Source organism: Rhinolophus ferrumequinum, chromosome 3 (assembly GCF_004115265.2).
Source record: "Rhinolophus ferrumequinum isolate MPI-CBG mRhiFer1 chromosome 3, mRhiFer1_v1.p, whole genome shotgun sequence".
Taxonomy (NCBI): domain Eukaryota; kingdom Metazoa; phylum Chordata; class Mammalia; order Chiroptera; family Rhinolophidae; genus Rhinolophus; species Rhinolophus ferrumequinum.
In genome coordinates, this window is record NC_046286.1 from 10,761,844 (window position 1) to 10,822,791 (window position 60,948).

The 60,948-nt window shown below is 44.4% G+C and overlaps 5 protein-coding genes across 19 annotated transcripts in view; 3 read left to right on the top strand and 2 right to left on the bottom strand.

Annotated features, from left to right (window-relative positions):
* UNC5CL (unc-5 family C-terminal like) overlaps positions 1-945 on the bottom strand; it is a 10,440-nt gene extending 9,495 nt beyond the window's left edge. Inside the window, exon 1 of the mRNA XM_033103595.1 lies at positions 669-945. Coding sequence (XP_032959486.1) covers positions 669-838 — 170 coding nt within the window. The 5' untranslated portion in view covers positions 839-945. The remainder of the gene's footprint in view (positions 1-668) is intronic.
* A 1,974-nt stretch (positions 946-2,919) lies between these two features.
* On the top strand, positions 2,920-6,242 carry TSPO2 (translocator protein 2). Of its 2 annotated transcripts, none has more exons than XM_033102848.1 (4): positions 2,920-2,967; positions 4,228-4,419; positions 4,803-4,944; positions 5,487-6,241. In XM_033102848.1, the coding sequence occupies exons 2-4, from the start codon at positions 4,247-4,249 to the stop codon at positions 5,685-5,687; spliced, it is 516 nt and encodes a 171-aa protein (XP_032958739.1). In that variant the 5' UTR covers positions 2,920-2,967; positions 4,228-4,246; the 3' UTR covers positions 5,688-6,241. The 2 variants fall into 2 exon arrangements, with proteins under 2 accessions (XP_032958739.1, XP_032958740.1); XM_033102849.1 differs by lacking the exon at positions 2,920-2,967 and adding an exon at positions 3,685-3,796 and having other exon boundaries at positions 5,487-6,242.
* Positions 6,243-15,414: 9,172 nt separating this feature from the next.
* APOBEC2 (apolipoprotein B mRNA editing enzyme catalytic subunit 2) lies at positions 15,415-27,207 on the top strand. The gene is made up of 3 exons (XM_033095378.1): positions 15,415-15,699; positions 23,853-24,414; positions 26,783-27,207. Exons 1-2 carry the CDS (start codon positions 15,569-15,571, stop codon positions 24,394-24,396), a joined length of 675 nt encoding a protein of 224 aa, XP_032951269.1. The 5' UTR covers positions 15,415-15,568; the 3' UTR covers positions 24,397-24,414; positions 26,783-27,207.
* A 1,573-nt stretch (positions 27,208-28,780) lies between these two features.
* On the bottom strand, positions 28,781-34,830 carry OARD1 (O-acyl-ADP-ribose deacylase 1). Of its 5 annotated transcripts, none has more exons than XM_033095416.1 (6): positions 34,703-34,830; positions 33,916-33,995; positions 33,441-33,585; positions 32,363-32,421; positions 31,284-31,396; positions 28,781-29,780 (listed from the first exon to the last, which is right to left on the bottom strand). In XM_033095416.1, exons 2-6 carry the CDS (start codon positions 33,952-33,954, stop codon positions 29,678-29,680), a joined length of 459 nt encoding a protein of 152 aa, XP_032951307.1. In that variant the 5' UTR covers positions 33,955-33,995; positions 34,703-34,830; the 3' UTR covers positions 28,781-29,677. The 5 variants fall into 5 exon arrangements, with proteins under 5 accessions (XP_032951307.1, XP_032951302.1, XP_032951283.1 ...); XM_033095411.1 differs by having other exon boundaries at positions 34,577-34,707; XM_033095392.1 differs by lacking the exon at positions 34,703-34,830 and adding an exon at positions 34,563-34,701.
* On the top strand, positions 34,506-59,674 carry NFYA (nuclear transcription factor Y subunit alpha). 10 transcript variants are annotated; one of them, XM_033095313.1, is made up of 10 exons: positions 34,506-34,633; positions 41,271-41,416; positions 42,968-43,054; positions 45,860-46,006; positions 50,160-50,291; positions 50,479-50,584; positions 51,827-51,993; positions 53,126-53,299; positions 54,072-54,173; positions 57,941-57,994. In XM_033095313.1, the coding sequence occupies exons 2-10, from the start codon at positions 41,342-41,344 to the stop codon at positions 57,992-57,994; spliced, it is 1,044 nt and encodes a 347-aa protein (XP_032951204.1). In that variant the 5' UTR covers positions 34,506-34,633; positions 41,271-41,341. The 10 variants fall into 10 exon arrangements, with proteins under 10 accessions (XP_032951204.1, XP_032951186.1, XP_032951213.1 ...); XM_033095295.1 differs by lacking the exon at positions 34,506-34,633 and adding an exon at positions 34,776-34,901; XM_033095322.1 differs by lacking the exon at positions 34,506-34,633 and adding an exon at positions 35,183-35,329 and having other exon boundaries at positions 42,971-43,054.
* Positions 59,675-60,948: the final 1,274 nt, after the last annotated feature.

Here is a 60,948-nt window from a genome sequence, read left to right on the forward strand (position 1 = left end):
CTCCCCGAAGCCCTGCTGGGCCCTTGACATGAAGCCCAATCACTACCTGGCCTGGAGCAGCTCCTCCCCCAGCTCAGCCCCTCTTCTCCCAGGCTGACAGCTCTCTCCAGGCTGCCTTGGTCCTCACTCCATCCTCCCCCTGCCCCCAGGAGGGAGAAGGGTCCCGAATGGACAGCATGGCAACCAGCTCACTGTAGACGGGAGCTTCTCAACCCCAGGCCCGCCTTCTTATTACCTGGCCCCCAGTGTGTCTTGCCCCAGACCCCAGATCATCCTGGGTAGCGGTTCCCCAAGCTGAGGGTCCTTTAGAATGCTGCCATTACCTGTCCCTAGGGAGTCACCTCTAGCATAAAGATCCATGCTCCTGTTGCACACTCCTTTGAGGAAACTCTCCAACCGGCTCCCACGTCACTGGTTCTTACCATGCCTATTCAACCCTGATAGGCCTCCAGTTATTGAAGGACACAAAAAGTATCAGATGAATGAGTCCAAACCTCAGTCATAGGACGCATTCATCTGCATAGCACACATGTCCACAGTGCGTAGAATCATGCCCCTGGTCCTCACACCCACTGGGCAGTGGCCCTCTCCCAAGCCCCTTCTTCCTGTCCTCCCTGGCCCCATTGCAATGCCCACCCCAAGCCCAGCGGCCCCAGCGGCACGCTCACCTTGCTGTGCAGGTGCTCCCAGACGCCGCCGGTTTATCCCGGAACAGTAGTTCCTTCCCTGACAAACAGAGAGGCCAGCCAGACCCTGTCACCAGGCCAGCAGACAAGTGCAGGTGGGTGGGGAATCCAGCAGGTGTGGCCTGGCGCTTCCTGGCAGTCCTGCCTCCCATAGAATCCTGTTGGCAAAGTCCAGCCAACGTGAGGGAGGAACCAAGAATCCCCGAGGTCAGTGGACATGCTAGTGTAGGTCTGGAAGGGAAGGGACAGAGAGCAGACAACCTCTGTACAGGTGTAGGCAGCCCCTAGGTACAGATGAAAGCCCTCCCTACAGTGCCCTCTACTGGGGAGTGGCTGGTCCCAGCCAGATGCTATTGAAATGGCAGAAGGTAAGAGGTGGGAATCCTAACCAGAGCCTCTCAAACTATAAAGGGCACATGCACCACCAAGGGATCTTCAAATGTGGGTTCTGGTCCCATACGTCTGGGGTGGGGTCTGAGATGCTGCATGTCTGAGAAGCTCCCAGGTGCTGCCAGTGGGCCAGTCCAGGGAGCGTAGTATCTAGTTCCACCCCATTCCTGCGGAGATGACAGAGCAGGCACTGACAGGGATAATGAGTCACATCTTGCTGGTGGCACTGGGCTGTACCCATATCTGCTCCCTACCCAGTGCTCTTTTCCCTGCCCACACTCACAGCTGGCAGGAACACTGCCCCTTGGGGGAGAACTGGACTTAGGGCCATTTCCCAGCCTAAGTCCTTCCTTCGAAACTCTGCCTAGGAAAGATGGTGCCACTGGAATGAAAGCGCCCTGTGAAAAAGGGCTTCTTTGTTTTTTAGGTGTTTGTAGCCTCAGCTCCTGGCACAGCCTGATGCATAGCAGGTGTTCAATAAAGACTTGTGGAATGAATGAGGGGACCAGCTGAGAGAGAAGGAGACACACTGGATCGAGACTGCCAGCACTGGACCCAGGTGACCCACCTGTCACTGTGTAATCTTAGGCGAGTCACTCAACCTCTGCACTTTCACTCATCTGTCAGGCGCAGATAATCAGATCTACCTTGCGAGGGTAATCCTTGTCATTACGGAGCTAATAAATATAAAGTGCTCAGCACAAAATGGGTGCTTAATAAGTGGTAGCTGTTATCTCCATGATCTGGTCTTCGGCAGTCGAGGAACCATGGTGAACTCCCCTCGTCCTCCAGTTATTATTTCTCATGGAAAATAAGTAACTGCCGGGGCGGCCAGATGGCTCAGTTGGTTAGAGTGCGAGCTCTCAACAACAAGGTTGCCAGTTCGATTTGGTGGGCAGCGCCCCCTGCAACTGAAGATTGAAAACGGCAACTGGACTTAGAGCTGAGCTGCGCCCTCCATAACTAGATTGAAGGACAATGACTTGGAGCTGATGGACCCTGGAAAAACTCATTGTTCCTCAATATTCCGCAATAAAAATTTAAAAAAGTAACTGCCGCTGCTTTCATCTCAGTTTATGGTTCTCTTTTCCTTGATTGCAACCCCTCCCCTCCTGCTGCTGCCTTCCCAAGGGTGGAGGAGAAAGGTTGGGATAAATACCTCTCAGGGTCCCACAAATGAAGAGATGAGCAAAGAAACAGCAGAAAGCAGCCAACCTGGGAAGGAAGGGGACCTCAAGGCAGAGGTGTTCAGAACTTTGATGGGGACGAAGAAGGGAGATGTTAGTCTTTGCTGGACAAAGCTCTGTCTGGGTCACACAGAAGGCTGCCTTCTCCTCTGAGTCAGAAAGTTCTAGGGGGTTGTAAAAGATCTGTCAAGCTTGCCTTCCAAGACAGCAAGGACCACGGCAACTAACAGGCTATCACCAGGAGCTGTGTCCGTGTTTTATGAACTCACTTCCAAAGTTGGTTCTTGTTTCACTGGGAGACAACTCCAGTTACAGGAAGGTTCTGGAGAAATCTTAGGGCCCTACCACCCCTGCAGACACACAGTTTCACGGGGTGCAGAGACCACAGAATGCAGAATTGTCTCTCAGCCTGGAATGCACTGTCTCAAGCGGTCTGGTTCTCACGGTGCCAAAGCCTCAACCATCCATCAAGGAGCCCCTCCGGAAGTCAGGGCTAGTAGACTAGGGGCTCCCTGCTGAGAGATGCCTTCAGGGCCATGCAGGCAGCAAGCTGGGCTCCCCAGACAATGTCACCACCCTAGTCATTGGAGAAAGGCAGGCCGGCTGGGAGCCCTGCTCCACCCTTCTCCCCGTCCCCCACGCCCCTCTGCCTTCCACACATCTTATATCATCGGGCACCCAGTCTGGGAGCTGTGCTGCCTGAGGTAAGGGGAACATGGGCCTAAGAAGAAGGAGGCACGGGGAACGGTTGAAAACAGGAGAAAAGAGGATGGGGAGTGGGGGGGACAGGAGGGGGGCCTCCGACACTGGATAGGAAAATAGAAAACACGGAGACAGAGAGCTAGGAAGGCAGAAGACAGAGAGTGAGGAACAAAGAAAAGAAACAAAAGGATGCACAGTCAGGCAGGCTGCTCAGCCTGTCCCTGGAACTTCCTGACACATGCGTAGTCAGGGGCCCTTAACAGGAAAGGATGAAGTAAGCAGTCACTCCAGGGCACTGAGAATAACCACCTTTTTTTCTTGCCTTCCAATCCTATCAATCATAGGGAGGAAAATGAAATATCATGCCTATATGAGAAGAATGAAACTGGGTGGGGGTCTTGGTTGGAGGAAGGTCTGTGCCTCATCCCACATGGGAATGACATGCAAAGCAACATGCAAATGAGTATGGCAGCTTCTTACTAGAAAAAATCAGGTGGTTGTTTCCTTGAAAAGTCAGGCCCCAAGAAATCCGGGTACGTGTGTTTGCAGCCCTGGGGCATCCTCTTCTCTCTCAGCTGGAAGTGGGGAGATGTAGGGGGAGCCTCCCCCAGCCCATGAGGAGAAGATGACACCTAAGCCTTCAGAGAAAGGAAGCCACAGTGTCACTAGGCTGAGTTTGCCTTCAGGCAGGAGCTCAGGCTGGGTGGGCCCCTGGCGTTGGCCAGTCTGGTACAGTGAGATAAGCCTGGGGCGGGTGGACTGGCCCCACTGTTGACTAGAAAAGACCCCCAGGGATCTCTGACTCCTGCCTTCTGAACACGGTCCTTCCTGGTGAGTTCTGTCCGTTCCGTTGAGTTCAGTCTAAGGCACCATCCCCGTTGTGGGTCTGTTTGTACCTGGCCAAGTGCCACCTATAGAAAGTAGAAAAGACGGTCATACGTGAACCTGAGCTCCAGGATTCAGATACAGCTCGGGGGGAGGGGCCTTTCACTCAGAAGCCGTTACCGAAACCAGATAGCATCCTCCAAGTACCTAGAGAGGTGTGGGCGAAGTAAGTCCACGGAAGCCAGAAAAGAGGCACGGCAGTACCGGCTCACAGGAGCAGGACAGGAGGTGCCCGGCACAGGAGACGGCCTCTATGCCTAGGCCTCCCATGGGGGGAGGGGGATCGTGACAGGGAACAGTGTCAGGGAGGAGGAAGAGCACACACACGGAAAGGATTAAGGGGAAGCCTCACCATCCACACGCTCTCTGTCCCCCAGGTTTGCCTCCTCGAGGAGAATGTGGCCTCAAGGGGCCATCTTTGTGGCCCTGCCCCATCTGGGGCCCCTCCTGGTCTGGCTGCTCGCCCCTCAGCGGATGGCTGGTTGGTGTGACAGCCCGAGAAAGCTGTCCTGGTGCCCACCCCACAAAGTCTTGTTGCTTGTGTGGACGGCCATCTATTCTGTCATGGGGTGAGCACCCATTTTTCACGCCATGGCCCGGATACCCACTGGGGTGGAAACGAGTCCCTACCTGAACTACTGCTGCACATTGACCTGCAAAACGACCCCATCGTGCCTCTTATGATGGGTCCCTTCTGGGCCTGCCTAGGATTCGGCCAGCCCTCTTCTTCCACCGTCTCCGAGTCCCCCCCGCCCCCTCTCCCACCTCGCCATGCTCAACTGCCCCCACCATCTCCCCTCGCCCAGCTGTCAAATGATGCCGAGACCCACTTGCTCCCATTTCAGCCCATAGTGTTCCCTGTTTGCAACCGGGAGTCCTGATGTCAGAGGGCTTCCTCCGTTTGCCATGGAACATCCTCCCTCTGAGCGTTTCTACCACTATCTCTCCACAGCTATGCCTCCTACCTGGTGTGGAAGGACCTGGGAGGGGGCTTTGGGCGGCCCCTGGCCCTTCCTCTTGGCCTCTATGCTGTGCAGCTCACCATCAGCTGGACCGTCCTGATTCTCTTCTTCGCAGCCCATGCCCCTGGTCTGGTAAGGTGCCCAGTGCTCAGCAGTGGAAGTAGTGTAGGAGCAGATGCGACCACCAGGCCCCCAGAAGTACACAACCTACCACGTTTCCCCGAAAATAAGACCTAGCGGACCGTCAGCTCTAATGTGTCTTTTGGAGCAAAAATTAATAAGACCCGGTCTTATTTTACTATAATATAGGGCAGGGTATAATATAATATAACATAACATAACGTAACATAACATAACATAATATAATATAATACCGGGTCTCATATCATATAATATGATATAAGATCGGGTCTTATATAACATAAGTCTGGTCTTATATTAATTTTTGCTCCAAAAGATGCATTAGAGCTGATGGTCCGGCTAGGTCTTATTTTCGGGGAAACACGGTAGCAGATCAGTCAGCAGCAGGCAGGTAACAGGTGAGCAGACTTCTCTGAGCTCTGGTGTAATGCATAGAGCTGCACGCGTTTGGCTCACAGGGTCCCAGGTGCTGCAGAAAGGTGGGGGGCCTGGTCCTGAGCGCAGCCTGTCTGACCACCCTGCCCCCGGCCCAGGCCCTGCCGCCCCTACTGCTGCTCTACGGTCTGGTGGTGAGCACGGCGCTGATCTGGCACCCCATCAACAAGCTGGCTGCCCTGCTCGTGCTGCCCTACCTGGCCTGGCTCACAGTGACCACTTCCATCACCTACCGCCTGTGGAGGGACAGCCTTTGTCCAGAGCACCAGCCTCAGCCCGTGGGAGAGAAGAGCGACTGAGGCACCGGGGCACAGGAGACGAGGAGGAGGAAGGCCAGGGCAGAGGTGGGGGGACGGCAGGCAGGCTGTGGGGCTCGGGTGGGGAGGCGGGGGAGGTGGCCAGCGACGGATGAGTCCCTAAGCGTGATTCCCCACAATGTGGCCACTATCCTGGGTCCCCTAGAGCCAATTTTCATTAGAATTCAGAGAAATGGGAAAGAGAAAGGAAATTTATTTTGCACTGAATATAAATTAATAAATCCTGGGTTCATAAACATTAATTTATTAATATCAATGAATAAAATCCTGTTACTAACTTTGAGGGTATGACATGAAGTGTGTGTGTGTGTGAGTGTGTGAGATTGAGGGCCGCAGAGTGGGAACAGAAGTGTCTGTGCATGCGTGGAAGTGAGCACGTGAATGGGCAAATGAATGTTTGGACACATGTATGAGGCAGGCTGACACATCATCTCTACGCCACTCACGTGCCCTCCCGGATCTGGCCAAACAAGGTAGGACTCAGGTTTTTAATTACCTGAAAAACGAAATCTTTTTGAAAAATCACATAAAAGCAAAACAGAAAAGTAGATAAAGTGAAAAAAGGATAATAATTTTACATGTCAAGTTTATTATATATTACATTACTTATGTATTATATTATGTAATATTAACTTTATTTAATTAGCTTATTTTAATTACTATGTCATATTGATAACCGTGTTTAATATATAATATGGTTATATGATATATTATACATTATATGCCATACTAAGGCCTTATATGATTAATATAAGTAATATTATAGATCATTTTTATTTTTGTTTTCATGTACTCTTATACTATTAGTTTCTTGCATCAATTAATAATTACTGTAATAAGAAAAAATGTTGAAAAAAGATGTAAGCCTCATGTTGACAAGTGAGTACAATTAGAGCTGCTTATTCAGCCTTCTCTCTTGCTTCTCTCTTTCTGAACCTTCTCATTGGCATTTTTACTTTCATCTCTTCTGCCTCTTGTTTTCTTCTTGTTTCAAAGCCCTGAAGGTAGCAAGGAGTGACTGCCCTGGGGCTGCCTCCCCAAATCCTAAACAAGGCAAGCGGGAAGGCACAGACGTCTTTCACCTTCGCCTTCCAATAGGAGCTTTTAAAACTATCGACCAGGCTCTCTAGGGAAGGGCCAGGGCATCAGGGTTTTTCAAACTCCTCAGGGCTTCCTCCTATGCAGCCCACTGAGAACCACTGCTGAGAGTGCACCAGAGCCTTCTGGCAGCTTATTAAAAATGCATATTCCAGGGCGGCCAGATGGCTCAGTTGGTTAGAGCACAAGCTCTTCACAACAGGGTTGCTGGTTTGATTTCCACATGGGCCAGTGAGCTGCGCCCTCCACAACTACTGTGTTTCCCAAAAAATAAGATCTAGTCAGACTAAGCGTCTTTTGGAGCAAATTAATATAAGGCCCGGTCTTATTTTAGTATAAGAACCTGGTCTATAATATAATATAATATAATATAATATAATATAATATAATATAATATAATATAATAAATATAATATAATGTATTACCGGGTCTTATATTAATTTTTGCTCCAAAAGATGTATTAGAGCTCATTGTCTGGCTAGGTCTTATTTTCGGGGAAAGAGGGTACATTGAAGACAACAAGTTGCCGCTGAGCTGCCGGAGGGATGGCAGGATGGCTCAGTTGGTTAGAGTGCAAGTTCTTAACAACAAGGTTGCCGGATCAATTCCCACATGGGATAGTCGGCTGCGCCCTCTGCAACTAAGATTGAAAACAGCGACTGGACTTGGAGCTGAGCCACACCCTCCACACCTAGATTGAGGGATGATGACTTGACTTGGAGCTGATGGGCCCCGGAGAAACACACTGTTCCCCAATATTCCCCAATAAAAAATTTAAAAAAGAAAGATTTTTTTAAAAATGCATATTCCTCAGACCTCACCCAAGACCTACGAATCAGAACTTTGGGGGCGGGCTCCAGGCATCTTTGGATTTAACAAGCTCCCAGCACTTTGGTCAGTGAGCGCTCTAGGCATGAAGAGTCTCTTGGGACCCTTTTCACTTTGACAACTGTGGTTCTGTGAGCTGAGTTCTGGGGCTGGAACAAACTACGTCCTCTCAGGTGAGGGCCAACGACCACACAAGGGGAGAAGCCAGAGGACATCATCCTTTGAGAAGGACCCAGGGAGAACAGGTGAGAAGAAATCGCACTTTCCCCTCCTCCTCACTAACGGCATGCTCTGCCCAGCACTGGTCGGTCACCCGCATTGATGGAGGGCACACAGTGTCCCACCCACCTTTGTATCTCCAGCCCCAGTGCGGCACAGGGCACAGAGCAGGTGGTCATACATCTTTCTTGACAGACAATAGATGGATGGATGGATAGATAGATAGATAGATAGATAGATAGATAGATAGATAGATAGATAGATAGGTAGGTAGGTAGAATGAACACATTGTCCTATTAAAAGAAAATCTGACACACACCACACCAACACCTGCACCCCACTCTGGACCCATTGGAGAAGGGAAGGGCATTCATAATCGAAACTTCTCAGGTGGTTCTAATACGCAGCCACATTGAGGACAGCTGCCATAGGGCGTTGCCCAGTGACCTCCTGGGGCACTGGACTCCAGACCCACGGACTCATCATCTGCGGGAATGAGGGCCATAGGACGCAGTGGTTTGCAGTTCTGGCCCTGGAGACAAACCTGGGCTTGGATACTGACTCTGTCATTTATTAACTGACAACCCGGTGCAGCTTACTTCACTGTGCTTCATTTTCCTCATCTTTAAAATGGAGACCTCATAGAATCGTGGGGGGAGGATAAATGACATAATGAGTAAAAAAGGTGTCTTAAGCACAGAGGAGGGCTTAATAAATGTTAGCTGGTCTAGGAGGGGCACCCAGAAGGCCACTGTCTAAAAAGCACACGTGGCTCTGATTCATGCGACAATTGGAGACCCACCCACCCTGCTTCAAGACCCCAGCAGTACTGTCCAAACTTCCTAAGAGCCAGGAGAGTGAGGAACCTTCCCCACAGCCTGACCAGTGCCAAACACACAAAATGATTCGCTCTTTATCTTACACGTTCGCGAGGATTTTCTCTTCACCTCAATTAAACTTCTCAAACCTGTTTTAGTTGAATTTCTAACTCCATTTATGTAGCTATTTTTAACTTACAAGTGTAACCTGTAAATATGGATTGAGGAAGGGTTTGGGAGCCACTCTCCGTCGGCTCTTATCCTGGCCCCACGGTCGTGTGGTCTCAGACGAAACACCCTAGAAGTATCTGTCATTACCATGATCATCATTATCTCATGTATGTGTTATAAATAAAGACTTTATTCATGTCACCAACTAATTCTAGAAGTAAAACTGACCCTCCAAGAACATGTGCCATGCCTATCGTGTGACCTTGACCTCTCCAGGTTCAGCTCATGCCACAAACCCAAGGGTCCAGATGCCTCTAGTTTTCCATATTTGGCCCTAGAAGGGAGTTTGATGTCGGCAGTGTCCCAAGCCCTGGAATAGCAAGACTGCCCGATATGGCATGAGCCAAACTAAAGAACTTCCTGGCTTTGTGCAAAAACAGCTGGAAGAGTCAGGGTCCCAACCCCAAACTCCCATCCTCTGACCCCAAAGTCACCCTCAAAATTACCCCCCGACACACACACACACCAGCTTCTTGGTTCCTGGGTGGGAGCCTCTAATCCCCAGTCTCCCACCCTGCCTGGCCCTCTTCCTCCACCCCACCTCTCAGTTCCGAACCTGGCCTGCAGCACACGCTGCCCTCAGGCCCTCCTCTCTTGCTCCCCAGAATTGTGCCTCACCACAGTCGGAGCTGCCTTCTGTCTTTGCCAGATGCGTGCCACGATTCCACCACCCAAATCATGTGTGTCTTTGGGCAGTGTTTTTCCATTTGCCTATGAGTGGGCACATGGTGTCTGAAGATGATTCACTCGGTGGGCAGGGGGAGAGACAGCTCTTCTGCGGCTGTACAGCTCTCCCTCCCAATGTCTGGAGAGGTGGGGAGCAGCACCAGGTAAACTAGCAGCCCCAGAGGCGGTATGTCTCATGCTACTGTACCCCAGTTCCTCCTTTCCTCCCTGAACCCTTCATGCTTCCACCCTTTGCCAATGTCTGCAGAATGGCGATGCCCAGGACGCGGTGAGGAGGGCAGATGGGTAGGGGCATGTCCAGTGGGGAAAGGTTGGCGGGCTGGGCTGAGAGTGGGCAGAGTGCAGGAAGTGCCTTCTCTGTGCACGGCTGGCCTCTCCTGACTACAGGCAGGTACAGGTGATGCAAGGGTGGAAGGTAAGGCCCCCTGAGTGTTGTCAGGCCCGGGCCAGGGCGCCAAAGTCTGTCTTCCTTTGTGGTGGCCACCATCCATTCTATTTCCTAGGGCTCCTCGGCGCCTCAAGCCCCGTTTCAGACTTCTCCTTTGTGGCAGTTCCCGAAAATAAGCACAGGACACTATTGCTTTAAGGATTGATTGCTGATCCTCATTCGTGGCTCACAAGTAAGCCATCCAAACAAAAGCCTGGCTTGGGTCAGGACCCCCTCGGATCTGAACCCCCTGTTTCATCCTCAGGTAGAGAGTCCAGAGAGGCGTCTTCCCCCTCCCAGGCTTTCAAGGACCATTCACACAGTTAGCCCCCACTTCCAGGGTGCGAGCCACAAGAAGCCCTCTCTCTGTCACACTGGGAGCCTCAGCGGTGTCTATTCAGCCTCATTTGTCCCTCTAGTGTCTATATCTCTGAGGTCCCCCAGCACCCCCAGAAATGACCTACACCAGAAAAGTCCCCTCCTCTCCATCTGCACTTACTCTAACACATTTGTAAGGACGGAAATTGCTAACGACTGAAATTCTCCTCTGAAAATTTGATGGTTAAGTTTCCTGTTTTCTCCTAATAGGTTCTTTGGCCCTGAAAACACTCCTTCAAAAAGGAACACTCTGAGGGGTGGCCGGTTAGCTCCGTTGGTTAGAGCGTGGTGCTAATAACACCAAGGTTGTCGGTTCGAATCCCCGCATGGGCCACTGTGACCTGCACCCTCCTTAAAAAAAAAAAAAAAAAGGAACACCATTAGTCACCATAATGTACGTGATTCTTATCAGATAACGTTCCTCAAACTCCAAACCTGGGAGCCTGGCGGTGCTGGGAGTGGCCGCCAGGGAGTGGCCGCTGGAGCAGAGGAGCTTGGTGACCAGGACTAAAGTCCCGGTGTCACCACTTGGCGCAGGGCGACGTGTCCTGCACGGCAACCATGCATTGGGTCCTGCACGGGAGGAGACTGAAAACCCCGGGATTCTAGTGCCTTCTCCAATCCCAGCCTCAGACTCAGGGAGACACTTGACCCCCTCCCCATACCCAACCGAAGCTCTCGACACCCCCATGTTTATGTCAACAGAGCAGTTGCTGGAGGGGGCAGGCTTCTGCCTGCCAAGGAGTGTCCAGCTCCTTGTTTGTGTACATCGTCTCGGTAGTGACCGAGGGGCAGGCATGCCCTGGCTGGGTCTCTGGGGCAACGCGCTGTTGAGGTCCCAGCTGTCCCTCTTCTCACTCCATCTGCGTGCTCCCGGGGTGTCTTCTTTCACAGGGTGAGAATTTAAACCTTCCCCTGGTAAGGCTACTATTTTCCACCAGCCCCTTCTGGCTTCTCTACTCCCTTCCCGGTGAGGGCAGCTCAGCATCCAGCTGAAACCCAAGGAATCGCTGTGCCTGGCCCTTCTCCCCTGCAACCTCCTAGTACCTCTGAATGTTTCCTGAAATGACCATGGGAAATGGGACCGGCAGACGCAGGCTGGGGTGTCTCCTGTGCCTAACCCAGCTCCTTCCAGCCGCTGCCACCTGACGGAGGGGGCTGGGGTCTAGAGGGACAGACTGCGAGAATTCCCTTTTTGGTTTCAATCCCCACTCACCAGCTGGCTGGTGTCTCTACGCCTATACCCCCCACACACAGCCTCCCTCATATACTAATAGCTTCTGCAGCGCAATCTCCCTACAAGAACCCCTCCTACAACCCCCTTCTTATAGCCTCGTCCCTCAGAGCCTGGTCTCTGGAGTCCTGGCAGCAGCAGGGATGGATGAATGGTGAAGGGGTTAAGAGCATGACACTGGAAGCACGTGGCTCTCACTAGCTATGTGACCTTGGGCAAGTCACTTAACCTCTCTGGTCTCAATTTCCTCACCAAAAAAAAAAAGGGGGGGGGACTAATACTACCACCTACCCCAATGTCCTAGGGAGGACTAGATGAGTTCATCTATGTGACCTGCTTAGACGAGTGTCAGGCCCCCAGGAAGGGCTGTGCTAGTGTCTCCTCTCACTGTTGCTGAATTCCAGGCAGCATAGCCCAAAGGGAAAAGCTTGGAACTTGGAGCTCGACAGACCTGGGTTCAAATCCCAGCATCCCACTGACTTCTTCTATGACCTTAAACTAGATAGTTTCCTCCTTTGCAGGAGGAGCATATTGATAGAAACTTACCCAATAGTATTAATATGGGGAATGGGGGATGCCTGCCCTAAAAAGAGTATAGTGGCAGCTGCAGGAGGAGGCGTCAGGCTCCTGGCACCCGATCCCCCAGATTAGCTGCTGCACTCTGAAGCTGGCAGGGGAAACTGCTCTGACTTGGAAAGAAGAGCAGGGACCAGCCAGGAATTCAGGCCCCCAGGAGGTGCCATAAATAGCCAGAGCTGTCTGAGGGCCTCCAGGGAAGAGGGGGAGGGGGTTGGAACGGAGCAGTGGAAAAAGGAAGCTGTCAGTCATCAGGCCAGGGGAGGGTCTAGGGCACTCACTCAAATACCAAAGGAAAAACTGTATGTGGGTAGGAGTGAGGGGTCACCTCTTCAGACAGGACCAGCCTGGGACCACCTCGCACCACCTCCCAACATCACTCAGAGTCAGCATGTTTTGGCCTCACTGTTCATCTCCACCTTGCAGGTCCTCAGGTGCCAGCCCTGCTTCTTCCTTTCCATCCCTTGCACCATTCTAGAATAGAGAGCAATAACTCAGCCTGTCACTGGTGTGAACACTGAAGCCCAGAGATGCTAAGCGATTTGGCAGAAATCACACAGTGAATCAAGGGCTGAGATGGGGATTTCCCCACCCCCCACCTCCGGATCCAGAGCTATACATGACAGCCAAAACATAAGATTTCCTCAGGGAGGAAGTCTCTCCCACGGTGAAACAGTGAACTGAAAGCACCCCTCCTCCTTGCTTTCCACCCCCAGACATTTTTCTCCCTTGATCCAAGCACATCACTATAGTTTTGACTAGGCAACGGGAGAAGGACCCATGTTGATAATGTTTCAGCGATATAGTCATCAAAACTAGCTGGAAGCAGCCCTGAAAGTAAGAACTTAGGCCCAGAAGACCCGGACTTACCTCCTCGTGTATAAATCTTGTATAAATCCCTTCACTTTCGGAGCCACAGGTCCCTAACTTGCAAAACATCATAAAGACTGGGAATTCCTGCTGAGGCAGTGCCTTCTTCATCTCTGTCTTCTTGGTATTTACTACAGTGTCTGGCACATAGGAGCCCTTGATAAATGCAGATCAAATAAAAGAATGAAGTCAACTCTTTGCATGCAAATGTTGTGTGTGTGACGATAATGATAATAATATATGCTTGTTGTTTACCAGCCACCTTTTCCTTTTAGACACAGGCACTCCTGTCACTATCCTGGGCTTTATGGCCCTGGGAAAAAAAATGCCTGGAAAAAAGAAATCTCTGGATGAGAATGCTTTTAGTAATAAACCTAATCGTTAGGGTGACTATATATAATAGTTTATTGTCTATACTGGGGTACTTTGGGGGTGAAATGGGCGCTGGTAGTAATTATGCCTGGACAGCAGGTATAAACTATGATCATCCCAGGTGAACCAAAATGCTTGGGCATCTTAGGGTACCGTGCTGCACAGAATTCTCTGGAGGAGAGAGTCCCAAATCCTCCAAAACATCCTAATTCCTATTCTCTAGTCAGGCCATAGAAAGGATGCCTCCCTTCTCATCTCCACCACCCAAACCCATAGGGAGCTGTATTCAGACCAGTCCCCCTATGTTCTTACATTCCTCATATTCAATCTCTGGGTGACCCAGACCCCACCCTTTCATTGCCCTAAGAATGTCCTTGAGTGTTTGCACTGCCCCAAACACGAAAACCTGTGGCCCCTGCTACGTAAGCACCTGGCACATGAACTGCAAAAACTATTCATCCATCTTCCAATGCTATTCCATCTCAGGGATTTTTCTAGGGGCCCCAGTCATCTCTCATTAGCTTCAATAGGCTTATAGCTGGTCCCTCTGCTGCAGCTGTTTCCCACCTTTGGTCTATCTTCAACCAAGCAGCCTGGGGGAATCCTGTAAAACATCAGTCAGACCATGTGTCTCATCTATTCAAAGACAGTGACTTCCCATCTCACTCAGAGAAAAAGCAAGGTCCCTAAAACATCCCAGAAGGCCCCCCAGCCTATTTTGCCCTTGTTTCGCCCTTGTTTATTACTCTGGCCTCATCATCTAGGACTCTCCAGTACACAGGTGTCCTTGCTTCTTCCCGCCTCAGGACCTTTGCACCTGCTCTTCGCCTCCTTGGAACACTTTCCCATTAGATATCCACGTGATCATTTCCCTCACCTCTTGCAGCTCTCTTCTCAACTGTCTCCTTTTCAAGGTCCTCCCCTGGCCACCTCATAAAAAAGTAACACCCCCCCATCACTCTGTCCCCCTTCCCTGCCTTTCTCCTTAGCATTTAGCTCCACCAAATAGATCATATGTACAAGTATTACTTCTCCTGTGTATTGCCCAACCCCCTCGATCTCCACGACGGCAGGGATTTTCATTTGTTTTATTCCTTGCTATATCCCCAGTACCTGACACAGCCCCTGGCACATAGCAGGTGCTCAATAAATATTTGTTAAATGAATAAAAGACCAACTAAGGTAGAGCATAACATGGTGGTTGAATGTTTGGTCTCTGGAGTAAAAAGAGCCTGGGTTTTAATCCTGGCTCGGCAATCTATGGGTTTAGGAGCTTAACCAAGGCCCTTAACCCTTCCGTTAGTCTCAGTTTCCTCATGTGTGACATGAGGAATACACATTGCCTCCCAGACTAAGACAATTAAGTCCAATTGTTCACCTAAATAAACCACTCAACTCATTGCCTGGCCTATTTCAAACATTCTTAGCTTCGTAAATGGCAACATTATGACTAATGGAGGTTCCCAGTAGACTTTACATTGCATTTTGTATCCAAATCAGCATCAGCTTCCTTTGAGTAACAACTCAGTGTCTTTCCAAATCCACAGTTCTTATTCCACCCTGGACCTACGTTTCCCCAACCAACTGGCCTGGATCTCTTTGCGACCATCTCAACCCTGCTTAAACCTCTGAGAGGGATTTCTTCCTAAATCTCAGGATGCCTGCCAGTAGAGCTGGGAAAGTTGGGTGGGAAACAAAGGGAAGGATATAAGGTAAGGAAGGAGAAGGGAGAGAATATAAATATATGTGTGAGCCGGTGGGGAGAGGGAGAGCGGGTCAAGCCATCCCCACCTGCCAGCTTCCTGTCTTTGCCTACTGATAAATAGGAGCTACTAGTGGCCAGATTTTCCATTCCACAACCCCCACCCCCACCCCCGGCCATCCCAGCACCCACTGTCACTCAATTAAAAAGAGAGGGAGAGGGCCTGGGGGAGGGGCAGGAGGCCTCTAGTTATAAAGCCTGTGGTGAGGGGGTGAGCGCGCTCAGCCTGGCCTGCCCAGTCTTCTGCCTGTCATCCCCCAGCAAATAGAGCTGCTGACAGCTGCTTGGGACTCTGCTGCCAGGCCCTGGCCCAGACCGCTGCCTCTCCGCTCTCTCAGTGACTCCCCAGCCACAACTCCTCCATGGCCCAGAAAGAAGAGGCTGCTGAGGCTTCTGCGCCTGCCTCGCAGAATGGAGAGGATCTGGAGAACCTGGAGGACCCCGAGACGCTGAAGGAGCTGATTGAGCTGCCGCCCTTTGAGATTGTCACAGGGTGAGAGCCGGTGTGGCCTGGGATCATCCTCTCTGGGAAAGCATGAGCTGGGGACGGGCTGGGGGGATTCAGGAAGGTCATAGCCGGGGTCCGGGTGAAACCGTGAGAGTACACAAGTGTGAAAGGTAGGGGCTTCAGGGGACACAGCAGCAAAGCCCTTTTGGCGTCTAGGGGTGATACCACAGACCCTCTAATCAGGGGGGTTAGGAGAAACTCCTTGGAGGCCCAGAGAATGAAACCACCTGCCTGGTCTTGGGATATCACCTGCCTGGCTGGGTGGTTTCAGTGGTTTAGTCCTGGGGAATTTGGTAAGGACATAGAATGAGACTGGCACATTAAAGTGTGGCCCCAGGCAAAGGAAATCCTCTGTCCACTTCTCTCTCTGCTTCTGAGTGGGCCTCTCCTCTAGCTGTATGTCTCTCGCTCTTTCTTTAGAGCTTCCCTCTGGAGGAGAAGATCCTAAGATAAGGAAGACAGTCCCAACCATTTCTAAGCCAGACTGAGAAGCAGTGTTTTCCTTGTTCTGTCTTTTCTGAGTTTCGCCAGGGACGGTCCACATTCACCCCCAAGGAAACAGAGAAGGTAACACAGGTCAGGGCAGGGAGCTTCTGGACAGAGGAGGTATTCCCACCCGCTCAGCTCCCGCCTGGAGGAACCAGGACCCAGAGCAAAGGTCTCGAAGCCCCAAAGAGAAGGCTGCATACAGGGTCCCTCGCTCTTGTCCAGACCACGCCATCTTCAGGAGTAAGACCAAGTGGCCTTCCTTCTCTCCTCTCTGTGTGCCTTTAGTACTGCTAAGTTCCTGAACAAAGACTAAGAAGGAGATGCATGGGGCCACCTTTCCTCTTGAGCCCGAAGGTTTCCTTCCAGGGATTCTCCACCAATGCCCACGGGCAGAGTAGGGACCATACTTAGAGAATTTTCAGGAAGAATGGAGGTGTGGTGCCTTCAAGGGGCGGAAGGACCTGCTCTGGCAATTTGGAGCTGCTGTTTTAAGCTTGGCAAGTGATTTTCCAGTCCTGGCCTCGGTTTTTCCATTTGTGACATGAGGAAGTTATGCGAGTTGATCCCTAAGGTCCCTTCCAGCTCAGATAGCTTCCGATTTCTAAGAGCACCTGAGGGGGAGAAAATGCATCCTAATTCCCGAAGCAAGACTTCAGTGTAGAACCCCTGAACTTGCATTCGTCCATGCCCATCCATCACCCTCAAGCTAGGATGAGAAAAGCAACAGGCACAGCTTAACATAGTCATAGGGAGAGCCTACTGCCAGCAGGCCAGGAGACTCCTCAATTCCAGTGGCTCTCTGTGAAAGGAGATCCTTTTTCTGACACCTAAGCAGGCTGGCCCATGCCGTCCTGGTCCCAGACATGCACACGCATGTCCACTCTGTGCAGTGCTATGATCTCTCTAGGAGCGGGGTAGGTCCCAGGACAGAATTACACTAGGTTTGTTGAGTTGAACAGGCTCTGGGGGTCCAGGGTAGTGGATGCTAAAGGGTTAAATTCCCCTGGTGTAACTTACATCTGTTCAGGGCTTTATAATCACGGCACGTGTTCCCATGCATGAGCTCTTTCAACCCTCAGCACAGTGCTAGGAGAGGGAAATATGTTATCGCCACTGTCAGATGGGGCAACTGAGTGTCCGGGACATTGAGTGATTTGCCCAAGACCTCAGAACCAGTAAGTGGCAGCCAAGTGTCCTTTCCATTGTTCTCTTATTCATTCTGGGTCCCAGGTTTCCCAAACAGCTCCACCTCTCTCCATCTGCCAGGTAGTGAGGTTCAGAGGCTACCCTGACCCAAGACTCAGAAAAAGAGGCACAATGGGGCGGCTTTCTGGGCGCTCTGAGAGCAGCTCCAGAGAGGTGGAGCCCTGAGTATTTCCCAGTCACAAGTAACAGCTGTGGAGATCTGTCTCCTGGGCCCTTCTGGGTAAACAGACGGCTTAAAATAGACCAGAAGTGTGGCTGTCTCTGTGCAGGGACAGGATGAGGGAAGAGCTTTCCTCTCCTCTCTGCTTCCCTCTCCAGATGCCCTGGAGTCAAAGAGGTCCCAAGCAGGTCCTCTCCTCGCTTGGATTCCCACAGGAAACGGGTCTGGGCTCCTTATATTTGGGGTACACACTAGCAGAAGAGCAGGTGGCTTTGCAGGAAACAGTCTGAGGTGGGGGGAGGGAGTACTGAGTAGATACCCTGCTTGTGGGGATTCTGGTTTGAATAGGGCACTCAGGATTGAAAGTAGACATAAGAACATTAACAAAATAACGTGGTTGAAAAAGGTCTAAAGCTGCTGCCCTTTGACCTCACATTGAGAGAGGATCGTGTACTTCTCTTCCCAAGTCTGTGTTCAGTGACTCTATGTTCAGCGACTCCACACGGGTTTCTTGAAATCTCCAGAAGGAGAGTGTTTGCAAAAATCAGCAAACGTTAGAAATCGGGGCTTTTTTTTTTCTTTCTTTCAATTTGCTGGGTGCTAAATGAGCACAGCCCTGAAAGAGAGGATCCTCTGAAAATGAGAGGATAAGGAGAAGGGATGAAGTTTGGGAGAGCTAATGGATAAGATTCGAGGCCCAGAGAACGCATCATCCATTAGTTTGTACTAGGTTTAATTTCTTGAATGTCGACAGTTGCTCAAAATCTGAAGGGTTGGATCACTCGACCTATCTTTCAGATGAGAAAAAACAAGACTTAGAGTCACTTGCCCAAAGCTAATGGATGGAGGAGGGCGTGAATCCCAGGACTGTCTGACTCCAAATCGTCACACTGTGTCTGAAAAAGCCATAAAGAGGAGTCTTTTTATAGTCAACAAATATTTACTGACTAGGAATCATGTCTTTACTGCCTGTTCCCCGACTAGTATTTAACTTCCACGAGGACAGAAACTTTGTCTGTTTAACTGCTTTGTCACTAGCACCAAGAATAGTACCCAGCTCCTAACAGGTACTCAATAAATATTTGTTTTTTAATAAATAAATAAACTAACAAATGAGTCCCTATTATGTGTTGGGATTCGGCATTACTGCGGGGAGAACTTGAGGAGCCAAGTTCAGGATACATGAAGCTCCAGCAGCCCTAGGCTTAGAAGAGACTGTCACTGGTTCGTGGCTGCCTCGGGACTCAGCTTGCTTTAGGGGAGCTCTGGAGCAGCAGAATTGGTTGTCTCCCCATCTTTCCATCCCAGTGACGAGCGACTGTGGCTCAGTCTGGCAGCACCTGTGTGTTTGTCTTTGTCTCTACGGAGTTATGTTGTGTATGATTTTGCATGAAGCTGAACCTGGGGCTTTATGGAACAGAGATAAATGGCACAGACAGTGATTCTCCTTCCAACCACTTCAGCTTCCAGTAGTTTACTCTGACCACATGAGCAACACAGACGAGGCAGGGTTCAGAGGAGAAGGGACAGGAGGAAGTGAGGTGCCTTCCACACCATTGTAAATGCCATGAGCCCCTGCTCCCTTACCTGGACTCTGGAGCATGCTGGGAAGGTTTGTTCCATTAAGATAGAAGACAGCCACTGACTCTGACCACCCTAACCTCCACTGAGAGCTGGTGGAAGGTCAAAGCTCAGTGTAAAGACGGTGCCTCCCAGGGAAAAGGGGCAGGCTCATGGCTTGCCTCGGGCAGAACCCTATCCAGAACTGCAAAGCAGGAGCTAGCAGCCCGTCAAACTCCTCCTCAGCTCTAGGAAGGCAGTCTGTTAGAAACCTCTCTGCTGCCCTACACTCTTCCTTCTGACGAGGCCCACTCCTTAGCGTCCACTTTGAACGTGGTCAGAAAAAGGGAAAGGAACTTGAAAGCCGGCAGTTCTGCCTCTTTTGAGCAGGTCATGAAAGGTCTGGTGAGGAAAGCTGAAATGAGTCAACACTCAACTATCTGTGGGTGGATTTTCCACTGCATTGATTATCTTGGAGCAAATGTTTAATCTCAGACCAGCTTCTGCTGTCCTCTGGGTTGCTTCTTTTCGCTTTATAGATTTATGCTTAGGAAATGCAAATGTTTTTAAATGTGAACGTGAGACACACACACACACACACACAGAGGGTGCCCCAAAAAATGTACACACATTTTAAGAAAGGAAAAAACTATTAAAATGACACTGATGGGAACCACTTTGAGCACCTCTTGTCATTGCAGACGTCAAACGTGACTTGTATTCATCTTTTGTTATCAGTATATATTGAGTATTACAATTTTAATACAGTTTTTCTTTTCTTAAAATGTGTCTACATTTTGGGGGCACCCTCTGTATATAGATACGCACATTTACTCACATCCTGTTTCTCTCCAGCAACCCGACCATTTTTTCCAGATATTAGGAGTCTGTTTCCTCGCGTAGAGACTTGCAATGCCCAGCAGCCTGAGTCTAAGCAGATGAAGTGCGAATGGCCTTGTTTGCAGAAAGAATGAGGAAGTGGTGCTTAAAGAGGTGCTGTGTGAGGCTGGGAGGAGAGGACAGGAATGAGGCTGTTGATTTCTGTGCCAGAAGAAATCACTGAGTCCAGGTGAAAACCTCTACCTTCAGCATCTCTCTCCGGACCACCACTCCAACATACGCATACACACATACCCCACTTTCACAGTAAAATATTTGCTGGGGTTGAGAGTGTAAGAAATATGGTTCTCAGGTATATCATGCTACTAGGGGGAAAAAAAAGATGTTTGTGATTATCTAAGAGTTAGTGTCCTTCTTTCCTTCCTTCTACTAGCGGGCATAATAATGTTGACTTGTTCTGTGATTCTATAATGTCAGCCAAGATGACCATGCTGTCTTAGCTCCCAGGAGAAGTTGCAGACCTCTACCAACTCTGCTCTCTGGGTTTCCCTGGTGAGAGGCCTAAAAAAAAAAAACTCATGTGACCTTTACGCTCCTTCCAGAAGACCAAAAAGGAGAGAAGCCAAGCAAGCGTAGTCTCTGAGGAAGTCTATAGGAAAGGCGGGGAGCCTAGACCTTCCCTGACATTCCTTTGCCCCTCGAAAGCATTCCCGGTCCCGAGGCACCTGTTCTGTCTTACCCTATTGTTTCTGCTGCGGGACAGGTACACTGTTAACATAGGGAAGGAGAACTAATATAGTGAAGGGGCATGAGGACTACTTTTGCAGAAGGAACTAGAAGGTTGGATTCCACGCCTGCTGCCTGCGTGCTGCCAGGCACGGAGCTCAGGCAGACGCTAATGACTCACACAGAACAGACCATCCAAAGGCTATAAAGCAAAGAGATCCCATTATGACCATCCCCGTAGTAAAACCCACTGCAAATAAGGCACAGGTTGTGCTTTCCAGGAGTTAAAAACAAACCTGTCCCTATTGTTCCTGCATCTTACTGAAGTTAAAGAGAAACTCACCATGGTTCCTGTCTCCTCTTTGCCCCCCATACCAGTGAATTTTCCATAGAAGTGGAAAACATACAAACCCTAGCCTGGGGGATGGAGAGGGTCTCTCTTCCACTAGCAATGAGAGACGGCCACTCTGTTTATTGGGTGTCTTTTGCTTTCTTACTGACTGTCTGCTAAATAAACTTACTTTTCCTTTAAACTCTATATCAGCTCACGCCTGACATCTTTCCTACGTGAAGCCATGGACCCTCTCTTCCTGTAACACCATGAGGCTGCTAGCCAGAGGGGTTGGAAAAGATATTTAGAGAGAGGTGAACTTTCTTCTTCTCCCTTGGGTTTCACGTTTCTCAGGGTCCTCCCCCCTTGCCAGGGAAGAGGAGGAGGGGAAAACACCAGAGCTCAAGAGGGGCTGAGAAAAGCAGCAGTCTCAGGCCATCCAGCCAATTTGGTGTGCTGGACCAAACTCAGACTCACGGCTGGGCTCTACTTGGCAAAGTTGGAGCAATACTTTTGCGGGGGTTGTAGAAGGAAACCTAAGGGACCACACAGGCAGATTTTGCTGAAGCCCCCAAGCCAACCATGCAGTCATGAATACAGCAGGTCCTCAAATAAGGCTTCTTTCACCATTGATGAGATGCTGTAGGAGCTTAAGTCTTGTTTACATCAGTTAGCCTACGGTGAAATTCGTTTCCTATTATACGGTGTTGCCCTTAAAGTCGCAGACCTTATCTAGCGTTAAGTGAGGACTTACTATATACTTCCAAGGGTTTCACCTGAGAATCCCTCATAGTCTAATCCTCTGGATTAGATTTGGGGTGGGGTTGGGGATGGTCTGGCAAAAGACCTTGAAGAGCAAAAACGGGCTTGGGTAAGAACGGTAAGCTGTGTGCTTCTTGGGAGGAAAAAAACCACTCCGGGAAGAGAAGGGATCATTTAGCAACTGGCAAAGTTCAGGAGTAGTCTGGTGGGGTGAGCTTAATTAGGGAGAGCTAATCTCAGCAGGGATTGAAAGAGGAGAGGGGAACCATCAGGCCATCCATTCTCCCAAAATGTTAAGTCAATAATAAACACGTCCAACCAGGGACAGAAGGGGCTTAGAGAGCTAAGTATAGCACCCAAAGCAATCCGTGGGGCTGGGTCCTCACATACATCCATCTCCGCAGTGGAAACTGAACTTGACAGCAAGAGACATGGAAACTTGGGGGGAGAAAAATTGGTGATGGGGGAGGGGAGCATTGCAGGGAAATAGCTCAAGTTCACTCAGCTCTTTGGCATCCGCTGCTTATCCCGAAGAAGCCTAAGCCCTGGAACACCAGGGATTCCCCTGCAGCCCAGGGAGTTGGGTGACCTCTCTGGGGAAACAGAAGGCAGGGCGGAATTAATGATTGCCACGTGTATCTTCCGGGGGCAGCCAGAGAAGTTACATTTTTAAAAAAGAAAACATTTAACGTGTACAGCTGCTACTCATTCCTCGCTCTCCTTCTGGCATTTTCAGTCTGTCCTGTTAAGTCCTCCTCATTTTCCTAGGCCTTCAAACCTGCACAAATCTTCCCAATTTTAGAGAAACACACACATCCACATAAAAGATAAAAACATTCGGCCAACTCTGATGCGCTCTCTAGCCCCTCTCCATTTTTCTCTCTTTCTTCTTACTAGGAAACTTTAAAAACAAACAAACAAACAACACCCTTGGCCTTTCTCTGCTGCTTTCATTTTCTAATCACCCTTCTCCCCCTTGAAGCCACTGGACATATTATTTATCACCAAGTCTGGTGACACCAGGTGGGCTCTCTTCATTTCAGGCTTTCCCCAGTTTCACTCTGTCTGCCTAAAGCCCCCCAGTCCTCTTCCATGGACGTGACTTTTATTATGCCTTTCTTTACTCAACAACCTATGATTCTCTGTTGCCCCCCGAATCAGAGCGAAACTTTCAAGAGCCTTCGTACATCTTTCACTCTACCTACTCATTTGGAGCTGTTTTCACTTGTTCTCAGCTGCCTTATTTACTTCTCTGCCCAGCTGGAATCCAGCTGCTAGATAAGCATCTGGAAAGCAGAGGCCAACTCTTTCATGGTTTTGAAATGATTCAATACTATATACAAGCTAAATCATATCAAGATACCCTTAGGTAGTGTGGCCTCAAAGACAAAAATTCTTGGACACTCATGTGACAACTCTTCTTTCACCCGAGGGCTTGAGAAAGTCACCAGGAGAGCATGGCACTGCAGGTTGTAGGCCACTCCATGCCTAAGATGCAATATACACGAGTGACGAGGGGGAATGAAAGCGTGAAATGTTCTCTTAAATATTTGTTTTGCTGTCATGAGAAAGTTGACATGCATGCCACTTTGCAAAATTACTATTTGAACACCGCTTTTCAAACCTGGCCACGTATTAGGTTCATCTGGAGAGCTTTTCACAACGCTGGTGCCTGGGCCCCGCTTCCGGATGTCCTGCTTTAATTGGTTTGTAGTGGGGCCCAGGCATTGACGTTTGTAGAGTCCTCTAGTTGAGTCTAATGTAGAGCCAGGTTAGAGTCACTGAATTTAGAAACGTCCACATGTGTTATGTGTTGGAGTGATGGAGTGTCTGGAGACCCTTCCTAAAGGGGTGACCAGAATGCATCTCCCTCCAAATTCTCTCCTCTCCTCCCTTTTGGGTTCTTTCATGCCTTTTTGTCACTGGCGTTACCATAGACAAGGCCTGTTTTAAAAGTCAGAGTGAATGGGCGTGAGCTCGTGCAGAGCGACCTCCTCCAGGCCTGTCCTAGGAGCTCGAACTCATCATTCTTCTTCCCTGTGCCTTTGTCTCCTCAACCCCCAGAGAGCGGCTGCCTGTCAACTTCTTCAAGTTTCAGTTCCGGAACGTGGAGTACAGTTCTGGGCGCAACAAGACCTTCCTCTGCTATGTGATTGAAGAGCAGGACAAGGGAGGCCAGGTGCAGGCCACCCGGGGATACCTGGAGGACGAGCACGCCACTGCCCACGCGGAGGAAGCCTTCTTCAACACCATCGTGCCGACCTTCGACCCCGCGAAGCGCTACAACGTCACCTGGTACGTGTCCTCCAGCCCCTGCGCAACGTGCGCTGACAACATCATCAAAACCCTCGGCAAAACCAAGAACCTGCGCCTGCTCATTCTGGTGGGGCGCCTCTTCATGTGGGAGGAGCCGGAGGTGCAGGCTGCTCTGCGGAAGCTGAAGGAGGCCGGCTGCAGGCTACGCATCATGAAGCCCCAGGACTTCGAGTACATCTGGCAGAATTTTGTGGAGCAAGAAGAGGGCGAATCCAAGGCCTTTGAGCCCTGGGAGGACATTCAGGAGAACTTCTTGTACTACGAGGAGAAGTTGGCAGACATCCTGAAGTAGGCGACGGCTCAGCCTCACGTGAGTCACTCTGTCTAAACCATCCCTCTGTGTAAACTGTCAACTTGGGTAGAAGGTCTCATTGAGGTCAGGTGGACCCAGCGGGATGTTCGATTTTCCTTTGGAAGGATTTTTCTTTTGGTTGGTTGGTGAAAACATTTTAGAAGACCCTGGCTTCTTTTATTTCTTCTCAATCCCTCTAAGTCCTTTTCCCTCCAACCCTTTTATATTGGACTAACTTTCCCCATGATATGGAATATTTAAGGTTGACAGGAATCTGAAAGCTTTCATGAGACAGAATGACTTTCTGTAGCAAGATCTAGATGGTACAAGAGCTTGCTACCCAATCACAGCCTGGAAGATATCTCAGTTCCCTAAGCATGCCCCCACGGACGTGTACAAAATTAGTAATTGTACATGCCCTGCTCCCACCCCCATTTGCAATCCCACCATTCCGTTTTCTCGAAAGCAGGTGTTTCATTCCATCAGGCGATTTTATCACTTTTGGTACTTTTGAAATTCCCTCAATTTGTATTCAACCTCTTTTTGGCCAGAGCAGCTTTCATGTTTTCAAAATGGTTCTGCTTTGAGGGAGACCAATTGCTGTGTGAATGTATAATGCAAGAACTGTTTTTTTTTTTAAATGTCGAGAAGACCTCACCAGAACTCACAGAAAAATGCTGAATGCAGAAATGGGCATAGTAACACCAAAAACTCCTTCCCTGCAGAACTGTTTAAAGGGTTAAAAAGATGTCTGAGGCAGCAGCTCAGAAGTAGCCGACTACAGATACCAAGATGTGATAGAACTGGAAGTAAAAATTAGCTATTTAAGTAAATAATTAGGACACAATTAAGGCCAATTTGGCCTCTTGCTGAGGGTAAATTAGACTCTTGCAGACACAGACCAATTACCCCCAGGAAAGAGGGTAAAGGATCCTTTACCATCTTTTTTTGATTTTGGTCTAGTTTGCTCCGACAGCAGTGCAATGACTAAGATCCTTTACAAAGCCTGAGTTACTGATCAAAGTCCTCCAGCAACAGGGAAAGGTCTTCACCACGCTCTTATACAACTTTAATTCCGAAACAAGTCACGAATTACTAAAACATGAAAGCAGTTCGCTTCCATGAAGATATTCAATTTATTTGTGGTGTCTCTCACTCTTAATATTCTTAAAAGATGTCACTTCATAGACACATTTTGAAAATATCAATGTTCTGGAGCTTGATGTTGGCAGGTGTTTGCTATTAGACATGCACTCGGGTGGCTGGTAATTCTCCAGCTGAGCATTCGCCAATCCATGAAGACACGAATTCCAGCCGTTTCTTACAAAAGGCAGGACCCATTCATTGAATTCAGTGAGACTATGGTCAGGTAATGCCACATGGTACTCTGCTCATATAAAATAAAGACATCGCTCTGAGTGGTCGTGAGTGGTAGTAAGATTTCTAAGAGTGACCTCTGAAGACAACAAAATTAACTTTTAAATTCCTTGATTTTGTTAAGTGTAGGTACCATCACTGGAATGATAAACCCCACATGGATTCTACAGAACGATGACTGGTAGCTTCATTTTAACCTTCGTATACTTTCTTCTTAAACATCTTTCAGAGCCACCGGCCACTTCTTCCAGCTGTCTAAGTAGCAAGTCCTTGGGGATGTGTGTGTGTGTGTGTGTGTGTGTGTCCCCATTAAGTCAAATAATTAGAGCTAAATCTGCTATAAAAATTAAGCATTTCAAGGAGGATTAAATAGAGCTTTTAATTTGGGATAATTGAGGGTTGTATCTTATGCTAATCTAAACAGGACTAAAATAGAGAAATCAGTTAGAGGGAAAAGTCCATTTCTAACTCAAATTATTCCTAATAAAGTATTATTGAACATGTTCCACATTATAAGCCTCCTTCCATTAGTGTACATAACTGTATTGTCTAGATCCATTAACATGCTTCCCTGTACTCTATTTGCTCATGTGTCCGAAAGGTTAAAATGTACCAAAAAAATTGGCATGAAACAGAATTGTAATCTAAAAGCCCCAAAAACCAACTCCACTTAATTAAAATACTTCCAAGAAATGGGCATTTGTTAAAAGAAAATTTGCCTCTTACGTCTTATTCCATCTTTTTTAGAAAAATGACAGAATAGGATTTAACCAAATAGTCAACTCAAAAGAGCAGAGTTAAAGTAGATCTCTTCTGGAGCTTCCTCTGTGGGAACCACACCAAAATTGAACAAATTCAATCCTGGGTAAACCAGAAATCCCAGGAGACTATGGAGAAATTCAGGGACTTGTTGGGGAAGGTGCACAGAAACCCTAGTTCAAAAAGAAAACTCTTCATTGTTTGGGGCCAGCATTGCTCTCAGTAACAGGCTTTCTGTTTTCTCACCAAGGTCTGCCTGCTGCCACAGAGACAGTGGTGACATGTATGGCCATCTGGGACATGCCTGACTTCCTAATACTAGTTGGAGCTGGACAACATTCGACAAATGACTCCCACTGCACAAAGCCCTCTGAGGACTCAAAATACACTTTTCATGCTGTAAATCATTTTAGCTATGCGTCTCTCTCCAAGGCTGCTCCCAGGAAAGAGGAAAGTGAGCTGCAAAGAGAAATAGCAACCATATGTAGGCATGAGGCATCCGTGGGGCTGAGGGTCCTAATTATTCCCCAAAATGGGCTGCTTAAGGCAAAGAGCCTCAGACCCAAGATCTGCGTAGATCTTTGAAATATGTCCAGAAATGCATTTTATGTTAAGTTGGTTTTTTTTTTTTAAAGAAAAATAACCAGCAACATCAATAAAAGAAGTCGTGTGGTTTTTCTGTGACCAGGTTTTTTAAGGAACTTGGACATTTAGAAATTACTATGGATAGTGATCAAGTCCCAGGAATATAGATGTCCCAGCCTATGAACCAAATCATGACATTATAAAGGGGGAGGGAGGCTTAAACCAGGACTTGTCTAGGCAACACAAGATGCTAACTCTCCCATGTAGACTTCTCATCCTGGACTTGACCTTCATAAAATATTTTCTTGAGATTATTTTTGACTTTTCCTTTCTCTGAAGACAAGGAACATGGCAGAGGGTGAAACAAGCAGCACAGGAAATCTGTTTATAAGATAGACATATCCCAACAGCCAATTAATAAGCAATGAGCCTCTTGATTAAAGAGGTGAGAAGTAGGGGGATTTCAATGTTGAGATGCACGTAATGTAAGAGTAGTCGACACGTGGTACTTGATGGTGATGGCAGAATGAGATCAAAATCTCATTTCTTAAAAGGTTTGAGTCCTATGTAGAAATTTCATGTGTGAATTTCTGGGTGTTTGCCAGACTCTATCTAACTAGGTTCCAGGAATAATGTGTTCGTTCTGATTATCGGGCAATGCCTCCTTTCCCCAGGCTTTGAATGTGATAAGTCATCGGAATTTGACCCCAAGACTATCTGCAAATGACAAAGAACTTTACCACATCCCTGCTGAGTTCCAGAATTCCACTTACAGCCAGTCCTCAGAGAGACTAAGCTTTGTTAAAAGAATCAAGGTTCATACTCTATGAAAAAAAAATCCACGCTAACCCCTTTCAATGTAGAAGCAGCCTACAAAACCAATGTTTCGACCCGTGTTAAGATTTATTTGCATAGCTAGCAAAATAGTTTGATTCTACATTTTCTTTTATCACTCCATTGGCATTTTCAGTTTTGTACATGTAGACATTGTTTCTTGTTTTCCCCCCTTAAATTTTACTATCTGTATGTGAACAGAAGCAAAGCATGGAGAAAAGCATTCGTCTAAAAGTTTGATAATGAACTTGCTCCTGAACTTCCCCACCCTGATAACATGGAGAACATGTCTGTTCCAGAAATACTGTAATACAAAAGAAGTGAAATACTTTTTGAAACTGCTGCCTCATATCAGGCTGCAATGTGTTAAGAACACAAGTCTGAAAGTACAAAGGTTACATTTAACAGTGCTCTGCTGGTGTTTCAATAAGCCCATTCTAAAATCCAGTTTACACTTGGGAAAGCAGCAAGTCCTGTCAAGACTGAGAACTCACTCTAGAGGGGAAATCAATAGTAGGTCTTGCTGTTTTAACTCTTAACACCACAGTGTGGGTGGGGGGGGCGAGAAAACCCCACTAGTTTTCCCAATACCTCTGACACTGAAGCACTAGCTAAATGAACCTTTTTTTCCCCACCACAAAAGCAAGAGTAAACAAAGTGCTGCGCTCCTAGCTTAGGAAGAAAAGGAGACTAATATTTACTGCTCTCAGTCTCAGTTGGTTATACCTCAAAATCCTCTGGAGCTTAAAAACACAAAGAAATCTGGCTATCATCCCTAACCCCCCAACTTCCAAAATAGAATTTGGGGGGGAGTGGGTCTTTTTTTTTCAAAGAAGATTCATATGGATTTTGTTGCAAACTGAGTCATTACTCTGCACTAAGCACTCTGTCAGGCATTTATCATACATTATTTCATTTGTCTCATGAATGGATTCAGACAGCTTCAATCACAGAAACTACACAGGAGACAGAACTACTATGCAGTTTACAATGAAGAGGTTCTGAAAACCTGCCTTTCCTCGATGTTGACACTTGCTGTCCATTCTTATTTCTCACCTTGCTGCTCTTCCCACTGGACGCCCTCTCTGACTTTTCCAAATTAAGTTACAGGTGAATCTTCCATGATCCAAGTCCAGAATAACCTAGACATGTATACAGAGCCTCAGTGGAGCCCAAGACACTGATTTTCCCATTTTTCACCAAATTTTTTCACCAAATTCCTTATTAATAATGTAAAAACCCATTTTTGTAATTTAAACAAACAAAAAAACTCTTTAAAATTCTCTCCTAGGAGGAATCTGATGACATAAGGATAATGCCAAGTGAATGCACAAGCTACAAGGGACGCAAAATTAAATGTTCATCCTTCCTGAAGTTTCTCTCCAACAGCAGAGAAGTAGAATAAATGCTGCCACCTAGTGGCAAGCCAAACAAATCAGGTAGCATCCTGGAGCAAAACACGGTCATAGGCCCAACATTTGGTTCCCCACCTACCATCAGGCCGTCTACTACCTACCTTCCTGCAAAAAAAAAAATCACATCCACATTTCCCAAGCAATCCCTCTTCCACAGTTCCAGTCCAATCACAGTAATACAGCCTGGCCTTGCGACACAGACTACTTCACATGAAACTTTCTTCTGACAATTTTAAGGTCAGTTTGCCCATTCCTATGGCCTAGTAAGGATGACACAGGAAAACATGGACACTTCCAAAATGTTCATCTGTTCAGAGTGTGTACACAGTAATTCTGATGTCTGTTGCCTCAAACACCTCCTCAATCATTGCAGATACATTTTCCCATTGCAGACGATCAAGACCACAGCCAATCCTGAAAAAGACAAAAAACATCTCTACTGGCTGTGACGAAGGTATCTAGACAATCACTCTTTCCCTCTTCCTTTGGGCCGCATTCACCCAGAGCATAAGAACAAGTTATCTGGTCTTACGCCCATAGGCAGCCAGGGTGGGAGTTTGGAAGTTAAATCCTGTTGTGAGTCACCCAAGGCTGTTTCTAGACAGCCCTAACATCCCATAGCTGTCACTTCTCTTTTGCCTAATAAGGTTACCACTTCCCAATTATTTCAAGCTACATTTAGAAATGTATAATTCTGCTGTGACATGGGAGACTCACTATCCTTCTATGTCTACTGATGAAAACTAGCTGTGGGTGGATGGGAAAAGGCTGGTATTTTAAAAATACACTTATAATAACGGAAAGTTAAAGAAGATAAAAAGAAGACAAAGGACAGGATCTCTGCAAAAAGAAGACGAGATGCAATGTTGAAAAATGCCAACCTGATTGCAATTTTAGTCTTTGGAACACCCTGGTAAGAAACCTCGATCAGCCCACAAAACTACTACCTAGCACCGTTCTTCTAAGATGTTACTTTATCGATCTTCAACATTCCTAGCGGGAAAAATGGGGGCTTAAAATGGCTAATATCAGGGGCAGCCAGATGGCTCAGTTGGTTAGAGTGCGAGCTCTCAACAACAGGGTTGCTGGTTCAATTCCCACATGAGATGGTAGGCTGGGCCCCCTGCAACTAAGATTGAAAACAGCAGCTGGACATGGCTGAGCTGTGCCCTCTACAAGTAGATTGAAGGACAACGACTTGGAGTTAATGGGCCCTGGAGCAACACACTGTTCCCCAATAAAATAAAAAAAATTAAAATTAAAAAAATTTGCTAATTTCATACGTGATGATTAAGTCCCTGAAAAAAATTGTGATTAAAAAAAGTTTCTGATTCATAATCCATAAATACAGTAAAGACCAGTGTAAGATGAGGGACCCTGTAGCCTTGGACCTTGGAATAAACCTGCATGCACGGTCAGCCCTAACTTAAAATTAGACTGACAAGAGAAGTGAGCCCAAGCCTATTGCCTGAAAAGGAGGTAAAGGGGATACTGAACCCTCAATGTCACTCCTTAAGTTCCCAATAGGTAGGGTCTAAGACGTCACATCCAGGACCCAGCTGATGTGACCTGGCCTCTGGCTAACTGCCCATGGTGACCACAAACAAGTATGCAGTTTAAAAGGCAGTGATCGTTTACAATTTAAATGTGATTGAACAATGGTTCTTCCCTACTACATAGGCTGAGGCAGGTGTGTGTTTTAAGTTCATTGCCCTGATTCTTTCAACCTATACTAATAAATGGGTAGGCCTTAGCCTAAGGTCTGACAACTGATTCACTGGCGATTTTTTAAAGTTTTGAAATTGTCCACCTTTAAGTCCATATTTTGGATTAAGCTTTTAAGCCATTTGTTTTTGGATAAGACAGTAACCTCCACCAATCAAGTAAATCTTCACTTAGAGCCTTGGATTTCCTTGCCTGGGCATGGAGAGGTCGGTGACTCCATTCTTCAGACAATGGGACTTCATGGCCTCTAAACTCTTCTGTAAATTTTCGTAAGTTGGCTTGTGTGAAGCCCTTTTCTTTGTAATCTGAGTACAAAGAAAGAATTCAAACTTCTATTAGTCTAAATTGATAGCAAAAGAAAGCCATCACATTCTCCCAACATCCTGATAAAATGATGACTGCATTTTTATAGAATAGTCTAGAGCAAGGATGAAAAATAGTGTCCCGTTCAGTGATGGGAGGTCCTCAGGAAAATCCACTACATAGGGCCTAAGAAACCCAGACATTGCCACATAATAATCTTTCCTTTTCTCAAGACGCCCAGGAGGTTAACAGGCTGTGCCTACTGTCTATTGTTTTTCAGCAAGGTAGGTGAAAGTCTTTGTGCCACTTCCAAGAGATAAACTGCAAATCTCTAGTTAAAGGAAGAACCGAATACTACCTGAAAATTTCCTGTTCCGTCTATTTATTTAGAAACCATGCTTGCTTGCTTTTTGTTTTTCTATAAAAGAACAGAGAAACTGGTAGCGTCCCAAATAATACTGGGAATAACATCAGCCTTAAAGATAGCATTCATGAACCCACTCAGTGTGCTGTCCAAAACAAGCTTCTAGTGGGTTGCCTATAACTCACCCAGCACCATCACCAAGAAGCCACACTCTTTCTGGGGCCGAAAACCATTTGGACAGTGGAAGAATCTCACACTGAGGCAGAGGAAGGAAAGGAGTTAAGCGCATTTGATAGGGAAGAATGAGAGGAAAAACTCCTTTGAGCAATGTCTCGTTTCTGTCTCACTATGACTAGTTATCCCTAACTTTTTGCAAATCTTAGAACACAGACCTTTGGTTGATGTCACAATACTCTTTCCCATGGAACTAGGATGCAGCTTCATGTTCCTTTCTAACCCACAGCTCCAAATCACCACCACCACTGGATCTGAGCTGGCATGAGATCAGAGGCTTTTTGATGTCTTTGCCCGTCTAGAATGATCAACACAAATTCCGCACAGCTCCCCGGGTCACCAACCCTTACAACTCGGAGAGTTATCTTACCAAGTAATATATATATCGCCCATCTCTCTTCAGAACAGCCACTTCTCCAGATTTCTTTTCTAAGAGAAAGTTATTTCATAGAAAGGAAAATCAAAACACTTATCTCCATTCTTAGATTTTAAGAAATCTTTACAGATCTGAGTTAACCTCAGAACTGGAAATAATCTAAAGAAATCTATTGTCTCCTATGAACACTTTGCTTCTTATCAGCATTCCTAAATACTGCATTTTCTTAACTTCTACCTTCTTTAATTATGTTTTCTCAATGTTTTCCTCACCCCCTATCTTTTGTCCTGCCCTTATTTTCAAATACACCCTTATTTGTTCACTTAAAAAACTTTAATGTGTAGTTTTTTTGCCTTGAAATATTTTAGAATGTACAGCATTTTTCATTTGCCAACTGTGTGTTCATTCAATAATGATCTTTTTACATACAAAGAGCTAACGTTTAAGCGTTACAGAGACCACAGGTGTATAAAAAGGTTCCTAATTATTATGAGTTTTCAATCAAGAAAAGGTGTCATGTTTACAAATAACAATACAAAGCAATAAGAAATTGCTCTTTTAAAGGCTGGCATCAGAATTGCCAGTGGAGACCCTGATTAAGCCTGGACTGTGGTCTGAGCAACTGTTCCAGAAACTCCACATGATTCTGATACACATCTCTGATTTAAAATCATTGGTAGAAAGTGATGGGGGGGTCTATAAGGAAGCGGAGGATTCTAAACTCCTGAATGCGATATCCGTGAACAGAGGATTCTGAATGCCAAGCTAATGCCTGTGGACTTTGCTACGCACTCCAGTGTTATTAAGGGTTTCCGAGAAGTGGAGTATTATTCAGTTTTATGACAGAGGAGGAAGAGATCAGCGACTTTTACAAGAATTCAGGTTAGGTGTGATAAGGACCCAAACTAGAGACCAGTTTTGTGGAGGAAAAGCTGAATCTGATGAGTTAAAAGTACTCCGTGGTTATGAACTCGCTCTTTGCATATGTATCTTGTTTAATAATTAAAGTATTAATATAACACAGTCAAAAGAGGCTCTAGTGAGGGCAAGTTAAACTGTTTTCAAAACTCACGTTGGTTTAACAGTTCCTGCACCCCTCCAAATTTCTTCTTGAAGAGTACAGCTATCCCAGCCCCCATTCGACAATCCTCACTGATACAGTGGGCTAGAGAGTCTGTTTTGGGGCATGCAAAAAGGTCTCCTTTCACATAAGTGATCTGAAACGGGCAAAGGGAAAGAAAATGTTTTATTAGATACTGAAAAATACTACACTATTACTTTCACTTTCCTTTACTGTGTCCTCCGCCCCACCCCTCATTGAAAGCCAAATCCTCAGAATTTAAGGGGTTAACCACAATGAATTAAAGCTTGTGTAAAGAAAAGTGACAGACGGTCTCTGCCTAAGTTGTATTAGCCTTTCTGAAGTAAACCAGCTAGAGGGGGGGAAAAAGACAATTCAATTATTGGTTTAATTAAAAAGTGTTTATGCTTGTAACCTCAATTATTCTGAATTTCAGTTCACCACTAAGTTAACAGTTGTTACCCACTCTGCTTCCTTCTGGATCTTCATTAGGGCTGCCGGCCATGATACTGAGTCGGTATCTCCAGAATTAAAATGTTTCTTCAGCTACGAGAAGGGAAAAGGACAAATGCTTAGGCAGCCTGAATATATTATAGCCAGATCGCCCCGACCACCCCCTTGTTGCCCCAACTGAAAGTGAGTTCGTTCAGCCTCTGGAAGGAACACAGAAGTGCTCTGGGGCGAGGCAGCCTGCCTAGGTTCGCAGGCAGCCAGGCCCGCTAGTATTTCGCGCTTTCCTGGAGCGCCCCGCTCCGCCAGCGAAGAAAAGGCGGCCCCACGACACGCCTCCTCCTTGGCCCGCGCCCGAGGCGGGCGGATTTAGGACGGGCTCCTTAAACTCAGTAGGTTTGGCCTACAAGAAAAAGGGAGGGGCTTGGGGCCGCAACTAGGGAGTGTACGGACCAGGGGGAGTGTACTGCCCGGCCGTAGGCAAGAGGAGAGGAAAGGTGGCCTCTCAAGAAAGGCTTCCTCCCCTTTTGGGGGGTAGGGCAAGAAGTCTAGAGAAGCCTCCCATTCTCTGTTTCCTACCCTACGGCGGGTCAGCGAGGTGCAGAGCCTGTCCCGGAGTCCCGGGGGAAGGAGCGGGAAGGCTCGCTCAACGCCCCAACGTACCAGTTACCCTTCACCTGGAGTCGGCGTTACGAGGTCCCGCCCCACGGGAAAGGGCTCCAGATCCGGCCCTGGTAGGTGGGAAACAGCAGACAAGTCCAGACGCGGAGCCAATCCCGCCACAGCCCTTTAATTGCACGCACCTAAGATGGCCGCCCACTACCCGGGAGCGATGCGGAAACGAGCCCCTCTAGCTAGCTAGCCGAAACTGCACTCTTTGGTTATGGCCGCCGAACTTCCGGCGGTGAATTCTGCGGAGTCTCCTGCCGCCACCCGGGCATGCGTAACGAGACAGCCGACCTCGAGCGGGGGAAAAACGGCGCTTGCGCATTAGCCCCAGAGGTGTGTCTCCAGTGGCCGCATAGAAAGGGGTTGGAGGTTGGCAAAGAAGCTAGTTAGCGCCTGCGTAGTATTGCGTTCAGAACGGTGTTTGGAGTCGCACGGTTTGGGGCGTGCCCAGGGCGCCTGCGTATTCCTCCGGTCGGTAGTGGTACCTAATTAGGAAAGTGGGCGTGGTTTAAGGGGACGCCTGCGCAGTGCTCTTTCAACGGGGGTGGGGCGAGCCCCGAGCGGGGGGTTAGGGGGCGTGGCCTCAGAGGCGCCTGCGCGGAGGCGGTTGGAGGGAGGCCCGATTCCCCTTTGTTCGGGTTCGCCATTTTGCGAGGCAGCGGCAGTGGCGGCGGCAGCGGCGGCTGGAGCCTCTGATTGGGTTTCGGAGTCCGGTACTGGAGCCAATCAGCGCGGGCAGCGAACCGGGGGAGCGAGGCACGGTGAGTGTGAGGAGCCAATATCCAGCGGCCCAGAGCCGGCCCCAGCGCCCCGATTGGCGGGTCTCGCTGACCACTCAGGAGAGGCCCAGGCGCCCGTCGAGCCTGGGGAGTCGAGCTGAGCCTAGCCGAATGGGGTGGCTGGGGCCCCCGGCTGGGAGCCTGCGAGCGCCGCGGGGCACTCCCGGCCGAGGCCTGCAGGGGGCCGCCCCGCACGGAGATGGCGCCCCCGGGGGCAGGCACCTCGGGGTCCAAACACTTGCAGGGTGCCGGAGCCAGTTGGGGATGCGTCCCGGTTCCCCCAACTCTTAGGCCCCGGTTCTCAGGCCCCAGGCTCGGGAGTGGCGGGCTTGCCTGCCACGAATGCCCCTACGCTCAGGTACACACACGCGCACGCCTCGCTGCCTCGGCGGTTTTCTCCTGGTGGTTCCGACCTCACACTTAAGCCCGCCCTTGCTCTCTTCCCGCTCCGGCGCTCGGGACGGGACACCTCCCCCCGCGGGGCCCGCGTACCCCAGCCCTCCGTGAGCTGGGTCTGTCTGTCGCCCTCCTGGGTCCGCAGGGAAGACTGGGCAAGACACGTGCCATGACCCACAGGGCCCGAGTGCGGCGGGGAGAGGGGGCCGGCCCGCCCGCCCGCCCCCGCCGTCTCCGCGGACCGGATGGCGGGGAGGCCGTCTGCCCACTCCCCCTACCCGCTGCGTCCCTCCCAGCACGCTCGGCCCGGGTCTGCGGCCCGGCGCCGTTGCCACCCCCTTTTTGGCTCGTCATTTCCTCTAATCCCCGCCCCGCTTGCCAGGCCCGACCCGCACACCTCAGTCTTGGAGCCCAACCAGACCGTCTCCCTTTCTCCCCCGGGCGCCAAGGCCCGTCCGTTCGCTGCCTGGAACCTCACTTGGAGAAAACTGCTGGCCCTGTGCGTTCCTTTTCCCGGAGGCTGCACAGCTTGCTTACGATTTGGTTACTCATCCGTCGCTCATCGTGCGAACGCTCCTTCCCCCGAGGATGTACAATTCATTTTTCTTTCACCTTTCTGTGTCACTTTGAACGTGTCCGGCTTGACGCAGTTAGCTCAGTCCACAGCTGTCTCTTGGTTTATTTTTTTATAACATCCTTTCTAATTCCATGTTGACATGTTCTCAACAGATGTCGTGGGGTTTTCATTAGGATTAGGAGAAATACCTGTTGACAGGCAAATCTGGAGCAGTTAGTGTGGAACAGACGTACGTCTCTGTGCTGGGGTGGGAGTGGGTAAAGGTAAACGAGCACCTTCCCTGCTGGTGGAGATTGACAGGTGAACAACTAATACCTAACGGTTAGTGGAATAACGGGACCAAGTTCAGTTCTGCAAAGTACAGTACTGGTGTGTGAGCTACCAGTAGCCTCGGTGGAAGGCTTAACACAGCCACACTTCTGATGGGCCTCCAAGAAGGATGGGGTTTCTTCTAATGGGACAGAATACAGGAGCCTTGCTCACAGAGAGAAGAGCCTGGGGTGAGGCACCACATTGTGCCGTGTGCTCAGAGGGTAGACGGGAAAGGGCAGTGGGCAGCAGTGGGGACGGTTTAGGCCAGCTGGTAAAAGCACTTGTCTATCTTAGGGAGGAATATTTTGTAAGATTGGAAAAACAAACTTCGGACTTGTGGGATTCTGTCCCATAACAGTGGCTGGCTTCTTTTGGGGAACAAAGGGAATTTTCTTCCCTCAGACGTTAACAGTTTGTATTTATGTGAAGTGCCTAGTGCAATCCCTAGCACATAGATTAAGGTATGCGGTGCTGGTTTTTATAATCACATCTACTAAGCTCATACAACTACTAGGTTTCAGAAAACTCCTAGTCCAGTGCTCTTTTACTGTTAAAACTTGGGAGACCGTTTTTGTTTTCACTTTTTAGGGCGAATTTTTCATTGTTTAAATCATTTTTTAAAAATTCAGTTAATTATTATCCACGTTAAAACAAGAGGCAATTTGTCTTAGATATTTTTCAAAACACGTATGTATCTGGTGACTTGAAAACAACCACTTTTGCTAGATGTTCTAAAAGGCAGTTACAGTCTGTTTACTTTTTTGCGGACCATCTGTAGAGCCTCCACCTGTCTGCAGAGGAACTTCTTTGCCTGGAATTTTGAGAGACAGTAGTCTGGCCTCTTTCACTTGACAAATGGGGCTTTTTAGTCTTGTTTTTCATGCTGGCTCTTCATTTGGAGTACTCCACATCATCACATATAAATCCTTCTCACGCTTAAGACCAGGTCAGATGCCACGTTTTCCTAAAGCCTTCCTTGATTTATCTATCCCCAGCTGGAAGAAATCTCTATCCACCAGACGCCCATATTACTTTGTTTCTCTTGGGGTTCCGGTATAGATTTTTACTCCTTTACTAAACTTAAAGATTCTTTGAAGTTAGGATCTTTGTCAGAGTTTTCTTTTTATTTCTAAAATCTTTAGGACAGTGTCTGGGACCTGTACATTATTAGTGGAAAGTGGTAGCAAATTAGGAATTCTAATCCAAAGACCTCTTGATCATTGAAGAAGCTGGACAGCTCTTAGTTCTCCAGTCTTTTATCAAACAAAGATCCGGACCCACTTGCTGAGTTGTAAAATCAATTTAGTGAACTAATGCTGATAAATTTGTATAATAAAACAAAAAATATCAAAGTGTGTATCTTACGTTATAAAATACAAATATTCATGACACTTGTTTCCGTTTTTAAATATGTGTGCAGTGATTTGTGATATGAAATGTGTTTCTTACTGTGAATTGTGGTCAAAGAAGTTTGAAGGCTACTATTCTAGGCTTTACCTGGGAGTGGTTATCAAATACGGAGATTTTGAGGGGCTTTTCACATGCTTATAGCTGATTTTCTGGAAGTTTTAATTTTGAAATGTGCACGAGTCCACATTCAATGGGTTCCTAGTAGTTAGCTACGTTTCAGGTTCTGCACCTTGAAGTGGGAGGATGAGAATATTCCTGCCGGCCAGAATAAACACACACACTCTTTGAGGGAAAAACATTCAAACCTTTGAATTAAAAGCAAGAGCTTCTAGGTAGGTTAAATCTGGCTGACTTAGAATTGTCAGAATCTTGGCAGAGAAGCACTTGAGGAAGGACAATGTCAGATTTTATTGCACTTCTGCTAATTGAAGCTCATAGTGATAGGAATATATATGGCTCCCCTGAAGCCAGTGAGGTGTGTTACAGCATTCGTCATCAGCAATCTCAATATTGTGCTCCAGGCTGAATCACTTCCACGGCAATGTGAGAGAACTGCTATTAGATTTGAAGCTGCTTCCTTTCAATTGCAGCATTTGTGTTGTGGGATAAGCCAGTTAAAATCTGCATGACATGTTTATTAGTAATTCCCATGCTCTTTGAGTAAGATGTAAATGTCTGGAAATTAGTGGTCAAGGAAAGAATCTCATACAGTAAGGGGATTTGAGGTGGGGAAGGTGTTGAAATAAGAGGACATTTTTTCATGATCCTTATTTTTGAAATCGACTTGATTGAGGTATAGTTTAGACAGAAAGAGGAATCAGTTTAAGTTTACATTTTGATGAGTTTTGACAAATTTATACACCGATGCAACCACCACCACAATGCAGATATAAAACATTTTCATCACCCTAGAAAGTTCCAGGTGCTCTATCCCAATCAACCTCCCACATTTCCCTCCCCCACTCCACCCCTCTCCTCCAGTCCCAGGGAACCACTGATCTGCTTTCTGTCTCTAGATTACTGTTGTCTTTTCAAGGTTTCATATACATGAAATCACGTATGTTCTTCTGTATCATGACCCTTGACTTAATTTTATTAGTTTAGAAACATGAATGTATTACGTGTACTGCAGTTAGAGCCAAGATAGAGTTTAGGGAAGACTGTTCACTTCCCTGGCAGAGCCACTAAGTGTATCTGAAAACCTGATTAAAATTTTCAGTACTGTTCCCAGTATCTCCTTGGAGCTGTCTCAGTCAACCAATTCAGAAGAGACTGGTGTAAACATCAGAAAGCTGGTTTGTCAGTATGCAATGAAAAATAACAAGTTTACTTGTGTTGCTGCTCTATATGTAAATCCAAATTATCGCTCGATACTTGCTTGGTGAGCTTTTTATTAGAGCGAGGGTAGTGAGTTAGAGAACCGGCTGACCAGATGCATGGTGCTGTAATGGCATATAGTCATCCTGTCACTTACGGCTCTTACGTTCCCTCACTACATATGTTTTGGTTATGAAAGATACGATTGATGGATTTTTGTTTAATTTTTCTTCCAACATTTTAGTAGAAAATTTTCAAACATACAGTACAGTTGAAAATTTTACAGTAAACATCTGTGTACTCACCACCTACAGTCTCCCATGAACATTGTACCATACTTGCCTTATCAGCTATCCATCTTTCTACCCATTCATCCATCAATCTATCGTATTTTTTGATGTATTTCAAAGTAAATTTTAGGTATCAATACACTTCCTCCTAAATACTTGGGCACGCATTTGAATATATTTTGATTTCCTCTTTCACATAATACTGAGACACTTACAAGTGATTAATCTCATCCACCATGTGTGTCTGTGGAGAGCTGTGCCTTGCGTTGCTGCTTAATGTGCACATAATTTTATCATTCAAATTGTAGAATTTATGAAGGCCTTGAGAAAAATTGAGGGAAAAGATTTACCTATATTTTGTGTGTGTATACACACACACACACACACACACACACACACACACCTACCTGTACTTCTCTCTTATTTCCAAGATGAATTACCCTTAAATTTTTGAATCAGATGTTTATTCAAGGTTCTCAAATATCACTTCATTTTATTAATACCTAATTGTGTCCTTATTTCAAAAAGCAGTCTTCAACTGTTCAAGTGTATAAGGGTGGTAAATTTGAACATTGGCTAGATACTTGATGCTGTTAAGGACTTACTAATTTTTTTAAGTTTGAAATTAAATTGTAAGAGACAGTGTCATGAGAAAATGATAAAGACAAAAGAGTCTACTCTTTAGCGATAGATGCTGAAGTATTTATGGATTTGGGGAATAATACAGTCTCTGGGATTTGCTTCCAAATAATCCATGGATGGATGGAAAGTGACTGAGATATATGTGAAACAAAATGGCTGTGGGATGAAAATTGTTGAAGTTGGGTGATGGCTATGGGGGTTCCTTTTAATGTTCTCACTACTTTTGTATACGTTTGAAAATTGCCATAATAAAATTATACAGTAAAGGATGGCATATTTATTAGGCATTCAAATTCAAGACTGGGGAAAACTTAAGTTCTATTTAGAGAAAATCATAGCTTTACTATGTCATTTAAATTTTTTTCTTATATTTAATCTATAAATAATCATTTTTAGCATTAGTATAATTCCTTTTTATTTCTTGCTCTGGATTAAAATGCAAACTCCTAAATCCTCCCTAGAGCTTTCTTACTTAGTACTACTAAGTGGAGATTTTGATAAGTGAAATGTTTGGCTTCAGCTTTGGATAATGTACTTACTAAGTAATAAACTCTGAAATTTTAAGTTGCTTACTGTATGTGGTAGACTAGAGTTTTGCGGGCAACAAATGTGTTACAAATTAAACTGTCTATTCTCTAACTTACATGTGCAGACTTGAAAATCAGTGTTAAACAAGCCTTTGTAATAAAGTGATATTGTAGCTTAATGAGTACTTCTGAGGTGCAAGTGTTGCTCTTGTAGTATTGAAAGGTAAGGTTGCCGGTAAGAAATGACTAAAAGCATTTTTAAAACATGTGAAATAACATTATGATATTGTCATAATTGTGCCATGTAACCCTAGTTAAAAATGGTACTGGATATAAACTTTCTTGTTATCCTGATTTCTTGTAAATAACAATAATGTATTATCAAGGTTAATTATCTGTCAAGGCCTTTACTGACAGTCTTACTCTTGTTTCTTTCCCAACGTTTCCAATAGGAGTGCATCTCGCACTTCTAGGACCTCGGGGGTGCACCTCTCCGTGTACAGGATCCTGACGTGGAGGGACCATGGAGCAGTATACGGCGAACAGCAATAGTTCCACGGAGCAGATCGTTGTACAGGCTGGACAGATTCAGCAGCAGGTATGGAAGTAAAACTGCTTTAAACGCAGCAGTGGCGCTGATAACAGCACTGCTCGGTTGGGGAATTAGTTGAGAGGTGCCAGGTCTTATACAAATGGTTCCGATGACTTGTGCTGCAGTGCTCTTTGAAGATTGAAATTGTTGCGATCTCTCTTCTCTTCTCTGTGTTCAGAACTCTATTTCTAGTCCATGACCACTCAGAATTGACTCTTCATGGGGGCCTGGTTAATAGTAAATTGCCCCTTTTATCTTATTAAAAGTAAAAGCACCTATAATCTGTTTCCAAATGGAAATTTGGAGCTTGTATTTTTTCTGGACTCAATTTTCTTGTTTTTGATTAAGCTAGTTTGTGATCAGGTAAGACTTTGGCCACAATACACAAACTGATACTCAGCTTCCAAGAAATCCCATTTTTTGATTTGATCCACCACAGAACTTATTCTGAGAACTTTTGGTTTACCATGAGGGTAATGTTTAGACAGCCACTCTTCTGGATAAGCACATACTAGAAAAGAATTCCCTGCTCCTGGTTTATTCCTAATTGCATTAGTTGCTTTCTTGAATTTATACACAGCTTTCATTTTCTGATGCTTTATATCTGGCTTTATTTTAGTGATACTTGTTTTTCTCCTTAGAAGTTTATTATGCATCAATTTAACCGTAGGCCAAGATTGGGAATATTTTGTTTCCAAAGTAGAATTTAGATGATACAGAAAAGCAGTTAGTAGGGAGGGCAAAGGAAGTTTTTAGGTGAAGTGTCCTATCTAATGATCAAAGGAAGGAGCTACTCTTGATTAAGAGAGTAATTATTTAAATTCCTTCGCTGGCTTTTTCTTCCATACAGCTGCTGTGCCTCTGGCAGCTTCCTCCGGCTGCCTTCTTAGTAAAGGGGATTCAACAGAGGGCCCTCCATTCACACCGATGCCCTGGTGGGTGAATTCTTGTTCTGTCAGAACTTGCCGTTAGAGGATATAAATATTAGGTTGAATCACTGAAAATATTGCTTATGAGGTAGTCCAATTGAGTAGAAGTAATCTTAGTTTTAGTGCATACGAGCAGTGACCTCATGAAAACAATTTTGGTTCACAGTGATTGTTTTATTCTTCCTTTCTGGTAATTGCATTTAAGCCCCCAAAATTCTTCATTGTAGCTTCAAGGCTATTAAAAACCTTTGTTCTTGTGAACTCATTTGAGGAAATAAAAGGAGCATTAAGAAAACTTTTAGGCAAAAGGACCAAATGCCTATTTCTGGAGGGAAGGACTGTGTTACATGTTTTTGTGTTAATGATGACAACTGTTTTGATGTTTTTGAGTCGTGGAAGTGTGTTTTGAGTTACGTTTTGGGGCCACAAGGCTAATAATCTTTAATCCTGCTACCTTCAACAAAACAACTTCGGTATAGAGAGTCTGTACAGTTTGAAAGTCCTCTGTAGGGTGGGGCTGTTGAAAGATGACGCCCTCCCTCTCCTATAAGAGGTAAGGTAATCTCATGTCTTGAACCATACATTTCCTTCCTGACACATTTCAAGCTCTTCCTGTTCCTGTTCTCAGCAGCAGGGTGGTGTCACTGCTGTCCAGTTGCAGACTGAGGCCCAGGTGGCATCCGCCTCAGGCCAGCAAGTCCAGACCCTCCAGGTAGTGGTGCCCTCTCTGATTCTCTGTAAGCACTGCATGAACTTCTCCTTTCCTCATGTCTGGTGCTGTTTGTGGTAGGATCTCAAAGAGGAATGGCAAAGTCTTGGATGCATGTCTTTGATCCTAACTTGTCTTTGAGGCTTATAACGTGCTAGTTTTCTAATGTTTCATGCCAAGTCGTGTAGTGACCCCGGTGTCAGTTTTCTGAAAACTGCATTTGGCTAGTGTATTTCTTTGGGAATGCCTTGGAGAGAAACGGTATAAGTGACAGGAAGAAATTCTTACAAGTGACATTAGAACCTGGTTAGAGCTCAAACTCTGTAATCAGATTTCATGGTAAAATGTCATGAATTTGTATTATAATAGTAGAGAAGAAAATATATGCACATTAGCTAGGCTAGATTGTGCTTTATATTTATTAAAAGGCTAAATCAGCTGCAAAATAATCATTCTACTTAGCAAGGTTTATCTAATCACTAAATCTTGTTAATCTCTTAACTGCTGCTTTTTTACTATCTTTCCTGGGGAAACAGTGACCTATTTTACTAGATCTGCAAAAATTATCCAATACCTCTTGGCTGGACATAGGGGGGATATGCTTTGTATAGGTCTTAGGTGTTGTAGCCACGGTGAGAATTCTTAACCAATGCAGTTCCCTAACGTCATGTATGGCCAAGTTAATATCCTAAATTGGGGTGAGATTTTGGCCAGTTCCTATATATAATTCGGAGTAGGAGCATTAGTCTTTGCTGTAGCTGTAGGTTTGATGAAAATGATCGTATTTTTGAAAAACTGGCAAGATTTGAGTGCCTTGCCTTTTTTCCTCCATTGAATGGAAACTATTCAAAATAGGACCTAGAATGTAGAATTCTCACCTCACTTTATTACTGGTGTGCTAAACATTTTGCAAATTCTAGCCCTTATTGTCATCATTTTACTTTACCCTTTTGGCCCCACCCCCACGTCTGCCACCCATAGTCTTTGATGATGATAAATAGCCAATTCTGAACATAAATTAGTCTGAAAGAGGCTGAGTTTGTAGTTATCCCAAACTATATTGGAATCTCAGAGTTCAGTAGCTTGTAATACATGTTTTTCATGCTTGCTTCCTCTTACTGATACATAAAACAGTATTGTCATTAACCACTTGTGGAATGGGAATGTAACATGCTCTTAACTGTATGGCTTCTTGTCTGATGCATGTATCCTTATAGTCATTCGTATGTTATAAATGCAGGGGGCTCCTTAGAGTCTCAAGTCTCAAGTGGTTTATCATGTGCACTTAGAGCACGTCAGGGAGGGGAGAAGTTAAGATGATGGATAGCCAGAAAATTAGGAATAGTTATGCCTTAAATCTTGTATTTCCTACCTGTGTAGATTTTATTTGAAAGAAATGGAAACACTTTATGGAAATAATGGAAACCGTTCCTTAGGGGTCTCGTTATTTTTGGAGAATTTTAAATAGTTCTTTCAGTTATTCATGCAATAAATATTCTGAAAAATCTTTCCTGATGGACCATCTGCAGACATTGGTGTAGCAAAGGGAATTGGATTTGGAATGGGGAGTAAGGGAGGGAGAAAGCATGAAAATCAGATTATAAAACCGTTAAAAGTGAAGTGGAATTTCTCAATGAACAGTTTAACAAAAGCTAGGATTTTGAATATTCCTAAAGATTCTGATACATTAATATCTAATCTACTCTACTAGGACTGACCGATCTTTTTAACTAATTACTGGTCGTTGAACATACTTTACTGGCATTAAGAATAAATATTTTAGTCATATTACTATTCTTTTGTTCTGTTAGAAATAATTCCTCAAAACAAAGATAGAATCTTCAAATCAAACTTTCGGACTTTGGGCTCTTCTGTTGAATATTCCATCTCACTTTTAAAATGTCTTGTTTTTTGGCTTCTAGAAAGCATTCTATTAGGTAGGTATTTTTATATTGGGACTCAAGACGTTACACAGAGCACTTACAATGTCCTGGCTTCTAGGGTATTCCATTTACTCCTGGGAGCTTGAAAGTTGGGAGTGTTTTGGTATATTTGAGTGCTCTGTGTAATTTCCATATTTGTCATTGCTTCTGTTAAAGTAACTGCAGGCATTGTGGGGTCCAGTGTGAGGAATTCCACCACAGATACTGCAAACTAACCAGAAAATATTTCTAGGCAATTTTTATTAGTGGGCTCTTTAAGCATCCACCAGAGTAGGATTCCCAAGGTAGGATGCAGAGGGTAAAAGATGTACATTTCATTTATGCTTGAGAAACTATGGGGAGAAAGGGTCTTTTACATAAGATTCCTGAGCTGCTTGCTACCCAGCCCCCTGGAGTCATTGCTGGGTACAATTTGATTTACTCCCTCCAGGTTATTTAGAATTTGCACTCAACCATCGTCACCACCATCAGGTACCCTTCTCATTGCCTCCCCTTCAGCCCTCACTAGAGACCATTCCTGGATATTAGTCTAAAGAGGCAAATAGTCTGGACGTTTTGGTAAATGCTTCTCATGGATTTAGCCTGTGTTTGGTGATAAGTGCCTTATATCTGTTGAGACTTCCCAAAGGCTGGATATACTCCATTTCTTCTGACTTTAAAGTATTCAACTTGGCCTTTAGTCAAAGATACCGTAGGTGTTTGAAGAAGATAGAACTTGAGGGTGAGGACTTGAGACTTACTTTCCTGGGGTCTCTCTTACCTTTTACCCCTCTGACAAGGCAGCAAAATAGTTCCAGTGATTGTCTTTTAGTAAAAACCGTTTTGTGTCTTATGTTATTTCATTGTTCTTAATTGTATTTTATTCTAGGTCCAGGGGCAACCATTAATGGTACAGGTCAGTGGAGGCCAGTTAATCACATCAACTGGCCAACCCATCATGGTCCAGGCTGTCCCTGGTGGACAAGGTCAAACCATCATGCAAGTACCTGTATCTGGGACACAGGGTTTGCAGCAGGTGAGTGGTATGAAAAAGTGTTTAGACAGTATCAGAATAGAGGTTTTTAAAGAATAGTTTATTACAAACTGTTTGACATTTGGCATTGCATTTAATTGCTTCCTACCCTCTATTTGCATTTAGTTGCTATTCCACCTTTGTACTACCAGTGATTAAGCAGAACTATACAGAAATTGTAATCTCTGGTGAGGACTGAGGACTCATTTGGCATGATTTTGAATCGATGTGAAGAATATAAAGAGATGAGAATCTAGTTTAATAAAAGTAATTCATTGGTGTGACCTTTGTTAATAATTTTCTGGCTATCCATCATCTTAACTTCTTCCCTCATTGACATGCTATAAGTGTACACGAGGGAGGGAATTTGCAGTCTGCTTTGGATATTGTTGGTTTTGGTCAGAAATATTATCCTTTTCATTTTTTCCCATGTAATTTATAATTTGAGTTATCTATAATAGCAAGTGATGCCAAAAAAAATATTTTAGTCCATACGCATCACACACACCTAATGCTGTACTTGGAACAAAATTTATAACCTCAAAGATTTAATTTAAATAATGGTATTTCTTTTAGGGTGTGAGGAAAAGAACAAAATGAGCAAAAAGAGGTTAAAATTAATGAAGTAGAAAACTAACAAAAATGTAGAAAGGGTAAGTAAAAGCTGATTCACTAAACAGATCGATAGACAGCTAAATCCACTGGAAAGACTGATTCAAAAACAAAACAAAGGTAAACAAGACAAAGATGTAGACGAGATTAAAAGAAGTAGGTAGGATTGTTACAACTCTGGCATCAAATTTTAAAATTAGAGGGATTTTTATCAATTGGCAAAAATTAAAAAGAATGATTATACCCAGTTCTACAGCAGATGTGGAGAAAAGGAAACACTCATTATGTTTGGTAATTTTAAATTCTAAAGTCATTTTAGAATGGCATCTCACTATTAAATATATAAACCTTTGATTGACCTGTCTTGCTTTTGAGAATCTATCCTATAGGAAGAAAAGCATCGGTATATAGGGAGAACTGTACAAAAACATTTTTTGCAGCATTGTACTAGCAAAAAAAAAAAAAGTTCCTAACCTGAATGTCCATTAATAAGAATAAGGAAATGGTTGAATAAGTCATACTATATTCATATATGGAATATTAAGTTGTTGTTAAGAACGATGAACTGTTGAGGTGGGTGGTTAATACTGAAGATTTTTAGTGAAAAATAATTTTCAGAGAAATAAATATTATGTGATCTCATCTTTGTAATTAATAGCCAAACCCATAAGGGTATATGTGTTTATTAGAATGGAAATGGGGATGAGGAAACACTGACTTTTTACTATATCTGTATATTTTGTTGTAACAGTTATAATGATCACATTAAATGAATGATCATTTATTTACTATAAGTTGAAGAAAAACCAGCCATGATCACCTCCCTGCTTGATAAATCAGACTTTTAATTTTTGCATATTCCCTGTAGTTTTTATGCATACTTTTGGGGCACAGTTGTACCATGTATGTAGTTTTCTTTTTGTTTTTTCTTTGTTTGTAAAATTTATTTCCACATGATTTTCTTATTTTTAATTCCTTCATATAGGTCAATCAATTTGATGAATCAGAATTTATAATTTACAAAGTATATTTAGGATTTTTTGTTTTATTATTCTTGCTTTTATAGGTAATGTTACTACAAGTGTATTGGAGCATGATAGTTTTTAATTAATTAATTCTTAGGGTAGTTTCTTTGGAGTCGGGGGATTGCTGTGTAAAGAGCTAGGAGCGTTTTTAAAGCTGTTGGCATATTTTTGCCATGATAGAGTTGTAGTTAGGATTAAAAATAGTTTCCACATTTCTCCATGTGTAAATGTATGAGGCTTCAAATATATTTTCAGTATGTGAACTTTATTTCACACTGTTATTTCATTTCTGTCCTTCCTCTCATTGCCTCCTCGCCAGCCCCCTTGCCACACTGTCCTCTCCACCCTTAAATGGAGAAAGTGTGATCTAATGCTAAGAACAGTGTGCTGGGAGTACAGTGACCTGACTTTCATTCCCAGGTCTGCCATTAAACAAGCTTTCTGATCTTGGCCAAGTCATTTGATTGTCAGTTTTCTCATCCGAAAATGCAATTTCTATCAGGTGATTTCTAGGGTTCATTCCAGCTCTAAATTCTGTTGATTTTATGATTTTGGGGGTTTTTTTGCCTTAAGAGACTTTGACAAGTTATTTTTTGTTAACGTATATAAGGCTCTAGGTAAGATTCCACAGTCTTCTGCAGAATGCATAAGATTTCAATTCTTTTTTATAATGTCGCTTCTCATTAGTGTTTTTTGAACATTTCTCTTAGAAGAGTACTTCTTAACCTTTTCTGGATTGCGTCCTCTGTTTTAGAATTCCAGTGAAACCTATACCTTCTTAGAAAAGGTGCAGATGTCCAGATACATGCAAAATTTTGCGTACAATTTTAGGTTAGGATCCCTGACTTGATACAGACAATGGAACTGGAGTAGTGAGCCAAGAAATAGAGTCAGGAATATTGAAAGTTGGTGTGTACTGACAGCATGGATGAACCTAAAGGGTAAGAGAAAGACAAATGCCATGTGATTTTACTTATATGTGGCATCTAAAAAACAAAGCGAAACAAATAGACTCATAGATACAGAGAACAAACTGATGGTTGTCAGAGGGGAGGACAGTTGGGGAAGGGCAAAAAAGGTGAAGGGGATTGAGAGGTACAAACTTCTAATTATTAATATGAAATAAATAAGTCATGGGGATGTCATGTACAGCTTAGGGAATACAGTCAGTAATATCGTGATAACTTTGGTGACAGATGGTTACTAGACTTATCATGGTGATCACTTTGTAAGGTATAAAAATGGCGAATCACTATGTTGTACACCTAAAACTAATATAATATTGTATATCAACTCTAATGAAAAAAAGAATGATACAGAAGAAGAAAATTGATCTCTTCATACTATCTACAAAAATACTTGCTAGATAAACATTTAAATGAAAACATACTTGGAGAGTTTAATATTCTCTTTACAGGAGAATTTTCTTTATGGTCTGGAATAAAGAAGGATTTCTTAAAGACATTAAAAGAAGCACAAATTGATTTGACAGTAGTCCCCCCCTTATTCATGAGAGATATGTTCCAAAACCCTTACTGGATGTCAGATACCACAGATAGTACCAAACCAAAGTGTTAATGGGAATATATGAATAAATTATAGTATAATTATTAAATGTGATACTTTACAACAAATAAAATGAATGAACTAGTTCTATTTCAACTGGCTATGTCTTGAAAACAATGTTGAGTGAAAAAAGCAAGTTGCAAAAAGATACAGTATGGTGCCATTTAATATGAAATTTATAAACACAAAGCTGTACTACATATGTTTATGGATACATAATTATGTATAAAATAATGCTCTGTAAGGAGTGTCACCAATTTTAGTAGAGTGATGACCTTTTAGTTGGGAAGAGAATGTTAAATAAAGCAAAAAGGGCAGAATATTAATTTGTTAAATCTGAATGGTGACTGCAAGAGTGTCTAAAATGATAGTCTCAACTTTTCTGTATATTCAAGGATTTTGTATGCATATTTATATAATCGCAGCAGCTTAGAGTCGGAAGTTAGAAATAACTTAATTTTTTTTAACATTTTATTAGAGAAAACTTGAAACAGACAAAAAAGAGAATGGGATGATAAGTCCCCACACCCGTCTTCAACAGTTATCAACACATAATCTGTCTTCTTTCTAGTTTCATCGGTATTCCCCTCCTCCCTGAAGAATTATTTTGAATACATAAAATATCATTTCATCTGTAACAAACACTTCAAAATATATTTTTAAATGAACATGCTTTAAAAAATATACAACCATGCCAACACTATCATCTTTTTAAAAAAATGACATCGATTCTTTAATATCATCCAGTATCCAGACAGTGGTCAAAATTCCTCCATTGTTTCAGAAGTGGAAATTAAGTTATCTCTCATAAATAATAGCAGAACAGGACTCCTGTGGTTTTTTCCTTCACATCATTTTCTACTTTCTAGAGGAATTTGGGTAACTAACACTCCAGGACCAAAAGAGAGCAGTGTCAACAGGGTGCTGACCTTGTTTGGTGTTCTCGTCCACAGATACAGTTGGTGCCACCTGGGCAGATCCAGATCCAGGGGGGGCAGGCTGTGCAAGTGCAGGGCCAGCAGGGCCAGACACAGCAGATCATCATCCAGCAGCCCCAGACAGCCGTCACCGCCGGCCAGACCCAGGTAATTCCACGAGCTCTCTGAACACAGGAGCACAGCTCATTTGGAAGGGTCAGACAGCTGTCCAGATCACAGGTCGTAGAAATGGGGGAGAAAACCATCAAAAATGTATTTTAGGAAAGGTCTACATGGTCCTTTCTGTTGTGGTGTCTGGAATTGGGGAAGTTATGTCGTCATTTATTTCCTACAGACACAGCAGCAGATTGCTGTCCAGGGGCAGCAAGTGGCACAGACTGCCGAAGGGCAGACCATCGTCTATCAGCCAGTTAATGCAGACGGCACCATTCTCCAGCAAGGTAACTGTGCCCATTCATTTCTCTGGAACTTTGGGGGCATCTTGTCATTCCTTGAGCAAATGGCTGCTTCAGAAAGTCTCCATTGATTGTTGGTTCCTTGTCACTCATACGTCATCAACATAGATTTCATTTGTAGGAGTTACTACAGTGGTTGTTAAAACACTGGTTCCTAGGGATTATATAAACTCCTAATCCTTTCTGGGAAGAAATGTTTTTAAATAGAAGATTGGAAATGGGAGTTTCTTTGTTGGTAGTGAGAGAAATAGATCAGACAAGTTGGCATTTGGAGTATTGTTGCTGCTTAGGTTTTTTTGTTTTTCTCAGGGCCATTTCATTGTTTATTCCAAAAAGAATTATATGCCTACTATGTAGCATTTTGCTGATAAGACAAAGCTTTCTTCTCAAGGAACCTCTACTATAAGTGAAGTACACATGTGAACAAATTAATACAGGGCAGAGCCCTTATAGAGGAATGTTCCAGGAATAGATGATGCATAAAGAAGGGAGAGATGAAATACAACGTGAGAGGAGCAGATGGCTCAAACTGAGCTGGAAAGCTTTTGGAAGCATTTGTCAGAAAGTTAAATCTAGAAGGGACATCTTAGATTCCATGACTAAAGGTTTGAATTGTGATTAAAACCTAGCTGCATATAAGGTCCAGTGAATTCAGTAACAGTACGCTCTCATATGACTCAGGAGGGAGCCCAAACTGGATTGAGCCCTGGCAGGATCTCAGAGAATGGTGAACAGATCCTCAAATGCTGCTGTTGATTGGGGACTGGGGATGCTTGATTTAATCTTAAGTTTTAGTCCTGCAACTGCTGACTTATCAGTTTAGGATAAACAGATTATGAGTTTATAAAATCTCCATCCTGACGCAGATTGTTGCAATGTACAAAAACAGTGCGTATAGCTATAGTCAGACTGACCCATGGCAGGGGACGCCTCCGAACTGTCTCTCCACCCACTGAAAACTATTATTGTAATGCCCAGAAAGGTATCCATTTCAAGGATAGATTTATTCAGAACTGGAACCCAGATGGTTAATAGAATTTCAAAGATTGATTACTTGGATTTTCTATAGTAAACCAGGCAGAGAGTGGGTGAGTGCTTTCTCCCCTTGTGTTGTTTAGTATGTTTTTCCAGGGTGAATGAATGTGTGCCAGATAGAAGAGGGACTAACCGTTTCCCTTCTTTCTGTGTACCTGTTTTTTGTTTGTTTTACGTTTTATTTTCTTAAAGTTACAGTCCCTGTTTCAGGCATGATCACCATCCCAGCAGCCAGTTTGGCAGGAGCACAGATTGTTCAGACAGGAGCCAACACCAATACAACCAGCAGTGGACAAGGAACTGTCACTGTGACACTGCCAGTGGCAGGCAATGTGGTCAATTCAGGAGGGATGGTCATGGTAAGAAAATTGATTCTTCAGCTCACTGTTTTCATCTGTAATTTATTTTTCTATATGTCTCTGTCTTTGAAAATTCTTTAATTTGCAGTTTGATGTCTTTAATAAAGTGTTGACCTCTTGGGATTGATGTTGATCCTTAAGGCACTTACAGAGATCTGCTTTTGTAATAAACATCACAATGAACCATAAATTCATTCTGAGTACCCACTATGTGCTGGGCATTGTTTTTGGTGCTGGAGATATAGCACTGGTTAAACAGATGTAAATGTCTGCTCTTATGTGATCTTATTCAGAATTCAAATAATGAAGGGAAAGTTAGGTTACTGATCTTCGATAATTGAAAATATATTGTCCATGGTGGATGAAACAAGAAGTAAGCTAAAAATCAGAAAGATTGTAATCAGAAATTAAAATATGTGTGATATAAATACATTGGGCAGATAGAGAATGAGAGTTGGGTGGTGTCTGTGCAAGCTAAATCCTGATATGTCCAAATGGGATGTCAGTTCATGGTACGTAAAATAGTTAAATTAAGACTTGAGTAGTAGAAGCCTGCACAGAGGTAGAGGAAACTATCAGGAGAAACGATACAGACATTCAAATTTGTTGTTATGGTTGGGAAGGGAGTGGGGCACAGGAAACTATGACTTATTTCCTCATACGGTTAGTACAGTGTGTTGTTTTTGCTTGTTTAGAAAAATTAGGGTTGAATTACATAGTAAGCTAGCTGTTTGATTGAATTTGTTGTATAACTATAGGCATTTGGTAGCATGGTAAATTTGTACCTGTTTTCTTTTATACTGTTTTGTCTTACGATTACTGTTCCTGACCATTAGATGGCAGCAGACATTCCTAGAAAACGTAGCCATGGATGAACAAGAATTTGGGCCTGGATATGTCATTTTTCAGTGTGGCTCCTGGGCCCCTTATGACAGAATCATGTGTAATATTTGTTTAAAATGCAGATATTTGGTATAAATGTTCTCCAGGAACTGCATTTAACTGAACGCCCTATAAAAGTGACTCTTTATAACATTTGAAGAAAATAGATTAACAGGGAGGGACCAAGAAACGTTCATATGTCCATACTTGATGTTACTTCTTAACAAATTCTGGTTTTCTCTTCACACAGATGGTGCCTGGTGCTGGATCTGTGCCCGCTATCCAAAGGATCCCTCTACCTGGGGCAGAGATGCTCGAAGAAGAGCCTCTCTATGTGAATGCCAAACAGTACCACCGCATACTTAAGAGGAGGCAAGCCCGGGCCAAGCTAGAGGCAGAAGGGAAAATTCCAAAGGAGAGAAGGGTATGTATTACATTGGGAGGGATATAGGAAGAGAACACCAGGGTTCTACCTTTGCAATTACCTTTTAAATGGATTGTTTCCTTGACTATCTTCCAGATAATTGTTACCATTTCTAAAAGTTGGCATTTGCTATTGTTGTAAATAGGTTGGAGTACAAACACAAAAAAATAACAGTGGCTTAAATAAGATGTTTTTCTTACATAAAAGCAGTCCAGAGATAAATTGTGCTGGGAGGCACATTTCCACGGTTGTCAAGACCCATTCCTCTCCTGTCTTAATTGTTCTAATACCTTAGTATTGCTATTCATCGTGTAAGATGACTGCTTGGGCTCCGACCTAGGAGCAAAGGGAACAAGAAAGGCACCTCTCTTTCAAGGAAACTTGCAGGAAGTTCCATACATCTCAGCCAAAATTTAATCACATGGCCACACTTACCTGCAAATTAGGCTGGGAAATGCAGTCCTTTTACTGAGTGGCCATTTGCCCGACCAAAGGAGAAGCTGTATATCAAGAGGTAGGTGGTGACCTCCACAGTACCTGTGGGGGATCTTTTTATTTATTATATTCATTTAGCACTCACCTTCTTATGGTAGTTATATACAGTCAGCTGCTACCTAGTGTGTTCTCCAAAGCTGTCCCCATAAGTCAAAGTCCTAATTGCCCCGGTGGCTTTGATTACAGCTTTTCTAAATTTTTGATGATGGAATGTGTGCATTAGATAGCTATGCTGGTTCCCGCTAGTAGTTAAATGATTGTGTTTCTCTTGTTTTAGAAATACCTTCATGAGTCTCGGCACCGTCATGCCATGGCACGGAAGCGTGGTGAAGGTGGACGATTTTTCTCTCCAAAGGAAAAAGATAGTCCTCATATGCAGGTAAGAAGACTTAAACCTTGCATTCTTCTTATTGCCTTATATTTTTTTGGATGGAAGCCTTTACAGCAGGGGTGTCCAAACTTTTTTCAACGTTTTTCACCAAAGGCCATATGCGGTAAAATACACAAACAGCCGGGCCACTCACTCGAGGTGAAGTACGTATTGCCTCACCTGGTTTATTTAAGTAAACTACATATATTTTTGGAATTTGCTGCGGGCCAATTAACAATGGATCACGGGCCGCAGTTTGGACACCCCTACTTTACAGTGTCCTCTTATTATTTTCACACTAAGGACTAATAACGTTCTCCAAATAGGATGCAACATTGTGTCTCTTATATCCCCTTTCTTTTTTAGGGTGGGGGACGATTTAAAAAAAAATTGTTTTGTTTTGTTTTTTTTCAGTTTCAGTTCACATTCCATATCATTTTACATTCGATTCAGGTGTACAGCATAGTGGTTAGACGTTCATATAATCTATGCAGTGATCCCCCTGATTAGTCTAGTACCCACCTGGTTGTTGCAACATTCCTGACTATATTCTCTAGGCTGCACTTTACATCCCCATGACTATTTTGTAACTGCCAATTTGTATTTCTTAATCTCTTCTTCTTTTTCACCCAGTTTCCCAAACCCCCCTCCCCTCTGGCAATTATCAGTTTGTTCTTTGTACCATGTTTCCCCGAAAATAAGACCTGGCCTGACAATCAGCTCTAATGCGTCTTTTGGAGCAAAAATTAATATAAGACCCGATATATCATCATATCATACCATATATCATATCATATCTGGTCTTATAGTAAAATTTAAGACTGGGTCTTATATTAATTTTTGCTCCAAAAGAGGCATTAGAACTGACTGTCCAGCTAGGCCTTATTTTTGGGGAAACACGGTAGCTGAGTCTGTTTCTGTTTCGTTTGTTCATTTATTTTGTTCTTTAGATTTCACATATAAGTGAGGTCGTATGGTATTTGTTTTTCTTAGTCTGACTTATGTCACTTAGCTTAATACCCTCTATGTCCATCCATATTGTCACATTCCCTTTGATCTTAAAAGTACCAAAGGTCTTTAGTCCAGTGGCTTTTATTCCCTGATCTTTGCCACTTATTAGTATTAATTCCTTCTAGAAATTTTCACTTTTCTTGATTTTTCAAATAACAGCAGCAGCTAACACTTAACTGCGGGGTGCCAGCTATTAAGCACTTTTATAAGTTTTTTTCCCCCATTGAATCTTTACAGCCCCAGAGATAAGAATTACATTTCCGTTTTTAAACCTCAGTTGAATCTGAGGTTTAGCGAAATTAAGTAGTTAGCCTAAGATAAAATACTTAATAAAATGGTACAACTGAAATTCAAACCCAGGCAGTATAATTCCAGAACTTATTCTGTAACTACTGTAGTATACTGGTTCATACATGTAATTCCGCTGATTTTATCTTATTGCCATTTCTGAGTCAGTATATCTAAAATAGAACTCTTAAATTAAAAAAAAAAATTTTTTTTTGTTTTTTTATGACTTAACCAGTCAGTCACTCATCTCAAGAAGTGATATGTTCATCCACCCAGTTGCTAAAGCTTGAATTATCTACTTCTTGAAGAAGTCTTCTTGGTTTTACCTCTAAAATACAATGTGAATCAGTTTACTTTTTTCCCTCCCAACGGCTGTCAGCCTGGTCTAATCCTCCCTTCTTCTGCTTCAGTTAATACAGCAGCTGCCTAGTGGTCTCCCTTCTTCCATTCTTGTGCCTCTGTCACCCATTATCCACATCTTAGTGGGATCTTTTTTAAATGTATGTATATCACATCACTGTCCTACCTAAACCCCTTCTACCCCGACCCTTTCCCATTTGCACTTAGACTAAAATCCAAAGTGCTTACTTAGGCCAACGAGGTCTGCATGATCTAGGGCCTGCCTACCTCTGGCTTCATTTCCTCCTGATCCCTGGTCTGGATGCTCTTGCTATACTTACTGTGCATCAGTCTGTCTCCTGCCGTTGGGACCTTTGTCTTCGAAATAGCCAATCTGTAAAGCTTTTCGCTCCAATTGTTTGCGTGACTGGCTTTTTATCTTTTGGGTTTGGTTTAAATCTGAGAGTCTGTCTCTAACCCAGCCTATCCAAAGTAGGTGTCTTCTCCCCCATTATTTCTCCACAGCTTCCTTTTCTTTAGAGTGTGATGATAATTGAATTGCTTAATTTGTGTAGCTGTGCAATGCTTGTCTCCTTCATTAGGCTGTCAGCTGTGTAGAGAGCAGAGGATTGTTTTGGTCTTGGCATAATGCCCCATCCAGAACAAGCACTGAGTAAATGTTTATTGAATTAATGGATCCCTCCCAGTACTGATACTGCTTCATTCTGTGTGACTGTCATATCCCACCTGCACTATTGCCAAATCGGTTTTTATAAGGTAGTGCTTTTTCAATCATGCCAGGCGCCTACTCAGGGATACATGCTGGTTCCTCATTTCTTCCTGCAACAGATCTCAAACTATTTCTGTAGGACATCTAAGCAACTTTGCCTCATCACCCCCTCACCAGTCAGACTAGGGTTCCCCAGGGTCTCCACACATGAGCACCAGCTCCTATGCTATCAGTTTCCACCTGTAATCTGAGAGCCGCTCTTTTCTCGTTATTCATGCAGGGTCTAGATACAGAGTGCCAGCTGTGGGCGTTATGCCAGGAACTCGCCTAATTCTTTGTGCTAACAATATGACCTCGGTCAAGTTACTTAGCCTCTTTTAGCCTCAGTTTCTTCACCTGTAAAGTGGGTGTTACTGTGCCGTTTCCCCGAAAATAAGACCTAACTGGAAAATAAGCCCTAGCATGATTTTTCAGGAGGAGATCCCCTGAACATAAGTCCTAATGCATCTTTTGGAGCAAGAATTAATATATGAACTGGTCTTATTTTCGGGGAAACATGGTACTTCACAGGGGTGTTCTGGGGCTTTCGTGTAGTAAACCACATTAGGCGTCTGCTTAGCCTAATGCATTGTACTCCTGGTGCATGATGACAGCTCAGTAAATGCTGGTTATTGTTCTCACTCACTGATCAAGATACAGCTCCAGTCCTACCACCTTCAGAAATCTTTCAGCTTTTCCTTGGATCATGCCAGCTGAGACGTCAGGGCCCTGGTGTGGAAGAACTGAAGGGTTCCATGGACTGATCCTTGTCTTAACACTGCAGGTTTTAAGTGAGGTAGCAGGTAGAGTTTAGTGTAAAGACGATTAAACGGGAGCGAAGAGATTTGGGAGTTAGTCCTTGCTGGGCTCCTGACTAACTTTTTGACTCTAGTTCAAGCAAATTAATCTACACGTCGGGCATCAGGTTTATCTGCAAAGTGAGTGCATTAAGTTAAATACATTCCGGCGTCCTTTCTAGTCCAGTGTTGCTGAGTGCTCAGTATTTAAATATGAGAAAATAATGACATAAAGGTACAATATGACGTGGTTCCTCTGGATCTTTTTCTTAGCCACCTCTAAGGACCCTTAAACCTTAAAGGTAGAGCACACAGGTGTTTGGGAAGAGAAACTTTGTCAACTCTGCAGTGTTTGGTAATGGAGTGCCAGCCCAGATTTTTAATCCTTTTAAGAATAAGGTTTATTGTCTCTTGTTTCCTGGTGGAGCTGCATTTTAATCCAGGTATGCAGACTTAGATGCATTGCAGGGCTTTGGTTTACTTGGCAAAGTGGTGTCTATTTCCTTGGTGATAAAGTTCCCTGTTGCTTTTGCAAAGGATTTTAGTCATCATTATGCTTGCTTTATCTGCAGGATCCAAACCAAGCAGAGGAAGAAGCCATGACACAGATCATTCGAGTGTCCTAACCCCCGGCCACGTGATGGAGCGGATTAAGGTCATGTTCCTCGCCACTGTTGCCCACTGTTCCAGGAAAGTGATCAATTCTTCCGATGGGACACTGATGATCACATTCTGCCCTTTTCTACAGGACAGAAACCCACTTAATTTTTAATAAGTGGCTCCGCATTACACTTGCAGTGGTGTCTGGCAAATGAAGTTGCAAGCCTTTGTCTCACCCTTTCAGTCGGGACCTATTTTAGACTGTTGATGACATTGACATTTCATGGATTAGGATGATGCGAGGGACCTCTGCCAGCCCAGCAGTACCACACACAGCACTTGTGTTGACTGGTGAAGCCAGCCAGCCATCTCAGCAGGGGAGAACAAGCTTCTCAACCTAAATTGCAATCAGGGAAGCAGTCCTTCCCATGGATTCTAAAAATCACCCATCCCTCTGATGAGGGATCTCAGGCGGACTAAAGTGAATGGACACTTTGTATTCCGAGATGACTTCCAGGCAAGGAAGTTCTATCTCATGATATGGAAACAATAAATTCTCTGAGATACATTCATCTAATCTGTGGTAATAATGAGAATCTCTGTCTACCCAGATGATAGGTTGGTATTTTTGGACTCCAGCCAAGAAAAAGCTAATTCTGGGGATAGAGTTTTAAAAGACTCAAGCACTAAAAATATAAATTGCTGAATCGTCTTTAGCTTTGACAAGTTGTGGTCTGCTTGTCTGTCTGTGGAGGTCATCTGTACCATAGTTCTTACTATGGCTACTTTTAAGACAATTAGAAGGTATTGGACCTTGAAACTGCCTTTCCTAAGTAGAGAACAAAACAATACAACAACAACAAAAATACAACAACTTCTGTGGTGAAGTGCTAAGGACATTTTGTAGTAACTCCTACTAACCAGAGAGCCAAACTGGAGATTTTCAATCGTAGGCTTGGTGACAGCATTTGGGAAATAGAAGGGTTTGTGTGTGTGTCAGTCTAGAAGAAGAGAGCAAGTAGTATATATACCCATTTGTTGTCATACAGCATGATTCTCCAGTGGATGGATGCCTGGGATGGATCTTTAAGATGAAGAGGCTAATTTACATTTACACTAACCTTTTAATAAGCACGGAACAGGAGAAGTCTGAGATGTGGTCCTTGACAATTTCTGGAAAGCACTGTTCAATCAAGCTGTCCTGGACAACGCCAGGTTACCTGTTAGAGCGTGAGGTGGATGTTGGCTTCACTCCTGCAGCACTTTGTGCTGGCCACAGAGAGTACACATTCTCATTCTTCCCATGGCAGCTGACTCTTTGGTGCCAGTCTCCGTTTGTTTCCCCCTTTTCTCCATAAGCCTTGTGCAGAAAGGTTTTCACATTGCACCCACATTTTGCAGATAACTGCAGACTGGAAATAGAGATTCCTGCAGTGTCAGACACTGGGTCACAGTTCCCAGAATGAGTTGTGCCTCAGAAATCCATTTCCTTTCCAGATGTTGAACCCTGGGAGAAAAAAGATGGTATTTCAGAAGAGCCGCTGCCTTCTCTGGAAACAAAGAAGGAAAACTTAATTCTTTTGAAGAACATTTGGGTTTGACTTAAATACCAAGAGTAAAGATTGGCTCTGTTTTTTATAGTTTTATTAAGAAGGAAAAGATATTAAACCCTCTAAAGAAAACATCACATAAGGAAATCATTGTAATGGAAGTACAGAACTATGCAAAGGAAGCAGGAAGTGTGAAGTAGCTTCCTAATTCCTGGAATCTAGTCATCTGTCCTAGCTTCCAGGTATCAGGAGAGGCAGATACTTTGGTAAGCTCACTAGAATCCTCTGGCTCTTTACATGAGTTTCTGATATTTATTCAGTAAGCCCCAAGTTCTTCAGATGATAGATTACTAAACACCATGAGGAATTTATATCCCTTGGTTTGTTTAGGAATCATTAAGATGCAGAGTTGAGAAAGAAATTCCTCAGACCTAATTTCTAGTACTTAAGTCAACAGCAGTTCTAAAATGCTATTTATTTGTGTCTATAAGTTTGTATATAGTAATGCCAACCTCATATTGTTGCAGAATTTTTTATGTTTTCATGAGTTTGTTTTGTTTGAAATGAAATGCTTCAGTTATCATTTTGTCTTTGCATTTCAGCTAATTCATGGCCTTTTTATTGTGGTCATTTTAGCACACCATAACAACCCACAAAGTGGGGGAGGGGAGGGTTTGGATTTTTTTTCTTTGTTACGGAAAGTTATTTTACTCATTTGTCCTTGTGACTAGTGATGATTTCATAGATGAAGAATGAATGGATGAGTGAATAATTGGTTTAATGCATAGTTATTTCACTTGAGTGCTTTTTTTGCAGGATAACTGTAAATGTATATATTTTAATTACACTGGTACCTTGAACATGTCAGTGTCTGTACCACTGGACCAACAGCATTTCCTGGCTATTGGGTGCCTGATAATAATGTCTTGATTTTCCTTTGGGACTCAACTACATAGAAGGTTCCCCCCCACTTCTCTCCCAGGAGTAGGGGGAGTACAGGTGATTGATCATTGATGTCATTGGCAATTGTTATTTTTTAAAATAAATTTATAAAAACAATAAAAAGTGATTTGTATTTTGATGAGTCTCCATCCCCTGGGTTCTAGGTTGCGTTTATAATGTTGAAATTGTGATCTCTGTAAACAGATGTGACCTCTGTGGACAGTGTCAAACTTGTAATGTCTGGGTCTCTTAGTCATCTCTCTCCCATTAATTTCTTTTCCTTCCCTTTTGGTCCTTCCACCCTGCTGAGGCGATATTTTCTGTCACCTGTGAGCTGATCATATTTTGGCTTAATTCTGGAAGTGTTGAAATGCAAAGTAATTCCATGAGTAAAATTAGCTACCAAAACAGCGTTGATTTGTTAGGTGTTGGAGAACTACAGTGAAGATGTAATTTTTAGATTTTGTTTTTATTTCTGCAGAGGGAAA

Bases quoted from the DNA above. Each gene is read 5' to 3' on its own strand.
- NFYA (XM_033095313.1), top strand. From the start codon at position 41,342: ATGGAGCAGTATACGGCGAACAGCAATAGTTCCACGGAGCAGATCGTT. The intron at 43,055-45,859 runs GTGGTGCCCTCT...ATTTTATTCTAG, and splicing joins AAGTCCAGACCCTCCAGGTA to GTCCAGGGGCAACCATTAAT. The intron at 53,300-54,071 runs GTATGTATTACA...CTCTTGTTTTAG, and splicing joins AAATTCCAAAGGAGAGAAGG to AAATACCTTCATGAGTCTCG.
- TSPO2 (XM_033102848.1), top strand. From the start codon at position 4,247: ATGTGGCCTCAAGGGGCCATCTTTGTGGCCCTGCCCCATCTGGGGCCC. The intron at 4,420-4,802 runs GTGAGCACCCAT...ATCTCTCCACAG, and splicing joins GCCATCTATTCTGTCATGGG to CTATGCCTCCTACCTGGTGT. The intron at 4,945-5,486 runs GTAAGGTGCCCA...CCCCCGGCCCAG, and splicing joins CAGCCCATGCCCCTGGTCTG to GCCCTGCCGCCCCTACTGCT.
- APOBEC2 (XM_033095378.1), top strand. From the start codon at position 15,569: ATGGCCCAGAAAGAAGAGGCTGCTGAGGCTTCTGCGCCTGCCTCGCAG. The intron at 15,700-23,852 runs GTGAGAGCCGGT...CTCAACCCCCAG, and splicing joins CCCTTTGAGATTGTCACAGG to AGAGCGGCTGCCTGTCAACT.
- OARD1 (XM_033095416.1), bottom strand. From the start codon at position 33,954: ATGGCCGGCAGCCCTAATGAAGATCCAGAAGGAAGCAGA. The intron at 32,422-33,440 runs GTGAGTTTTGAA...ACTTTCTCTTAG, and splicing joins GCAGGAACTGTTAAACCAAC to AAAAGAAATCTGGAGAAGTG. The intron at 29,781-31,283 runs GCAAGGAAATCC...TGTCTTTTTCAG, and splicing joins ACCGACCTCTCCATGCCCAG to GATTGGCTGTGGTCTTGATC.